We start from the raw sequence: 63,421 nt of genomic DNA, 5'->3' as shown, positions 1-63,421 counted from the left end.
TATGTTTATAACTGTTATATGTATCACTTGTCCAAATAAGGTGGATGTGTGTGTGCACACAAATACTGAAGCAAGCATTGTAATATCACACTTTGTATGAAATAGGAGGAGCACATAGCACAATGCTCATTTAGTCATTTTGACAAACACACTAGATCAGAGGTCCCCAACCATGGCAACTATAAGACTTTTGGACTTCAACTCCCAGAATTCTCCAGCCAGACTTCTGCACTAGATCTTGCAGATGCTGATCTGAACCCTGTCTTTTAATAGAGAATTTTCTATTGTGGTCTGCCTGGAGCATGTGTTTTACATCTTTTTATAAATTTTCTATTTAGTTGCTAAACCTGATCCAGGCAACTCTGAAAGTCCTTTCTACAGCACTGAATGTATTCACTTTTTAAAAGTTAATAGTGGGGTACATTTTAGCTTTTTGTTTTAAATAAAATTTGATTTTGGTTACCTCCTGAGGGCAGGAAGGAACAAACCTCTAATTACACAAAGATGTTTTTCCCCCAAAAGGCAACTGGACTTTCATGGGGTTTTTCCCTTTCAAAACGTTTTGCTTCTCATCCAAGAAGCTTCTTCAGCTCTAACTTAGGGGTGTGAAACTGGTGGCCTGCAGGCTAGATGCACCACGCTCAAATGGGAAAAACACAAAACATGTGATGGCAATGTGCTGTGGCAAGTTTGATACCTGTGAACTAACTGATGGGGAACAGAAGGATTTATATTTTTTGCAGTCATATGATTGGTAGACTCTAGCACCTCTACTGACACACTTATGTACTACATGGCACTAAGGCAGCATTACTGAAATCATTTCTATTTATTCTTTACTTTTTAATTACCAGAAAGGGCAATGTGTGGAGAATAAGGAAGAGGATCTTGATGGAGATATGCAAAAACTGTCACCTAAGCAGAGAAGCTGAAATGTTTTTTAAAGTCCCAAACAGGACCACATTCAGAAGTGGCTCAGGCAGACTTTTCCTAATTTATTAGAATATAAGGAGGAGAGGTGAGATAGGACAATCAAATTCTGTTATTATTGCCAATCTTTATAAATATAAGTTTAACTTCCATGCGGAGTTAATTTTTCTGGTCTGGTTTACCTAATGGGGCTAAGGGGAAGACATGAAACATTCCTTGGAAATTAGGTGGTACCAAAGGGAATTACCAACTTGGGGAATTGCCCCAAATCAGGAATTCAGACCAGGGTAGGAAGACCCAGAAGACTTTTGGGAGAGAAATTTTGAGATTCCCCAATCTTCTACTCTATGGGCATTGCCAAATGTTATCGGACTACTGAGACAGTCATCCCCCTTAGAGCTTGTGGAATTTCATTTTTCTTACCTCTCAGCATTGTATACTTGGGGTACCAAGCAAAGGTCTGCCATGGTCACCTAAAAAAACAAAGCACAGATAAATACCAATTCAAGATGCTTTCTCCTGGAGCTAAAGTCTTGTTACAATAAGCATCAGTCCAGGGAAAACAGTATAGCTTTTGTAATATAGAAGTTAAAATAATGGTGATTTTTGATAGTTTTGCCTTAGGATTCACCTGGCTTTGGACAAGTTTTTCTACATCTCTTTTTCCAATATCCTAATGTAAATAGTGATCCTAGTTCTCAGCTTACAACTGGTATCCTAGAGAGTCACAATGGGGGTATTCCCAGGGGGGCGTACTTGTGACCTGGTTCTGAAGGATGCCGCCCCTGCAGTCATGTGACCATATTTGGGTGCTTGGCAACCAGCCCGCATTTACAACTGATTACAGCATCCTGAAATCACATAATCTTATGACATTTTTGTTGAAAACCGGCATTTACTTTTGATTTTTGGTAAAAATGGCCCATTGATTGTTAAACAGCCATGGCATTTGCTTAGCAACCATCACAACTTAAATTGGTGACCTGTTTTATGGCTGTCACAACTTAAGGCATTATGGTCATACTACCTGTGTATGCCATTTGCTTGTGGATTTTTTGTTGGGCCATTTCATGCTGGAACTATTCATTGCTGCCAGGATACAGACAAATTATTTCTGCCTTTCTTAGACAAATGAATTCTGGAATGCTGCCCAACACACTGATGAATGAAACATTACTAATTGTAAGTTTCTGAGGCTCCTTTATGATCAGAAGCCTATGACCTCAGCTTGTGATACCTCATCCCCAACACAGTAGCAGCCAGCTGTTTCTTGCAGGATCTGTTCCAGAGCTGTAGGAAGGGAAAACAGAACCATTGTGGAAAACCAGGAATGATGTTGAGCTAAAACAGACTGCCATTTGCAATATTCTGAGTACAAGATAAACAGTATAAAAGAATGAAATCATTCTTACATATTTTGTTTAATTTGTGGTAACATGCAAAAGTAGGATTTGGGCTGAAACATTTACTTGAGTGGGAAAAACATACTGCCAACTTATTCAAGATAAAAATGTAACAATTATCTTTTTGATTAGAGTCACAACCACCAATGTCTATCTAATTCAGCATCCTACACTTTTCCACTTCTTTTCCCAGCCAGTGTTACTAAGCAGCTTCTAATGTCAACCCTGGAGCCATGTTTGAGGGCCTTCAGAGTTTCCACAGCAAGGCTGGATGAAGCTGTGGGGAAGGGAGAGTAGAACAGAGATAGCTGAGGAAATATGTAGCTAAAATAACATTCATTCTTCTGGGGACCAAGGACACTCTCACCAGCACCTGGAGGGGCTTGGATGGGAGGCATCTGGGATGGGGAGAGAGACCTGATTGGAGCATGTGATGGTTGTGTGTGATGGGGGAGGGGGGGGGGAGAGATCTTTGGATTTTGAACTGAGTGGGGAAAACCCAGGGAACTTCAGAGTCAGGTTTTCACCAGCTGTGCCAATATGACATGCCTAATAAATCTATACTTTGAGGAACCCAGCCTCAGAGTTTTGATTCATATGGGCTGTTACTTGGAACCCTGACATCTAATACTGGAGACAACCAATACACTATAAGTAAGAGCTACTGGTACCTTCCATGAATTTGTCCTGTGTTTCAAACCTACCCAGGTTAATGGTCATCAGTACATAATGTGGTAATAAGTTAAACATAATTTAATTATAGGCTTATAAAGAAGTATTTGCTTTTGTCAACCTTAATAATTCCACTTCATTAGAGGAATACTGATTTGAGCAGAGAGAAAAACTATTCTAGGGACCTAATAACTATTTTCCTCTCATATATAAAAAGGTTTGGTACTGAAAAAATATTTAAACTTTTTAACATTAAGGTTTTTTTCTCACTTGTTTTCATTCAACCAGCAATAAGACTTTTATAGTATTCTCCATGAGTTTTGCAAACCATCATTCATGCTTGGATTTGACAGTGCATTTTAATGGTTGACTATAAAGATAAACTATAAAACATTATATGAAAAATTTCCTGGAGATCTATTCCCACTAGATAGTTTCTCTAGGAAAGGGGAATATTCTATTTAAAGTTCCCAGAAACTCCCTGAAGCAGTGCATTAGGTTAATTGTTCTGCAGGGTTTCCCAGTACAAATCAGGCAAAAGGAAAGGCTTATTCGGAAAAAAGCCTTTGTCACATTTGGAAATGACTTAAATCGAGACGAACATCTGATACTGAAACTTGCCTTTGAAGCCTTGAGAAATGATGCGTTGTGCCCAATCTACTTTTTTCTCTCCAATCTGCTGCAGGACAGCTAGATTCTGAAAAACATGAGTGTCTGAAATATACTACCTATATATACATTTAGCATATAGTTTGTCACTGAACAATGGTCAGATCTTACTCTAAATAAATCTAACTTGCAGCATCAAAAGGACAGCAAATACTATTGTTAAGCAAGCAGTAATCTATATTTCAATCTATATTACAAATGGAGAACCTATGGCCTTCTAGATGTTGTTGAATTCCAATCCTAACTAGAACACCTAATCGCCAGGGACAATACATTAAAAAGTCCCTAGTTTCTGAACTCTGCTTTGTAACAGTGGAACAGATGAAACCGAGTGGAATAAACCTGTCCAACAATCAGTTTTCAGTGACATTTCCTATTGTTGTCCCATCCTTTTTGAAAAAGATATTTTTGACCTGAATGGTATTAAAACAAAACAAAAATAAAGATATCAATCGATGTTGAAGGTCAGAAAGGTAACTAACCCTGCAAAAATCAAGCTGTACATTATGTAATCATTTCCTTATCGCTCCATTCAGTATGAACATAAATGTGCCTTTATTTATTTATTTGTATCTCACCTGTTGTTATTTTTACAAGTAACTCAAGGCAGTGAATGTATACAACACACCTTTCTTCTCCTATTTTCCCCACAACAACAATCTTGTGAGGCAAGTTGTGCTAAGAGAGAATGACTGGCCCAAAGTCGCCCAGATGGCTTTCATAGGTATGGCAGGACTTGCACTCATGGCTTCCTGCTTTCTAGCTGGGTGCCTTAACCACTAGACAACTCTGGGGTAGCTAAGAGTTATTGGATACAAGATGGGCGGCAAATAAAATTTAAAAATAAATAAGTGCTTGTTGTACAAATGAGACCCCAGATTTGCTTCTGCAGCAATTACCACAGGGAAAGAAGGACTGTTTCCTTCACTTGAAAGAAAGTGGCTAATGCATACAGGAATAACACTCTCCCAATGCTCTTCCTCTGCATAATTTCTGGTTGAACACTATACATATTAAATATGAGAACTGGTACCAAAGGATTCTTGTTTACATCTTTTCCATTTCATACATAAAAAGCTGATTCCTTATGCTGGTTATAGCTATGGTCCTGCAGGAATAGATAAGACAACAGCCTGGCCATATTTTCTTTCAACAACAGAACCCACCTTCTGGGCAACAGGACTCATCTTGTGGCCACATGTTTAGTACAGTGCGTGCCAACTAGATTCTACTTACCAATCATGTCATAATTTAAATCAGAATGTCCTGTTTGTAAACTACTTGAAAACTCAAGTGTTTGGAGCAAGCAGGCATGCTTGCTTTGGAAATCAAACCCCAAGTGTCCTTTCTTGTGTACAAAATAGAGCACCTTAAAGAAATGTCCATGTCTTGTATGCTCAATTAGCAATCCACACCAGGCACAACAGAACCAGCATTTTCTGGGACAACATATTCTGTATCAATGTCAGAAGTGTAGTTGGATCCATAGTGTTAGAAAGAAAGGCAGCCAAGGCAAGAAAATGCTTACCTGCAGTGGTTGAATTCCAGAAGCAATATGGTTTGAGATCATCCGAACTGCAGCTCTCTTCTTTGGATCTTGCGGAAGGAGCCTCGGGAGTGGCCGGCTGTCCTCCAGATACTCTATGATGGCTAGCTGAAATAGACAGAGATTCATTCATTCATTCATTCATTCATTCATTCATTCATTCATTCATTCATTCATTCCCAAGGCTGCTCAACTGCCAACGGTACTGGGCAGTTTGCAAGAGAATTAAAATTGTTTGTTGATTTGCAGGGCCTATAGTCCACTCTAAGCTACCAACCCAGAGCAGCATAGCAACCATATCAATTCAATTCAACCACTGTCCCAGCTGTAGCCTGTGAGAAAAGCAGGATTTGTAAGGCTCTCTAAAGAAGCTTGGGAAATGCTTATTGCAAAGGGTAGATGTGGAAAAAAAAAATGTATAAGTCTGAAAAAGGTATAAAAATGTATAGGTCTGTGCCAACCTGGAGAATGGCAGTCCTACAAATATTTGGTCCCTGTGCCACGCAAGGCCTTGTACCCAGGTTCTGCATAAGTAGCGCTGCTCACATAATGAAGGAATAGCTTGGGTATACTGAAATGATCTATAACTGCTGCATTCTGGATCAGCTGTAATTTCTGAGTCTTCAAGGGCAGCCTCATGAAGAATATTCTTCATCATTAGGCAGCAGTGATCCTAGGGAGCTGATCAAAGAAAAAAGCCCAAAGAATTCCCATCCGGAATTGCAGTCCAAAATATCTGGTTAAGGCAAATGCTTTCAGCCTATCCTGGGCCAGTGTCTGTATATTAGGGATTCTCATAGTTAGTTATGTTGTGGCCTTCCTGCTAGACTAATACTTATTATGATACCAGATGCCACACTGGAAATACTCAGCCAACATAGCTCTAGGAAACTTTAAATGATCCTTCCCAAAAGAAGACTTCAAGTTAAGCAGAGTAGGAGAACCACAAGCAAAAATCTTGTGCAATGTCCATCATGTCTAGTTACAACCAGTTCCTTTCCTCTTTCCCAATAAATGTGTGCACATAACACACTAATGAAATCCCTGTTGCAAGAAACAGCAAGCCCAGGACTGCAAAGGGCAACCTGTCCCTCCCAGCCTTGTATCCCCCAATAATACCAGTGTGGAGTTACAGATGCATTGTTTTGCAACATCTCATAATTCACTGACCACAAGAAGCATTAGATATAAATCGTTAGGAATTCCCTCTGGTCCCCTCTTATCTTATCTTATATTCTGCCTTCTCTCTGTTTGCCAAATTGCTAATCTCAAGGTCTTTCTCTTTTTCTTTCACTTCTAGGCATGTGTCAAAGGGTAATTTCTCCTCTTCGATCTCCTTCTAAGAGGATGTAGCCTGTTGGATACCAGTTTTTTCTGGCCACCTCATTTCCTATATTTTCTGTAAATGAGGCTTTTTTGGTTGGAATTACAAAACCCGTTCCAGTAATATTTGCACAGGTTTGGTCTTGTATTCTAGGAATACAAAAAGCTTCCTCCAACATAAATGACTTAAATGCTTAGGGTTAAAGAAAAGGAAAACTCTTCAATATTGGGGTTGTCTTTCTTTCTAACTTGATTCTTTAGACTTTATTGTCTAATTATTCTAGCGTGCATCCTTATCCTTATGGTCCTTATCTTTACCCAAGCCTCCCTTCTGGAATTTTACGAGAATGAGTGCTAGGGCAATTATATTGCCTGTTTCAATTGGAGACCTTGGATGCAACCAAGAGCACCCATACAAGCCCTGTGAGGGGGTGTGAGAGGGCATGAGTATGGACTAGGGCAGGCTCATTTGCAGTCTCAGCTTGTGGATTCTGAGACCGTCACCACTCCTCCTTTATCATAGATTTCTATTGCTCTACTGGATAGTTTGTCAGCCAAGTAAAGCAATGGTGGCTTTACTGTTTACTAGGCACCGTGAGAGCCCCTGATCAGCATGTAGGGATAGTAGTAAGGCTTCTTTATCAGTATCATCAACTCCCTATAGATCAGCTGTCTCATGTTCAAAGCAAGCCTGCCAAACAGATCATCGGCAACAGATTGCCCACTAATAAAGCAATAAATTCTCTCCTGCTTTTCCAGATTGGCAGGTGGGACAGTATATTTTACGTTGGTTTGGGTTTTTGCTGGCTGAAGGGTGGGTAGAGAGCACTTTATCTGAGCCACGGGAATATTTGCTGGGCAGATTTCTACCAGTAGGGAATACATTCCTAAAAAGCTTGATTTTGGTGGCTTGGCTTCCAAGGGTTTAAGGACAGTAGCTCTAATGCAATGACAGCATCAGAATGAGTGATCAGAATGTTTGCCTTTTGTCTGGAGAGGGGGAGGCAGGTTAAATTAGGAAAATGCATTTTGCCCTTACGTTTGAGGGAAATAAGGCAAGATTGAGCTACTAAAATTAGTGCTTCACCCCCATCCCATTCCTACAATTGGGGAATACTCTCATTGCTACATACTTGTGGGAACCACATATTGTCATTCAATCATGATTTCCAAAATGGAGTTGCTAGATTTATAGTAAGTTACGAATTGCATCATTACTAATGGTGTCAGGTAAACTCATTCTAAAAATACAAGTTCCATTTCTGGAAACCATCCACATAGAATCTTTTGATTTGTCTCATGCTGGAAGCCATACTAAATGGGATAATATTTGCAAGTAGGATCAGCATGGGCTTTATTCACGTGGCTAAGATGACTTTCCTTTGTCAAAAAAAACAGCAGTGTTGCATGGTGTGCAAAGTCCTTAGTGTAGCCAACAGAAGCAAGTAAATAATTAACAGAATCGGGTTACTTACAGACTGGGAGAGAGTGATGCCATCGATTTTGATGGCAGGGACTTGCTGCATTGGATTCACTGCTTGAAAGTCTGAAGTCATCTGGAAAAACAAGATAATTCCTCAGGCCCTTGGATTCTTCAAATTAAGCTGAACATATTCAAGGAAGTTCTTGCAAAGATGAAAATTCAGGGGATTTTCATGGGGTTTAGGCTTGTCATTTCATTCACTAAACTAAATGTCTCTCCTTTCAAGATCACACTTGCACACAGTATCTTCCATACATTGATTTAAACTGATATGTATGTTCTACTGCATTCCACAGGGGAAGATAAAGACAAGCTCAATTCCTGGTGACTTTGTGAACCCTCCATATAATTTTCTTGCCAACAGCGTTGAAGTGGCTTGGGCTGCTTTCTCCTGAGATGTTTTACAACTTCTTTGTCCAGGCCACAGCTGCCATCAGCTTCAACTATAGTGCTGGACCCTCAAACATTCTTATTGTAATGCAACACTCACGTACTATATACAGATAAAAAGTCACATGCCAATTAATGGCTACACTTCTAATTTTGAGTGCTATGGATCTTGTTTTATTTCTTATAATGAAGCCTTTTACCTATTGGCCAATAGCAACTACATTGGGTATGATATGTAACAATAATTTTTATCTCAAAAAAATAAACTGAAGATTGAGGATTTGACTAGAAGACAAGAAATGCCAAATCAAGTTGCTTTTAAAGACAAATCACACGCTTGCCTTTGAAAACCAGAACAAAATACCCATTTCCCAGAAAGTAAGCTGTAACCCTCATGGAAATATATGTATACAATACAAACTGCAAATAAACTATCATTCCACATACAATGTGTGTACAATTTCCATTCCCACCAGTACTAAGTTTTGAACAGAATATCAGAAACCACATTCCGATAATCAAATAAGCAGATCCAGGAGGAGTCGATTTGGGGGAATAGTTTTAGGATGATAAGGAATAGGTGATTTAAGTACCCAAATAATTTTAGACTCCCATTTTATTTTTTAAGGTTTTCCCCCAAATGCTGGAAGGACTTAAATGTTGATCTACCTCCTGAGGAGGGACAAAACAAATGCAAGTGGGCCATCTTTTTTACACCTTTATCTTACGCATGCACATAGACATACAAACCCAGGCAATCCTCTTTTTACCTCCTGATCCCTTCGAAATAGTCTTCAGCATGAAAGAAAGGCAGAGAAGGCCCTGTGTCATCAGCAGTTAACCAAGAATGGAGTATCACTGATTTATATTCTTGGCGCTGTTAAAGAATTGAGTTATTGAAAAGCACCCCAGGGGAACATTTATCTTGCGTTATTAATTATAATGAGCAAAAATCTGGCTTCTGATTAAGATGAAAAGAAGAATGCTGCTGGATTAGACCAAACTCCATCTTGTATCTTTCTTCTCACAATGTCTGGTCAGATGGCTCAGAGAAGCCCATGAATAGGACACGAGAATAATTAAACAAACTGCTCCAAAGGACACGGGGAAGGATCATTTTAATCCTCTTTAAAGAACTTGAGATTTTACAGGAGACAGAAAGTTCTTAAACGACAAAACTGCCATGGATAAAATGAGTGCTGTTCTCAATGAACTGCCTGCAGAAAGAACTTGCCCATGTGAAACAGGATATTGAAAGCCAATCTCATTTTCTTTTGTTCTATAGAATGTGGAATGATATTTAAGAACCCTGGAACTCTCTTTTATAGTCAATGTCCCAGGACATTCAAATCTATTTTATCTTCAATTGACTAAAGAAAATCAAGAGGACTTTTTTTTTCAGCTAATGCATTTAATTAAATTAATGTTTTATTAAAAATTGTAGTCTTAGTGTTACCGTGCTTCTGATTTTTTTGTTATAACAGACCAACATGGTTCTCCTGCTACAATGGCTGCAATTACCTGTTGTTAGCTCGAAGTGCCTTGGTTTTAAATGTCTCTAAATTCTGTTAGAATATTTATACAACTTATACAGAGCAAACTAGTAATAGATTTATCTGCTAATTGATGTTATTTTCTTTCTTTTGCTTTACAGTAATTTTATAACTTTATAATGCACTGTTACAGGTGTTTTTTTAATATTCCATATTTTTAAATTACTCTAATTACTATAGTTTTAACTTCACTTTTATATTATTACATTTGCATAGTTTTCATGTTAATTATATCTTGTTTTTATAATATTTTGTCTAATCATGTTTAGACAACACTAAAGCTAAGGCTGTCCTTGTCGTATTGGTTCCAGATTTTGTTATATATTGTTTTTGCTTTGGTCAATGATCATAATAATAGGGATTTCCTTACCTGCTGCCCTCCATCCTTTATAAGATTTATGGATACTTGTTCATAGGCAATTCCCTTCAGAGCCAAAGCTACCAAGAGAAAAGTTAATACAATTACCTATTATAACACAGAATTGTTTAGATTTTTAAACTTTTGTGAAATGTTCTAAATTGTAACAAAATCAGTAAAATATTGCAATAATTATTAACAAATTTATTGCAATGAAGACCATTTGTTTCTGAGTAAAATGGATGATGCCATAATTAAAACAATAGTAGTTGCTTCTGATTCATTCTTACCAGCTTGCCAACCTGATGAGCTAATCTGTACCCTATGCTAAGCACAATTACAGGTATTCAATCACCCATATTTTACAAAACTGTAATAGCTGCATTTATATAACATAGTGCAGTGGTCTGTATGAAAGAATGGAAGGAATGTGGGCAAAGAGAAGCTGCCAAGGAAATTGTAAGGTAAGAGATAGCACAGTTCACAGCTGGATAGTGAGCGAAGCAAGAAACTCAGAAAAGACTCACCCTAGTTTCTTGGGCTGTAAAGAAAAAACGGGGGGAGGGTACAGACTTGCAAGTCTACACTTTCAGACTTGCAAAATTCTGTTAATGTAGCTTTACAATAAAGGAGAATTAGTTGATCTGATCATGTTTCCTTCCTGATCCACCTTGTAAGGCTGGCATATACTGAGAGAGAAATTGCTGGGAGATTCAGTAAGTGAGCAGAATGTTCCCCTTATTTACCCATTAAGTACAGCAGGGCATCTTATCTAGCTATTCCATCTTATTCTTATAGCAAAACATAGATGAGGTGACACTCTGCCCTGTTGGTCTCTTTCCCCCATTCACTCCAATGACTGAAATGAATGAAGCCTTGGAATTAAAATGGCTACACCATCAAAGGCTGAGTGGGTAGGGCTGGTTGATGACTAGGGAGAGTCCTGAAAAAAAATAAGCATCTAGTTCCATTTTTACCTCCCCCCACCCCACACTGGACTTCAGTGATTAACCATCAGAGAACCATCAGAAAAATAATGTGCAGTTTCCCACTCTCCCTTCCAGAGTTTATTTTTTGGAGTTACCAGCATCAACATTGATTCAACGGTACTAAATATATACCGGTTGAGTTTAAACTGGCTATACGGAGTAGCAATCCTACAATCGCTTATCTTGCTCAATACACTGACCAAGTATGTTATAAATCCTGTCTGCCAAGGTGCTACATTTGATAAGATCCCTAGGATGGGTCTTTTCTGCCATGGCACTTGCTTATGAAACATCATTTTAGGTGAGCGTGGCTCCCTCCTTGTTAATTTTCTGAAAGTCCCTCAGAACCAGGCCTGGGGGCCACAAGGGACTGGTGAGTTGCTGAGCCGGCTCCACTGCATTTAATATCTGCTGCCCGGACTTTTCCTTTTAATCATAATTTTTCATTCTCTGAATTTGGTAACTGTTTTATATTTCTGTTTTATTCTACAGTGTCCAGTGTCATTTTTTGCGAGACAGCCAGTTATATAAATATGATGAATGAATAAAGTAAAAGAATGCTCAGTGAATGGTTCAACATTAAACAGGAAGCAAACATTGGGACATTTATGTAATATATAGCATGCTATTGTTTTGCTGCAGAACATGCTAAATATTACATAAATGCCCCAATGTTTGCTTCCTGTTTAATGGTGAACCATTCACTAAGCATTCCATTTGTTTTTACACAATCTTTATTTCCATCATGTATCAGTCAACAGCCACTTGCACAGCTAGGAAATGGACCCTTCATACAGGACTCTATGCCTTGAGAAAAGCCAGCAGTGTCAGGGTTGTCCTAATCTCTGGGATAATGTTTCATAGGGCGGGTGCTATGAGAGAAAAGCCCCAGGTTAAGAAGACCTAGTGTCATCGATTCGCCCCTGGATCCTTCTCCAGATGTGAGATGGAGAAGGGCGAGTCTGCAGAGAAAGCCTGGAGCTGAGTGTTGGTCAGGATAATGGCTCAGAGACTGCTAGCCTGATGCAGCAGCTTCAGCTGGGTTAGATCAGACCAGCGACAGACTGAGGCTGAGGGAAATGAGCTGCAGCAATTTGGCCAGGAGGCTCCAGGCAAGGAGAAGAGAAGAGCTGCTGCCCATTTGCAATAAGGAGTGGAGTTCATGCCTTCTCCTAATCCAAGGACACATAGAGCAGACAGGCACTATGCCAATCAGCTAGGCTACTCATGAGGAGGCAACCTCGCCTCATGAAGGGCTGCACTAGCATTGCCCATTTATCCCTACCCTAAGGACTTGAGTATTGCTGGAGCAACATGCCCACTTCTGTGCTCATGCCATGTATCCTGGCCTGTTTGACTCTTGGACTGCTTTCTTGAACTTTATGTGTGTCCATTGGACTCAGTGACTCTTGCTGCACTTAGAAACTTAGAATCTGGACTGTGCAACGAAGGTGCTTTCCAAGTCCTGTTTGGGGGGTTTGAATAAACACTTTTAGAACTCTTGCCATGGGGCAGCACATCTGTCTATGCTTGCTTGGGCAATATTTTTTGCAGCTTTTTCTAAGTATACACACTTATTTGGCACCTTTTAATTTTTGCAGCAACTATTCTCTTATATTCTCTTAATTTTTATTAAATTTATGTGCTGCCCATCTCTTTCATTTCATCGAACATTTCCATTTGTGTATCTACATAAATCCATGTTGTGGTAAAACATTCCTTCCTTCCCCCACTGGGTTCCAAGCATCATCTACATTCTCTTTTCTTACATCTGCTTTCCATTTAGTCTGCAGGAAGAATAATAATCTGTTTTTCATACAAGACTATGTGATATATCTTCCTGAAGAATTCTTTTCATTAAAATCCACTCTTGTCAGTACTATGAAATGTTCTCATGTTTAGAAGCTGTTATCATTTTTGGATCCTTCACTAATTCTTTTATCATAAAGTAGCAAATCAACAAAACATTTAGGTTTGCTCCCTTGCCATGTAAACCCAAATTACTTATTCCAAAATAAATTAAATAAAAACATGTCATTTCTTTTTCCATATATCCTGTAATATTAACTAATCAATTTTTGAAACTTTGTTCATTTTGGTCATCTAAACCCTACTAGCTAGCTAAAACCATTCTTGTTTATTGTACTTCAGTTGTTACAACTTTTAAGCTTACTATTTACTAGTATGTCTTTAACATGAGGATGTAAGGAAGAAAATGTAGCATCTGCATTGTGTTATTTTTTTATGTTCAAACTGTAATTCTAATTAATGTCAGAATTTCCTTTTTTTTAAAAACAATCCGAAGATAGAAGGATCAATCACTCACAAACTCTTCTGAAAGATCCCACTTCAACATCATTAGATGCATGGAGATTGCATATATATTAAAACAAAGGAATAAATATCACAACACTTTTTTCTGCTTTATGAACCTATCACATAGTTAAACATATTTACATATTTATTTATTTATTTATTTATGTCAATTGTTTACAAGATAATAGGTATAAGTAAAAACATAGTTATGAATACATGGATACATATAAGAAAAATAAAAAAAGAAACAATAGGGCAGGGACGGTAGGCACGTTGGTTCGCTTATGCACACCCCCTACAGACCTCTTAGGAAAGGGATGAGGTCAATAGTAGACAGTCTAAGGTTAAAGTTTTTGTGGTTTGGGGAAGAAACCACAGAGTCACGTAGAGTATTCCAGACACTGACCACTCTGTTGCTGAAGTCGTATTTCCTGCAATCAAGTTTGGTGCGATTAACCTTGAGTTTGTATCTATTGTTTGCTCTTGTGTTGTTATGGTTGAAGCTGAAGTATTCATTGACAGGTAGGACACTGAAATGTATGATTTTATATACTATACTAAGATCAGACTGAAGATCGGACCGAAGGCGGTGTAGTTCTAGGTTTTTTAGGTCTAGAATTTCAAGTCTGGTGGCATAAAATATTCTGCAATGAGTAGAGGAGTGGAGAATTCTTCTTGCGAAATATTTCTGGACTTTCTCAACTGTGTTAATATCAGATACATAATGTGGGTTCCAGACTGATGAGCTATATTCGAGTATTGGTCTAGCAAATGTTTTGTATGCTCTAGTTATTAGTGTAATATTACCAGAGAAAAAGCTACATAAGATTAGGTTAATAACTCTTAACGCCTTTTTGGCTATGTTGTTGCAGTGGGCTCTAGCATTTTTAGATTATTAGAGATGAGTATTTCAAGGTCCTTTACAGAACTTGGAACATCAACAAGGTCTTGACTATTCCGCCTGTATTTTATTTTCTGATTATTATTTTTTTGCCAATATGTAGGACAGAGCATTTATTTGTTGAGATTTGAAGTTGCCATTTGTTTGACCATTCTGATATGTTGTGCATATGGGATACTGCATTTTCCATTGCTTTCACATGCTGAGAAAATGTGGAATATACAACCATTTGCATTTGGATAGCATGCCATTCCTAACTGTTAACAGTTTTCCAGTTGTTTTGGACAACAGCTTCCAAAGTCCTTTGCTATTAGTCATTCTGGTCAGAACTAAGGTTGAAAGTTGAAGAGCGAAACATCTAATAGATAATGAATTAGGTTCTTTATTTCTGTCCCAATGTAAAGAGACTTCTTCCAATCCACCTAAAACAGTAATTTGCTTGCTGCCAGTCTGTAATTTACTCAATCACTTGAGTAATTGTTAAATATAGTTAAGTTATAATTAACTGCATTTCAGCAACTAAATATCTGTACCAGATTTTAACAATATTAAAATATTAACAATAGTAATAAACAATAGTGCTATAAATAGAATCCAACAATTATTCTTACCGATTCGCACTCTCCAGGAGCAGGAGCTTCTGAAATAAGTGTAAAGAACTGGCTGGGGAAAAAAATGGTGAAAGCTACAATTGTAAGCTCATTCATTACAAGCTTCAAACTGCATATAATCTAAACTTCTGTTTGAAGGTTAAGCTGTAGAGACTAACAGTCCTAAGTAGCAAAAATCCAAAGAAGCACTGATTTTTAGCAAAGAGATTAGTAAACCAACAGCAAGTCCAGAACAGTAATACTATTAAGATGGAATTGGAACATTCATGCTGACTGTCTGAAGCTGAATTCACTCACAAAGGGCAGTTGAAATACTCCATTTTTGAAGAATCTTCCACCATTGTTATTTGTTTCATGAAATTTTGAAAGAAGATCATACACAGACAAGATTGTTCAGAAAGCTGCAGCTACTGATTTAACAAGGAGCAGGCTCTGAAGCCAAAGGACGATTAAAACAGAGAAGTATGAAAAAATGTGTAAAAAACCACCCCACAAATGCAATGGTATGACAGTCCCTAAACTGTATCAAAAAAATCCCACTTTATTCTCACCTTTTTGGAAGTCTCCATGCTAAGTACAGTGTGCATATAAGAGTATAGTATTCCTCAGAATGAAAGCTAACTCAGATAGTCTTGGCTGGGGCGGGGAACAGGAGCTTCACTTGCAGCCAATCACAACTGTCTAAATGCAGAGGAACAAAGAAATTACGACAGCTCATTCCTCCACAGATTTTAATCTAATATACTGAAGAAGAAAATACAAGCGACAATGCCATGTCTATTCTGCTCAATAGAAATTCATTTTATTTTACAGAATTGGCTAATAGTGCCTGCCTTTCTAAGTTATTTGCATTTCCTTCAATTACATAAGTCAATTCTTACAGGATTCAAAGCATTGTGAAAGGCCTAGAAAATGCAAAACAGAAGGCATAAGGAATGAATTGCTGAAGCAGAATAATATATATTTGCTCCATCATTTTCTTTCAGAAGAACTTGTGGGCTGTAGCTCCTTTACCTAGCCCTCAGTGGTGGGATTCAAAATGTTTTACTACCGATTCTGTGGGCGTGGCTTGGAGGACGTAGCAGGGAAGGTTACTGCAAAATCCCCATTCGCTCCCCACCCCACTAACCTGCTTCCCAGCTCTGTTCTTCTGTGCAGGGCAACAAAACAAGACCCAGCCAATCAGCTGGGACTCAGGAGGCAGAGAACAGATGGGGGCGGGGCCAGTCAGAGGTGGTATTTGCCAGTTCTCCAAACTACTCAAAATGTCCGCTACCGGTTCTCCTGAACTGGTGAGAACCTGCTGAATACCACCTCTGCCAGTACTTCTTACTGAGATGCATCAGGACCTGCACATGATATAGCATAAACACACTTCTTTAAATGGAAAATAGAAACTCAAATTAATACTGTGATTGAATTTCCATTACAAGTAGTCCTTGTTTTACAATCACAATTGACTAAAGTGAATTTTGCTCCATTTTATGATCTTTTGTGCTGCAATTAAGTGAATCACTGCAGTTGTTAAATTAATGACACCATTGTTAAGGGAATCTGGCTTCCCCATTGACTTTGCTTGTAAGGAGGTCACAAAAGGTGATCACATGATTATGGGACACTGCAACCGTCATAAACATGAGTCAGTTGCCAAGCATCTGAATGTTGATCACATGACCACAGGAATGCTGCAACGATTCTAAGTGTGAAAAACAGTCATAAGTTGCTTTTTTCACAGTGCTGTTGTAATTTTGAACGGTCACTAAATGAACTGTTGTAAGTCAAGGACTACCTGTATACTGTTGACTTTATGATATTCTTACTAGAAAACATAGCCCGTGGGTACGCGTGTTTAGAAATCAAAATGATTTTCGGAGTTCCGGTTTGAGCTTCTTCGGCGACAGACTGAAGCCTCGCCTCTGTGAGGCTTCGATCCGTGCTCGCCACTGGAGCGCCCCAAGCCAGCTGGTTTCGGGGCTAAGCCACCCCGTAGAGGTGGTGAAATTTGGGGAGACTGCCAGCAGGGTTGAGGAGAGCCGCATCTCTCCTCCCCAGCTGGCCATTACTCCCTTTCCCAAAGGTGGTTGTAGAAATGGCCACCACAAAGAAGAACTCGACCGGAAAAGAATGTGCAGAAGGAAGATAAGAAGAGAAAGTTTTGGTTGACCAGGTCAAACAGCAAAGGCAACCAATAAGGTACCCTGGAATTGAAACTATTAAAATAAAACAATAACATTGTTCCCTAAGAAGATTTTTAAGCTGCGAAGCAGAGAGAAAAGGGAAAATATTTGTTTTTTTCCCCTCCCTTTCCTATACTGACAGCTAAGAGACTTAAGCAAGAAATTGGAAAAAAAATCCACTTTGACATTAACAGGCATTTAATGCTGAAAATAAAAAGTCAAAGGGATAATAAAGATTTCTGGATAATCAAAAGCTTTTGAAAACAGGAAAGGAGAGAAAAAGAATAAAAGGGCAGGACCTGGAAGGGAGGAGACTGCCTGAAATTAAAAAGAACTTACAGCAAAATCTCAACACAACTTCCAAAAGATACATTTTAACTGAAATATCGCAACAAGAACTCCAGGAAGAAAAAGTGGAAAAAGAAATAAAGAAGAAATAACTTGGGACTATTTGGATTACTTGATTTCTGGATTTTGAATTATTATATTTGAATGACTAAAATCAATTGGGTGGTTGTTTAAAACTGTTTAAAATGGCTCCACTTTAAGAAGAACTGAAAATGGAACTTCAAAAGTACAAAGAAGATGCAAGAAGGGAGAGGTTCTTTTGGCTTCGTATTTCAGTTCTTAGAAATGGAGATTTGGAACTATAAGAAACAGCAAGAAATGCCTGCAGAACAAGAAGATTGCGACAAAGAAGAAGCTATTTTTAATGAACAAGTAATCTTAGGTGGGGGAAAAAATGAAAGTGGGGAAAGAGAATGGAAAGTTTAAGATTGGGAAAAACAACTCCAAAAAAAATAGAGTGAACAATAAGTATAAAATCAGAAAGCAACAGAAGAGGGAAATGCAGAAGAGAGAATTAGAAGTAGAGAGACAAGGGGGTAAAAAGGGGAGGGAGATGAGAGGGAAGAAAGAAAGGAAAAGAAGTTATAAAGGACAGAAATCAAATGTAGAGATAATGGGTGAAAATTTAATGGAAAAAGGGATTCTGCAAAGATCCATAAGATAGTATTGTTATATTAGAAATAGAAATAACTTTAGAAAATATGAAACAATGTATGATTAAAATGTTTGATAAAATAGCTATCGTAATTCAGTGGAATGCTTGTCAATAAATAATTGTAACAAAATGAATATTTAATGATTTACAAAACATATGTGAAGAGAAATAAGGGAAAAATTAATTATGGAGATATGTGTTTTTAAGGAAGTATGATATTTAATTGAAAAGAAGTGTTAAAGATGTTAAGATTTTAATGATTATTAATGATAGAACTGAATTGCAATGGAATGAGGGTTTATAATTACATGTATTTATAATCTTTTCTTTTTAAGAATATAGTGTATAGTTATAAGAATGTACCAAGCAGAATTCGATTGGAAGTTATGTATTATGTATTATATTGAAGGTCATGACCTTAAGGTATATATTGAAGTTTAAATAAGAGTTGAATGGATGTAATTAAAAGATATAAAGGTGTCATACTCCAATTAGTAACTAGAGGAAAAAATTGTTTAATGAGAAAAGATAATATGAAATTGAAACAGAACAGACAAAAGTATAAATATGATTTGAATTGAGATGAGATAATCAAAATAAAACTTGAGAAAATTAAAAGACAGGAAAATCTATACAGAAAATGTAGCATAGTATAAGACATGGAATAGAACACAAAAAGAAACATGAAATTGAGCTCTGTGTCCGTATAAAGAAGTTCAACCCGGGACCATGCTATTTTCAAAAAAGATGTTTTACTTGTATTTTGTATGTGTGAAAACCCAAATAAAACTTTATTTAAAAAAAAGAAATCAAAATGATTTGCTAGTCAATGTTGAAACATTTATATTGCTTGTTTATTAGACAAAAAAATCATTTGGCTTGAGAAAGGATCTCTTATCAGTGATCCTAACAGGAAACTGATAAAAAGGATAGTAGAAGCCCTAGTATGAATTATAGTTACCTTTTCTCAGCCAAAGAGAAACAAAAATAGTTCAAGATCTTTTCAAGGCAATTTTCAGTCACATCTACAGTCACTGTTTATCATTGTTAACAGAAATACAGCTACCCAATCAAGTAATTTATGAATTACTATATCTAAATCTTGTCTTAAAACTGTGGGACAGATGATGGCTCAAAATTGTGGGGAATCTTCATCATTTGGCTTCAAAGCCTGCTCCTTCAAATACACACTTCACTAAAAATCATGTTTCATATGACATGCTGGACACCGCTCCACCCAAATATTTTACATTAGTTGTTAGTCTACTGCAATCATCAAGGACTAGCAGTTAACATAAAAAAACTCAATTAAAAAACCCCAGAAACACAGAATATAACCAGCAAAGCCTTGGGCAAAGAGGAATCAAGAGTGATGCAAGCAACATTACAATACAAGTCCTACTCCTTTTCTACATGCATTGTGACACCGAGCTTCAAGGACTGTTTTTTACCATTTTAATGAAATCAGTGAGCCGACAGATTTCACTCAATGTAATAACCCTTTGATTCATTACGTGCCATCAACCCTAATCCATAAAGTACAATAATAATGTATTCATCAAGTATTTGTAGATTTAAACAGAGATATGTACCTTGATTTCTTTTTTAAATGGCTATACAATTAATTTTATAAATTTAGTTCTATGATGCATTGCTTCCATCAGCCATTTCTCTCAGGCCTTTGCCATTTCCATTAGCACTTTACTTTTGCTACAGGAGGGAAAGAGAATAGGTAGCATGATAGGCCTTATATATGCGCATATTTTAAGTCTGCTCACCTTCTACCCCACATGTTTCTGATACCATTATTTCTCCAAGATCTCTTAGTAGAGACAAAAAAAATAGAGCCCTCCTCTCCCATTTCACTTGAGAAAGTCAAGTGTTTTTCCCTGTTCTGATTTACCTGCACTTTAAAACAGGGGCTTCCAACCTTGGCAACTTTAAGTCTAGAGGACTTCCACTCGCAGAATTTCTCAGCCAGCTTTGTTGGCTGGGGAATTTTGGAAGTTGAAGTCTTTCAGGCTTAAAGTTGCCAAGGTTGGAGGCCCCTGCTTTAAAATGTACTGTTATTTTAGATGTAGCAGCCCTCTTTTTCCTCACTGCAAAATCTAGATAATAGTAAGTGGTATTATGCACTGGGCTTTGCTCTTATTTGCCAGTTTGGAGGCATTTGTCAGGTACACTGACTTTCTCCCTCTCCAAATCAGGTTAACCAGCAGCTGGTCAGTTCCAGTTCTCTGCTTCACAACAGAGAGAGCCAGTTTGGTGTTTTGATTAAGGTCCTAGTTGTTCCATAGACAGGAAACCTGCTGGGTCACCTTGACCCAACACCCCTCTCTCAGCTGTAGGAAGCAGGCAATGGAAAACAGTTTCAGAAATCTTGTAAGGGAAAACTGCAAGGACCTGTCCACCCAGTCACAACTGACTCAATAGCATACAACAGTTGCTACCGAATTACTGGTAGTCCTCAACTTACCGCCACAGTTGAGCCCAAAATTTATGTTGTTGAAGTGAGTTTTGCCCCATTTTACAATGTTTCTTGCCACTTCATTTGTTAAGTGAATCGCTGCAATTAAATTAGTAACACAGCTGTTAAGCAGATCTGGTTTCCCCATTGGCTTTGCTAGTTAGAAGGTCGCAAAAGGGAATCATGTGACTCTGGGATGCTGCAACCATCATGTAAATCACGTGACCACGAGGAGGCTACAACTGTCATAAGCATGAAAAATTGCCACTAGTCACTTTTTTCAGTGCCATTGTAACTTCAAATGGTGACTAACAGAACTGTTGTAAGTCAAGGACTACCTGTATGTAATTGCACAACAATAGCAGGTTCTGCTGTCCTCTTTTCTAGTTATATTGGCTCTAATAACTCCTTTTTCCAATTATTTTCTTTTTTCTTTTCTTTCCTTTTTTCTTTTTCTTCTGATGCCCAAATTGTCTTTAGGAGGAGAGGCAATCAAGAGTCCTGAAAAGGTCTGATATAATTTGTGTTTCATCGATCTACTGACAAGAGGTTTTCTCTGCTGCTGTAGATATAATAAAGGAGGAGGGCAGGGAAGCCAGAGGGGGAAAAAATTCATCTTTCTAGATAATAGCACACTCACAAACCAGGAATCTAGGACAGAGCAAAGGCAGTAAGGAAGGAATATCAATAGGTAAAATGGGTAATAAATGTTGTGCCAACTCAAGAGACTTGAGTGGAGAAGAACTGGATTCTAGAAATTCCAGGAACTGCATTTCCTAGAAGTTTATTTATGGCCCCAAATATGCTCCACCCTCTGGCTTCAGGTTTCAAACCCTTATTCAACGGCATGCAAAGATTGGTCACAGCCCTAAAAGACTTCAGAATCTGCATTAACCTCGTCTGGACGGTTTAACTATTACTTTAAATATTTAAGTTAACTATTAACCATTAAACTCTTTCAAGTTGGATAACCAAACTGGAGTCAGGTTGCTAAAAGATGTATTCACGATGACAAAACCCCAACTACATCGTGATCTTTTATCCGCGCAGCTGCCGGGAGAAGGAAGCAATAGTAACAAATACCTTTGCTAACGCAGCACACATCTCGCACTCTCCCCATTGACAAGTATTTCGTAGGGAGCCAGGCTCCTTTAAAAATGGGCGTGGCCTCGGCCGCCTCACGTTCCGCCCTGTACTATTAATATTAGCTAGCTAGGGATTCTATGAATTTTACGCCATTCCGGCGAATTGTTGGGATTGTGGGAGTTGTAGTTTCCTCTCTTCCCCAGCTTTTCTCTGTAATTCTGGAGAGCAACATGAATACCGTAGTATGCCAGGACCTTTTTAATAGCTTTATTTATTTGTTCAATTTCTAAGGCCACCCATCTTAGTCAATAACTCACATGCTTTGGACAGAAGCATTAGGTGTTTTAGTATAATATAGCTTAAATTGGTTAATATGTTATTTAGAAAGTGAATGTGTTTCCCATTGGGAGTGAATGCAGTCTTGTTCATTAGGTTCACTGTAATTTGACTGCTTTTATTTTTTTTTAATTCTCTCCAGTGTTATCACTGTCCTTTTTCACTATAAAGAAATGCACTTGGTTTCATTACACAGAATAAAGCTTGAGTGTGTTATAGAAGAAACTGGCTGATTGCATTGGCTCTTGGGATTGAGATGGGCAAAGGCTCCTAATCAGAAGATACAAACAATAGCTATATCCTTGTGAAATTGTAATTATCTTGTAGGAAGTTAGCACCCACTCCTCTCTAGAAAAATGAAATATCCTAGGAAATATTAAAAAGGAAGAATATTTCTCCTAAAAAGAGAAGTAGAAACTCAGAAGCAGAAACTCACCCCCACCTTTGTTAATGGGTGGGCCATTAAGGCCTGGACCAGAGTATTCTACATAACAAAGGCCTCTGCCCATCTCGCCACCTGGCCTGGGAAAATTGCATCAGCCAGCACTTAGGTGAAGCCATGTGGTGCAGGCAAAATCTACAAAGTTAGCTAAGACCCCTACCCCTGGGAGTCTGACAGCTAATGGGATACATTTCTTACACAGGAACAGGAAACACTCAGGTGGAACTTGGCCAACAGAGGGTATATAACTAAGAGTCTCTCAGCATCTTGGCCCTTCGTTTCCTTCACCCAACATCTTGAAGCATGCAGTCGTCCTTTTCATTTTAGAGCTCCAAGCCATGTGATCCTGTCCACCATTAAACCATCTTTCCAAACAGCCTCCATGTTTCCAGTGTCTTTTTCCCCACTTGGAACTGAACCCAGAAGGATATTTCTTCCAACAATGTTGTTATATTTCTTTCATATGAGGACACAAAAGGACACAACAAATTTGATGGTCAAATACAAACATAAAAGTTGCTTCTATCAAATTGAAATCTTCCCTTCACTTTGCATACACACACACTTTATTATATTGTAACCACTTGGTAGCAGGCAATATCATAAGTAGGCAAGGGACAAAGAACAGGCAGGAGACTCAAAAAAAAGTTAAAGGATTTGAAGGAGTTTGCAAGCACTTTTTCAGGCTGACAAATTTGATTAATTCAGATTGTCAGCATATCTGAAAAGATGCTTTCAGAATCCTAATTTTGGGCTACATTTGGGTTAACTATATAGAGACTGATATGGCTGTCCTACAATGATTTAAAGGACAACAGTAAAAAAAGAATTGACTAAGCATACAGGAATATTCAAGTTAAGTGGGCTGAAAAGAATTCTAACTAAATTAGATTGACAGAAATGTTTGTGTGTGTGTTGAAACCAGTGGTGGGGTTCAAATTTTTTTTACTACTGGTTCTGTGGGTGTGGCTTGGTAGGCATGGCAGGTGAAATCTCCAGTCAGAGGTGGTATTTGCTGGTTCTCTGAAGTACTCAAAATTTCCGCTGCCGGTTCTCCAGAACTGGTGAGAACCTGCTGAATACCACCTCTGGTTAAAACTATGAAGACACTATAATACTGAGAAACATTGTGCCTTGTGTATTTTCGATATTGACTCTAGGTTTCAAGTTACATTTAGATGACACTTAATCCAACGGAGCTCTTACCCAAATGAGAGCGCATAAAATCTTGGCATGGCCTTTCACATCTTTCCTGATTATATGCAGTGGGCACATTACTTTTTTGTAAGGTTTTTTTTTAAATGAAAGTACTTTGGACCAAATTGTGATTAAAAGCAAATTTAGGTTAAGCCATTTCAGTGAATACAAAGCGGCAAGCAAGATCTAAATTACAATTCCTCCTATAAGGGACATACAAAAAAGGTTAGTGCCCATTTTTTTTTGCACTTTGAGTGCTCAGAGATATAACAGCCAGGAAAGAGATGTCACCTGCCCACTTTGAGCACAGATGGATAAGCAAAAGGTCTTGAGGGTTTTGTTGAGTCTAATAAAATTAAATAAAATTAAAGTCCAATAAAGTTAAATAAAATTAAGGCACTAGGTTATAATCCCAATAGTTTAAAGGAGCAAGCTCATTGATGCGGATGGGAATGAGTTCTGAGGCTTAACTTCATACGAATAAAAAAAAAAGACATATTTCAAGAACTACATTTCCCACAATGCTGTAAAAAAAAGTAAGTTTTTCTGTTTCCCTCACGTGGGTGCAAATACCCGACCCTTTTGCCCAACATGCCTCTCGAAGTGGACTCTACTTCCCGTGATGCGCTGCGCCCGGTTACGGGAGCCGACAGCAGGCGCCTCCCTTCAGGGCGCGAATGCCACTAGCCACGAACAAGAATTGCCCGGCCGTGCTGGGCCTTCGGCAGCGAAAAACACTCAGACTGGCGAGTGTTCCTGTCTTGGCTCCCTCCGCCCGCGCGACTCCAAGGCGGTTTTGGAGCCCCCTCGCCTTCGTCACTTTCTTAAGCTTTGCTACGCGTTTCTACCGGCTGCGGGAGCCGCCGCACATCTGGTATTGGGTTGCGGGATGCCATGGCGACGGGGGCGGGGCTTTGCTTTAGGGGCGGGATCTGTCGGTGGAGGAGACTTGCATTAGAACTCACTTCAGATAGGAAAGTGGTTGTTTCCAGGTGACTCGTGCAGTTACTTGTTGGTTAACCTGCCTTGGAGTCGTTTTCCCTGAAAGGCAGAATATAAGCAAAAGTAGCCTTTCTGGTCCCTTCTTTCCTCATGTGCATACATCATTCTCTTGCATTTCTGTCCTAACAATCTTAAACAAGTCAGACTCGACTGGGGTAATTAGTTCAAAGGTATTCAGTCCCTGTAGCTGTATTTGAGTCAAGATGCAATTTTGGCTTTTGGTTTAATCCGGCTGTAAACCTGAATACGTGGCGTAATGTAGAAGACAGAACAGCCAACACAGAACCATGAAATACAAGAATCTCAGATTACAGATAATCAGAGTTGGAACGGACTTTATAGGTCATCTAGTCCAACCCCCCACCCAAGCGGAAGACCCTACACCATTTCTGACAAATGGCAGTCCAATCTCTTCTTGAAAGTCTTAACTGATGGCGCTCCCACAACCCCGAGGGCAAGCTGTTTCATTGGTTGATTGTTCTCCCTGTCAGAAAGTTTCTCCTTGTTTCCAGGTTAAATCTCTCCTTGTTCAGTTTCCATCCATTATTCCTTATTTGGCTACAGGCGCTTTAGAAAAAATCTGACCTGGTTAAGCAAAATTCAAATATATCAGGGTTCAGAACAGCGTTTTTGACACACAGAAATGACCAAGCTCCTTGCACTTCTGTTTTATCTTTCAATATTGTACATTTTAAGGCACATTGTTGCACTCTTAGAAACATCACAAAAGAAAATAGGAAAGTACAGAGACATTGTTTGTTGCTGTGGTCAAGCTTTGGCTTTGTAGTAAAAGAAGTGATAATATGTTAAATATCTGTGCAAGTCCTTTCTAGGACATTTTTTACTGAGGGTAGTTTGTTTAGAGAATTTTGTGGTATGGCATTTAAAATGGCCCTGTATCTTGCTGTCATTAAATGGCATGCTGATTATTATAAGTAGTCCTGCAGTCTCCGATTGTTAGTCTATGCAAGTGGCATAGGGCCTGCTTCTATATGGTATTGTTTCTTGCCGCGTAGTATCTGCTTGGTTAATGCAATCCTGCAAAGTTTTTCCACAAAAGTTCCTTTAATTACCCAGTATCATTTCAGGACTTCAAAAGCATGCCTTCTCTGTAGCAGCACCTGTCCCCTGGAATGAGGTTCTCCCTTATATCTGGATAGCCCTTGCCCTGTGGGTGTTTTGAAGGGCTTTTTAAAGGCGTTTGCAAGGGAGAAAAATGCCTTTGCTTGGTTCCTGTCCACATTGTCATTCTTGCCATACAAAAATGATGCTTGGAACTTTGTAACATTTACAGACTCCCTGTAAGCATTATAAAAATAAGTAAACAAGTAAACAAATAAGTAAACAAATAAGTAAACAAAAGTAAAATAAGAGTGATCTAATCATGCAGTTATTCATAACAAAGCCTATAAACTTAGGTTTGTCTAATTATAAATAAGATCAAGTGGCTGGGACACAATTTCTTGATTTATTTCTAGCAGGATGAATTGGAGAGTGAACTTTTCCAAAATAGACACTATACTTTTAAAGCAAACTGTGACTAGTTTTCAGTTTTCATGAATATCCCGGTTATAAGATTTGCTTTTTAATTTTTGTGGGCTTGTCAGCTTCCTAAAAGGAAGTTTGTATATTGTAGAAATGCTTAAGTATGTACCTTATTTTGAAGGAAATGAAGATATGGGGTGAAAGTCAATGTAATGGAGTTGCATATTTGTAGAATTAAAGAACCATATAAATTAATATAATCAAAGATAATTATTTACCTAGCCTTAGTAGAAACTAATTTGGAAAGATCAGCTGCTTTTTCTTCATAAGCTACATGCAGAACTATTAAGAATTCATTATTCTAATAAACTAGAAGTAAACAAGACTAAAAATGTGAGTAAGTATGAAGTTAAAACCCTGATAATGAACTGACCTTACTTTTGTCTTTTTATAGCTGGGATGAAACACATTTTGGAAAGATGGGGAGTTATTATATTAACCGGACATTTTTCTTTGATGTCCATCCACCTTTGGGGAAGGTAAAAAGCTACCATAATATTTTACTTTTTTCAGATTTAGTTAATACTTTGGTGGAACATAGTTACTTCCTGTAAGCATTATAAACATTTCAGTGGATATTCTTTAAAATTACAGTAATCGTTTTGATTTTAGAACTTGGATCTTGCTGTCTGATTGCTCATTCATCCTTAACTTGCACATGAAAAACAATCTTTTTCAAAATTGATAAATCAGTTTAAATCTTATTGATTTTAGTGTTACATGGTAAACTATTACTTCAAAAATGCTTAACTCTAAAAACTTTAGTGCAGTTCCATTCTAATGGAAGCTTGCTTTTAAATTGCAATTTATAATCTGATAAAAGGAGGAAAGTATTCAGTAACTGACTAGAAAGAATCATACAAATTTTTGAATTTTAAAAGTAAATATGAATCTAAATTAAAATTTTTGACCTGCCTTCACCCATTATTTTTTGGAGTTCAACTTTCTGATCTGAAAATATATACTATTTTTTAATTTTTTTTTATACTAAAGAAAGTTTGGGTTGCCAATATTCCTAAAATAAACTATTTTCCTAGGGCCAGTATTTATAGTGTATTTTTCATGCCTACTATATACTTTCATATATACATTTTGGAATGACAACCATTTGGAATAGATTGACTTTGTTCATTGTTTTCTATCCATGCTGTTACTTTTTATATCATTGTAATCTATAGTTAACCTTCATCTTACTTAATTTAACTGCTTCTGGTCTAGACTTCTGTTAATGTTTTTGATCTGATGCTTGCCTATACATTGATAAGGAGATCATGATAGTGATAGCTTTCTTCCATTCTCATTACTCTTGCTTACCGTATTTAAGCACCCGGTTCATTTTTGAAAGCCATGGGCTGTAGGCAATACTTTTTATTTACTCATCAGCTGATATTTGATTTGATCTGATAAACTTTTGAATTGTCTTCTGCTTTAGTAATATCGTTCCTCTTCATCCTTAGATGTTAATAGGACTTGCTGGCTATCTGAGTGGCTACGATGGGACTTTTCCCTTCCAGAAGCCTGGGGACAAATATGAACAACATAACTATATAGGAATGAGAGCGGTAAGATTATAAATATTATCAAATGTAAAGATTATATTTGGAGAATAGTAGCAGGTTTCTCTTTCTAATTCTAATACATGTTAGAGCCAGAATTTATTCTGTCTGAGACTCCTGTCTGTGGAAAACATCTTAATTCAGGGATGAAACAGCTTTTTTCTATCAGTTTGTTCTTCTTGAAAACCTGTTCTAAAAGACTGGTATGATGGTAACCATCCATGATGGGGAGCTTCCTGAATTACTGATGATGAAAGGAAATGTTAGATCCACTTTAGATTTTAAGAGGACATTTTGAAATAGCCTGTAACATAAGCATCATTTTTAAAAGAAATATTTCTTAAATTGTCGTATGTTAAAATGAAATATGGTTTTATAGCTTTTAAAATGTATAGGAATAAATAAGGGAGATGAAATATTTATTTTATTTATGTACTGCTGTTTCTGCTGAGTGAATTCCAAAAAGTTACTTTAAATCTTTTTTGCAAATTTTTAATTTGTGATGCCCATATTCTGTTAATAAATCTACCGGTGATGGAACTTTCTTTATCTCAAGCATGCTGTTCTTTACTTGTCACTTTTTCTGTGCAAGTAGTAACAATATAGCTGATATAGCTACATATTATTGATCTTAGAGTGGAGTGAATAGAATTAAGGAATGTGCATCAAAATCTGGAGCTCTTAAATCATCTACAGAGGCCTTTCTTGAAGGCCTCTGATGGTGAAGCGAGGCCAGGGGTGGGGGCCATTCCATGTACTTACAACCATCACAGCATCTTCATGGTCACATGATCAAAATTTGGGTGTTTGGCAACCAGCATGTATTTACCATAGTTGCTGTATCCTGAGGTCATATGATTGCCATTTGGGACCTTCCCAACCAAGTTCCCACAAGTCAGTGAGGGAAGCTGAATAATCTTAATGACCTTGTGAAGAATGCTTCTCTTCTCTTTTATTCAGTTCTGTGCCTTCCTTGGTTCATGTCTGATCCCCTTCTGCTACCTCACAGTTCTGGAGCTATCGAGATCATTGCCTGCAGCAGTAATCACTGCTACCCTCCTGATTTTTGGTAAGCAACTGCTTTGGTCTGTGTTTGGTCTTCTCTATTATGAAAGATACAGTAAGATAATTGGCCAAGTCTGCATGCATCTTGTTCATACTTTATCTTATGCCAAACTTTTGTAACCTGTTTGCTGATAACCAGGGGTGGGCGTGGCCTACAGGAACTTCCAAGAGAAGCCTCCGGACTCTGGGGAAGGTGAAAAACAGCCTCCCCTGGCCTCCGGAGGGCCTCCAGAAGCCGGAAACAGGCCCGTTTCCGGACTCCCGGAACTTCCAGTTTGTTCCATTTTTCACCCTCCCAGAGCATCTGTGTGGACCCTATACTTACCTGCATCTAAAACGGGCCTCATGGAGACTTCTGGGAGTGGTAGGTGGGGTGGGAGGGGCCAGCTGGTTGGTTCAGCTACCGGTTTGGCGAACCAGACGTAAATTTAACATCTGGTTCGCTCGAACCAGGCCAAACCGGCGGAATCAGACCATTGTTATGAGGGATTCTTAATAGTGGCAATTCAGTTATAGAAAATTTTGTGCAGAGAGGTTTTGCCTCCCAACTGTATTATGGATTTTGTAGAAAATCTGATTGATATTTATCCATGTGATCAGGCTTTAATTTGTTGTTTAAGAAATCAGTGTTGTGTTTTATATCTACTCTCACATGCATGTTCCTATGCAGGCCTGGGAACTACAAAGACAGAATCAATCAAGTGGCTGATTTGTTAGTGTTGTCGTGGGGATGTGTGTGGGATTTCTTTTTATATGGATGTTTATTATATGGTGGATTTTTAAAATGTTGTAAGCCCCTCAGAATCAACTATGTGTGAATTGGTCAGCTTTATAAATTATTATACATTTTAATAAATAATAAATATTTTCCCTCAAATACAGCCAGGTTTGTCACAAAATAATTTACCTTTGAAATAACATGTTTATTTTAGATTCACTGAGATTCAGCCATCTTTTTCTGTCTTGTCTTTGTGTATGCAAGCATATGTGAGAGAGTAAGTTGGTGATCATCTCAGGCTCAGAATCATCTTTCTAAGTACAGTAATGTCTCTGAAAATGAAAATGTTGGGATGACAACAGTGGTGGTATTCTACTGGTTCGGCCCGATTCGGCCAAGTTGGTAGAGGTGTTGAGCAGCGGAGACCGAACCAGCTATCTCCGCTGCTCTGCTGTTGGGCCCTCCCATCCGTCTGGGCTCTCATATTCACCTTTATCCTCTGAATTTGAAGCGCAGCTGCCTTGCACAGCACAGCAGCGTGCTGCACACAGCAGAGTGTTGCGCAGCAGCTGCTGAGGTGACCAGAAGTGTACAGGTTTGCAGGAGGTGAGTTGGAATGCCTCTTGTGCCTGTGCAAACACTTCTGCGCCTGCACAATGTGCATGGTTAGCACATGCATGCAAAATATGTGCAAGCACGCAAAGCGCTCCCACCAAGCCATGCCCACCGAACTGGTGGTAAAAATATTTGAATCCCACCACTGGATGACAATGTACTTTTAGAATTCAATATGGTTATGTTCGACTAAGCATTAATAAATAATTTGAATAACAAAGCTAGTATACGTTTCTCATTTTTTTCAGACACTGGCTTCATTACAATCTCACAGTACATTCTTCTTGACCCCATTTTGATGTTCTTCCTCATGGGAGCTGTACTCAGTATGGTTAAATATAATTCCTATTCAGATAGGTAAGATGGCAGCAGTTGATCATCTTTGGAATTAGACATGCACTCCTTATCTCTATTATAGAGCATTCATATTTATTTATGTTGTAACTTTTAAGTTGGCATCATGACCCCAAAGAGCTCTGGAATACTTACAGTATAAAATGTAAAGCAACTGTAATACCAAAATTTCATCAAGAAAAGTCAAGAGTTTGGAAACATTATATACAGTATTATATGGTTAAAATGTAACAAAGAAGGGAAACAAATGAGAAAGTAGAATATGCAGTAGACCACATTCAAATTGTAAGCATTTGGTGTCCCATAATACAATTGCTGAAACTAGCAGCTCATAGGACTGGTAAATAAATTGTTATTTCAAAAGGAAAGATTGCTTCAATGCAGTTATTAGTGTTGCTGTCTTACCATTTGCTGCTATGTTACTACTGTGTTATAACAGTGCTGGCTAACCTTTTCCATGTGCGTGCCAAAAGTGCTCGCATGTGTGCGCTCGCACACTTATGTGCCTGCACCCATGGTGTAATGTGTGCACGACTCCCCTCGCCCTCCTGTGCATGACCCCCCTGCACCGCATGCCTCTGCATGCACATGCAACCCGCCGCACACTGCATGCCTCTGTGCATGCACATGTGTCTCCCACGCGTGCGTCTACCCCCACGCATGCGCAGCAGATACCCGACAATCAGCTGGCTGGCAGGGGGCATGCGCGCATATGCAATGGGGCTCTTCCAGGCTCTTCCACTTCCAGCACGTGTGCCATAGGTTCGCCATCCCGGTGTTATAAAAACACCTCATAAAAGTAGTCATGAGTTACTGATAAGGTTGTGAAAGTTGAGGATAGTCTCTACTACCTGTTGTGATAGACTCCATGGGTTCTAATCAAATTGTAGAAGCATTTAATAGGACCCTGTCTTACTTTCCCCTGCCAAATAAAGTGAAAAGGATAGCTAGTAGGAACAGGATATTTGTGGTGATACAGAGTGATCTGTTAAGTTTATTGGATCCCTGGTTTGTCTGTTTATTGAATATTAGATCACAGCTTTTTAGCAGTTTAAAACCATTATGTTTTATGATTTGAACTACTGTACATTTCTCTTCTACTTTCATTCTCTCTGAAAAATTTTATTACCAAAGTACATCATTGTACTGTCTTTTATTATTTGCATTTATCACCCAATGCTTTCAATAATGTAACAACACTGAGAATGCTGATGTATTTTATAGTATATAGGTAATAAATAAACCATGAAAGTTGTTATGATAGTTTATCTGACAATTTTACCTACTTTGGCAGCCTCAAGTTGTGGGGGTGTGTGATTTCCCCCCTCCTGCTGTTGCAGATGAATAAATTAATCTTAAATCTTAAGCATGCTTGTTTGGAAAAAAGACTGTGACAAAAATACAAAGAGATTTAGAAAATATATGGAATAAAATTTCCTGAATAAGAAGTATAACTAAATCGTGAAATGATTTTCAAGAGCATCTCAGAAAAAATTAAAACATTTTGTTTTAATAAGTTCTTTGTAGATGAGATTTTCTACATTAATTAGGTTTGTGTTCGCCCTTTCCTTCAGGAATTGAATATGGCAACCAGTAGTTCCTCCTTGTTTGTTTTTTCACAACAGCCCTGTGTGAGTATGAGTGGCTCACCGATACCATAAGCTTATGTGGTTAAGTGGGTACTTGAATCTGAGCCTTCTTCTTCCTGCATACTGAGATATTATTTTCAGTTGTAGCTGTGCTTGATTTGTATATGTAGAAAAGACTGTGATCCTTAAACAAGCATGTTCCTGGTTACTTTCTTTAGCAACTTGAAACCACCATAGTAAGATGTTGCTTGATAATCTCTCTAGATCAGGTTTTGAATGGATATTTTTATTATGGTTACTTTATTATGGTCATGGACAGAATTACAAACAAAAATACATTAAATATAAAACAAAAACAAAACAAAATATTACAAATTGGTGATGGATTTGTCAGTGGATAATCAGTCTGCCTAATTTTACAGATAGTACAAAAATGTAGCCATGTTGAACAAGACTTAATCATACTGATCTATAACAGTATTCGATCAGATTGCTTTATATATAATTATGGAGAAATTTTAATTTCCCCCTAGAAAAGACCACTGTTTTACCCCAAAATGGTGTCCTGTGTAGGAACTGCAATTCCTACATTTTCCAGAGAAAATTTGGAAAATACCAGGTTGGTGAAGGCTGTTATAGAACAAGCTTCTTGATATATGTACTTCTATAGTACTGTAATTTTGGTCCAAGACCTAAGATGCATGGCCTTATTTTTGCTGTACTGACAAGGTTGTTGAGAACTGTAGTCCAAAATACCTGGGTGGATCAGGATTAGGAAGGAGCAATTTTGGAACCAGGTTCTATCTTTATGAGTTATTGATACCACCCTCCTTTTCTCTAGATTAAATATAAATCTTACTATATGTCAGTGTGTCACAACCAGTCTGTTTTCAGCATTATTTTCTTCCATTTATAAATAGAATATATTTTGATATAGATTGTTAAACAAAACTCCCCCCCCCAAAAAAAAAACATGAATTTTGAACAGAAAACTTTAAACTATATATTTTACAGGTCCTTTACTGTCCCCTGGTGGTTCTGGCTGTGTTTGACTGGGGTGAACCTCGCTGGTGCAATGGGGGTGAAATTTGTTGGCCTTTTTGTTGTCCTTCTGGTTGGCCTGAATACTATCTGTGAACTTTGGGAGTTATTGGGAGACCTTAGTCTGTCACTGGTGAGCATGTAAAACTCATTACTTTTTAAACATTTGTATGAAAAAGATAGTATTCTTAAGAACAGACCACAAAATTGTAAGGTATCAATTAGGTTACTCAATTCAGGTTAAAACATCCTCAAACCCATATCTATATCAGTGGAACACTTGTATCCAGAAGTTGTTGGTGCTCCAACACTGGATATTTTAAAGAAGATTGGACAACCATTTGTCTGAAATGATATGGGGTTTCCTTCTTAAGCAGTGGGTTGGACTAGAAGACCTCCAAGGTTCCTTTCAACTCTGTTATTCTGTATACATACATATCTAGCATTGTTATTGAGTACCCCAATATATGGACATATGTAAAGTTCTACAAGTGATTTTATATGACATATTTTACTGCTGAAATGCCTTAAATTGGTTATCTTAATAAGCTATGATGTGTGTTGGGGAACTGGGGAGGAAGCCTGGAAATTGTTTGAACTTTAATGAAGCAATAAATGTAGCCTACAAATTGGATTTTTTATCCAATAAATTACTGGTTTATAGCTATGCCTGATGGATTTAATGGCCTTTACATGTTGAATTACTTTTTTAAAGAAGAAGAAAACTGCAAGTCATTCATCATTAAGAGTTTATTTTCTGGACATAAATAGCTTGCCATGGTAGAAATTAAATTATTTCTGGACAGTAAATTATTTCTATGCAATGCTTAGGAGAAATTAAATATGAAGTATTGACAATAGACATTATTAAATTGGCACCTCATTAACAGCAAGAAAAGTGGCTTTCTGACACATATAATTTAGTTCAATTGTTTCTATTTCTTTTATATATGAAAATGTGATCTTTTTTATTTCTGCTAGTGATTTATTTTTTTGATTAAAATACATGTAGTGCAAGGATGTGAGTTTCAGCTTTTGAAAAGAACTACTTCAGAAAGTATTAGTCAATTGAAAATGAAATAAAGCAAATCCATGTTGCTTATACCTCCTTTTGCAGATGGCTGCTCAGAAACTTAAGTTGTACCATTGCCAGCACAGTTCTTTGAATCTTAAACTAAGCAAAGCAGAGTATAATTCTAGATCAGGATTGACAGAATAACTCTCTTTTAGCACTTTTCACCACTTAAAACTGAAAAAGCATTACATCAAGATTATTAATTATCTCCCTCCCATAGGATATTCAATTTACTCAGTAATCTTTTTCTACCATTTGCATTCTTCTTAGATAACCCAAGAAGAAACTTTTGCAATAACAATATAAGTTAACAGAGTTGAAGGATGAGCGGGAAATAGTGGATTCGGACAGCATTCCATGCATGGTTATTTGAAAATATGTACTACAGTATTGAATAATTGGATGAAGTTTTAGCCAGCATATGTAGTAGTTTACTCCAACTGTTTTTCCTGTATGGCATATAGATGAATGGCTAAACAGACGCAAATACTGTATGTCACAGCATTTGGAGTTTTGAAGAGGTTGAAAATAAGTAATTTCAGAAGCCTATCTTGAACTTGATTGGAATTATCTGTTTTGTTCAGAACTGTTTTCAGTTAGGTATGTAAGCAAACAATGCTAGAAATAATTTTGCCTGTGAGAGCTATTCTTCTACATGTACATAGGATAAAAGCCCCAAAGTACAATCTTTTAGAAAAAGATATATTGAATAAACATGGAAAATTGCAGTCCAATTAATTCTCCCATCAGAAAATCTTATTTTGGGAAAAAATGAAGTTTGAATGAGTAACAAATTTTGGATTAATTAATGTATTTATTTTTTAGATAGATGCCATGTGATTATTATTATTTTTTTGGTACACACAGTTCCAAAAGGTTTTTTTGTTTGTTTTCATTCAAATTGTTTTTGAACTGACGTATGACTTTTCTGTTGCCATATTGAGGTACTCATGGCATGATTTATTATGGGAAGATAATACATCAGATGAAGCTTTTTTAAAAAATTGAGTATGCTTTGTTCCAGTCTAATTTTAAGTGTGTAAGTGTACAAATTTGTAGCTTTGTTGCTTCAGCACTGGAAATATATAGAGAGACAATTTGTTTTGATAAAGAAAAATCTTGCCTAAAAGTTGATGCATTTGTCTTTTTTTTTTTTCCAGGCCACACTGGGAAAGCACTTCTTGGCTCGTGCACTTTGCCTCATTGTACTGCCTCTTGTCCTCTATATAACCCTTTTTGCAGTGCATTTTGCAGTATTAAACAGAAGGTATCTCATCTCGTTCTGTCAGAAAGGAAATACACAGTTGAGAAACTTTGCACTGTAATTGCTGCAGTGTTTATTTGGACCCTATACCAAGCCTTTCTTAAAGACATTTAACTGAGTTCAGGGTAGTGTTTACATTGATTAATTGCAGCAGCAGGCCAAAGCTAAGTAAGACTGAAAACCTCAAGGATGCAGAGTAGTCTGAAAAGTAAAAACAACAACAATACACACACACACACACACACATCCAGAAAAAAAGGAATGGTGAACTACTTATGTATTGCTGCCAAGAAAACCTCATGAACTGTTGAGGTTGATTTCAATGAGGCTTGATTTATCTTTAAACTGGCTAAACATGATTTTTAATAACCAGGCTTTGAGATTACTGCCAGTTATGGTTGGAGACAACAACTGATTGTGATAATTCACAATTCTGGCTGTTGCTCTCTTTGCCTCTGGACATGAGAGGCTGTAAAGAACCCTAAAGTCTAAACCAGGGGTATCAAACTGGCAGCCAGGTGCATAGGTGCAGGCCACACCCACCCTAGCTCTACAAAGGCAAAAAATGTTGCAATACGTCACATGACGTGATCGAGTTTGACACCCGTGGTCTAAACCATGGCTTGATCTGATAGTATGGCTCAGGATGTTCTAACGCTTCAGGAAATTAGATCTTTGTAGACATCTACAAGAAGTGGAAAGCATTTTTCTTTTCCTGTTACATTTTCTCCTTATTTAATCATACTGTCTACTGAAAACCCAAGTACTTTTTTTTCTCAGTGGACCTGGTGATGGTTTTTTCAGCTCCGGATTTCAATCCCGGCTCATTGGAAACAATCTTCATAATGTTTCTGTTCCAGAATGTGAGTATCTGGGTTATTGAAGGGACAAATGCTCTAGCAAACATTGTAACTCTACAGACTATAGGTAGTTCAAAGCAAAGCAAATTAATAATTTTTAAGAAAAGGGTTTTTAAAAAGCAACTTTTGCCTGGCATTGTTTGAAATATTTTGATGTTCTAAAAAATTAATTTTTGTTATGTTTGATTTGGGAACAGGGAATGTACAATGAAGCACAAGTGTGATAGAGGCATATAGATGCTTTTGTTAATGTTTTATATAAAAGTATGTACTTCATAGTGAGGCTGGGAGGGCAATATATTGATAAGTTGAATTTTACACATCTGTGTTAGATTAAATATATTGAGGACCCATATTGTTGGAGGCAATATACTGACTCTGTAAACCGCTTAGAGAAGGCAGTGAAGCACTTTGAAGTGGTATATAAGTCTAAGTGCTATTGCTATTTGTGAGCATCATCCTGACAAAAGCCATATGTTATTATACAACAGATTAAGCCCAAAACCATCTGCGCACAAATATCTATGACACGGAGTAAGTAGCAATAAACTACCGGTAGTAGTCTTCCAAGTTGTACAGTAGTGTGGTTGGTTGTGGTTCAGTGTACATATTGTACAACTGTTTGACTTAATTATGATTTGTTTAATAATTTATAATAGTCTAGGTTATGCATCAAATGCTAAATTTTAAACTGTATAAGCTTGAGCCAGATGAATTACATTATATAAATAGCATGATTGTGAGAAAGCAGCCAGTTGCTGCTTATTCAACAAGCCTTAGCTGTAGGTTAGTATGATACATGAATCAGGTAAAGAGTCTCATGAAATTGTTGTCAAACAGCATTAGGTTTACATGAAAGATGCTCAAATGGGGCTGAATTATCTGGACAGAGTGCTCTATTTCATATCTATTTGCCGGTAGAGTTTTTTGAACAAGGAACACTAGGAAAGAGGCAGTGGTAAACCATTTCTGAAAAACCTTGTGTTAGAGTTCCAAGTAACACCCCCAAAGGAATCAAAACTCAAAGGCAGGCATGTTCCTCAAAGTAAAGATATATTAGGCATGTCCTATTGGCACATCTGGGGAAACTTGACTCTAAACCCCTCTTGGGTTTTCCCCTAGTTAAAAGTAAAGTTTTCTTCCTGCCCACATAGTTCATCACATGGTCCAATCAGGTCACAGTCCAAGGGTCACTTGGTCTCAGATCCCACCTCCTTGCACCTTGTAGAAAAGTTCTTGGTTCTCAGAAGAAAGTATTTTATTTTGGCTACACTCCCCCAGCTATCTCTTCCTCCCCCTTCCCATTCCCACAGTTTGACCCATCTCCGCTGTGGCAGCCCTGAAGGTGCGGGTAGGGGGGTGGGGGATGGCTCCAGGGCTGACACCTTCCCAAGAAAACTGCAGGAACTTGTTCAGGCAGTCTCTGGAATTCAGGAACAATTGAATGGAAGGGGGGGAAAGGCAGTAATCTATGGTTACGAATGCAACCCTTGTTTCTTTTTAGATGTAGCATATGGGTCTGTGATAACACTGAAGAATCTTCGCATGGCGGGAGGATACCTTCACTCCCACTGGCACCTGTATCCTGAAGGAGTGGGAGCAAGGCAGCAGCAGGTCAGTCAAGTATGAAAATACCATTTTCAATCATTCTACTGATACTTCCGTAAGTCATTCAGCTGACTAAAACATATGGAAGTTAATTATTTTTTCACTATGTATGATGGCCTTCAAGATTTGTTTTTCGTGGGATGGAAAATGGCTACTAGTCATGCTGTCTAAATCAGGAATCTCAAACTTAGAGCTTGAAGAGTACACACAACCTTCCAAATCATTTTCTCCAATCTGTATTGGTACCCATATTGGTACCTTATTGGTACCTTATTACCAAACTAATATTTATTAATTTGTCAAGACCAGTTATTGACAAATTATTAAATACTAGTTTGCTAATAGAATAGAATACCTTTATTGTCATTTCATTCTACAAATAAAATGAAATTTGAAAGCTACTCAAGCACAGTGCCACAAACACCAAATCAGAATCAAACTACAGAGTATTTTAAAATTGAAATAATAATAATAATAATAATAATAATAATAATAATAATAATAATAATACCACCTAGTTGTCAGCTGGTGCTCCATTCAAAATCCAAGAAAGAAATACTTAGACTCCATTAATCAGAGAAAAGATACCTTTTACTGGAAATCAAGTGGTAGCAACAAAAGAATTCTGAATCTGAGAAAATGGGCGCGTAAATCACATATACAAAGTAATGGCAACGTTCCCACCCCCAATAGTTCAATTGGCTCATCCAATTAAAAGTTGTGTATATCATGTGGGCATCTCCAGGTGGTGATGAGGCCTCTGTCCATTGACCTTGACATATTTTGATAAAGAGTTGCAGCTGCGCATAGCATAGGATAGAAACCTAAGCAAGAATCTCCCCCCCCACCAGCTTATACAGTTCTGGTTTGTAACACCTCCAGCTCACTTCCCATAACCATTCCCCCCTCCTCCCCTCGTTACTTATGACAGCCGAAAGATGCAAAGCAAAGGGAGAAAATCTTAAAGGCTGACACTAGTCTAAAACCTATCTAAACATATAGTAAGTTAGATAGTTTAAAAATGCCACTATATACATAGGACTAAATCACAAATACACTGTTTGATTCAAGACAATTATTGCCTTGGAAAAGAAACTGTTTCTCAATCTATTAAATATTAATTTATTAAATAAAACATAATATCAAAGTTTTAGTCAACCAAAAAAGATACTGGCTAACCAGCCAGTGTGAAATGGCTTTGATTGCAGTTCTGTTTTACAGTAAAAAAAATTAATGGCATACTATAATATTATTCATGTTTCACTCTTTATATATGTATTTAGTCTATAAATATGTATATAAAGGCTTCGGTGTTGCGTCACTTAGGTCAGTGGTGGCTAAGCTTTTTTGGCTCCCATCCCGATTGCGTGCCAGCACCCAGAAGGCAATGTGTGCTGGTACCCCCCACGCCCACTCGCATGTGCGTGTGACTCCCCACATGCACCGTGCATCTCTGCACATGTGCATATGACCCCCATGCATTGCGCATCTCTGCACATGCATGTGTGTCTCCTGCGCACCCCCATACCTTGCGCATGTATACCTGACAATCACCTATTTGGCAGCGGCATGTGCATGCATGCACAGTGGGGCTCTTCTGGGTGACCTCTCACATGCTGGCAGAAGTGGCTCTGCGTGCCACTTCCAGTGTGCATGCCATAGGTTCGCCATCATGGGCTTAGGTTCATGAACTAATCTTCATGAGACTATTGTGATGATTTAAGTTTAAGATCCTTACTACCGTCAAAATCAACATGACTTTGAATGACAATTATTGTGGAAAAATAGTGGGATAAACCTCTTTTCTTCATTTTTGTATTTTGTAATCCTGTATGTAAGGTATTGTATTTGTTAGTAATTATAGAAGTGTAGCTTCATTAATATACTTAAGAAATTAAGTCTAATAACGTTTATGTATCCCTAGGTCACTGCATATTTACACAAAGACTTGAATAATTTATGGATTATAAGGAAACATAACTTGAATAGAGGTAAATTGAAAATCAACCAAATGGATTATATTATTCATTTTACTTTTCTTCAATGAAAATGTCCTTTCTCAGGATTATGTTCAGTCATATTTGTAACAATTGTGTTTCCCAGGATATATTAAATACTTGCTATATTGAAATCTTGACTTTCTTTCAAAGAAAATCATAGGTGTAAAATGGAATGTGCTTGTATCACTTGAGAGGGTATCTAGCTTTGGACAAGTTGTTTGGGGAACATTAATAAAAGGAAATGTAGCAGAACGACAGCTAGGACAGTAAAAAGGTCTTCTCATATAAGATCAATAAACATTTAATAAATACATTCATTTTTTACTTGGAAAAATAGATTTGAATTAAAATATGACAGTCTTTTAATTAATTTCAGATATACAAAAGTTGAAATGGAGTGTTTTTCCTATATTTCAGATAGTATGTCCAGAAAAAGTGATAGGACATTTCAGTGAAGTAGATCTTGATTAAATTTTTGGAGAAATGTTTTGTCTGAAAATCTGTCAGACGGTGGAGCACAACACTTTTGGAAGTATGATATAATGATCTTATATTAAGAAAGTTTTTTTTTAAAAAAACAAACAAACTCCAGACTGTGGGACAGCTAATCCAATTCTCTGTTTGAAGACTATTGTTCACTTTTTTATGAACTGGAAAATAAATATGTGGTAGTTTTGCTAGATTTTACTACAAGAGCTCACAGATTCCACCAATCTCTTTTTTAATTTTTCTTTGTTTTAAAAAATTCAATAATGACAAGAGGGGGGCATATAGAAGCACACACTTTACTCTTTTGGGCAAAGCATTTTGATGCAAAAACATGAATGAAATATTGGATTCAATAAAATCTTGCCAAAGAAAATTTATCATTCCATTTTGGTGATATGTGACAAACAGCTTACAATTTTGCATGTATTATATGTTATCTGCCTTAGTTTTAAGGCTGTTTATTTTACATTGCAATTTTACTGTTGCCCATAGTGCCTTACAGCATTAACTGCTGTTTTAACTGCTGTCTGTAGGTGTACTTCATTATAGGCCATAATGAACAAATGTATTAATCCAACTATTTTTATGGTTATCAGCTGTATTACCTTTTAAAACTAATGTTATCATTTCTAAATGTTTATGTTAATAATGTTTCTCTTAAACCATGGTATTTTATGTGTCCCAGTGCAAGTATACTTCATTCAGAATTACATTAAACTAGTTGCTTATTAAAATTATTCTATCACAGTGCATTCTGAAATTCTTGTGTTGCTGACAAACATAGAATTTGCAGGATGAATACCAAGAAGTGCCAGAATCAAAATAAAACAAACTGTTGTATGTGTACAAACTGAATATATGAAAGAAGGATGGAATAAAAATCTAAAGAAAAAAACAAATGTTTCTTTAAATTGTCCCATTAATTACTTAAAGCCCCAAGCGTTCTTTCCTAATTGCCACACATGCCACAGTGAGCCCAAGGGCAGATTCAGTTTCCAGAATTCGAAATGATGGCTTTCATTGGTCAATTTTTATAGCTTTGCAACCTCTCTTTTTCTCTCTCCCCCTCCTTCCACAGTTGCTTAATTTAGATATCAGCAAGGATTAAGTACTTATAAATGAGGATTAAATGTCTAGCAGATACTGGGTACCTGTTAAAAGAGAGAAATAATTTGGATGAGGCAAAAAAAATGTGGTTATTTCACAACTTGCAACTTAGCATGTCCAAGCAGCTTCTCTTCCAGCTATTGGTTGAAAAGTGCAGATTAGTCACAGGGTAATGAAATAAATATAGATTCAGTGTTCCTACAATTGAATTAAATCATAGAGTTTGGAAGTATGCTTCCCCTCTTTATAGTATTTTGATAATATATTTAGGTATCAGTGTTCTAATGTCTTTGTCCCTTCTCCACAAATTCATGTTGAGACCTCTTCTATTTATCAAATTATTCAGACCCTTCCTTCCCTGTGGAGTTTGTGAAACATGGAGATATTATCCATCTGGAACACAAAGAGTAAGTTGCACAGGAATTTGAAAAAAAAGTTGAGGATTTTCTAGATTTGTCTGAACTAACTATTCTAACTGAAGGTTAGAATAGAATAGTTTTGATCTGCCAGCCATGACTAAAATAAATTTTTGAAGTCGATGTTGGTTTGTTATTATTTTTTTCCTTTGTGCTTCATGTGTATATTGGGATGTTTCCTATTTGTAAAGTTATACACTTGAACTTTAAATGCTTAGGATCAGCTTCATTGAGGCAATAGAGGTTCTTTGATTGATTTTATATAGGAGCAATAACATCTAGCTAACATGGCTGCACATTTGGAAATGGTTGCCATGAGAATCAATGAGCACCCTATAGAAATTATGATGCTTGTATATTGATAGATAAATAGTTATTTAACAAAGTGTTATTATATTGCATATAATATTTTGAACAAAATATTATATGCAATTTTGTTTAATATTTGTTTAATATTTTCCATCCTTCAGATTGTCCTAAAATCGGATCAAAGAGTTTAACTTTATTTTAACTTTAGGACATCAAGAAATCTGCACAGTCATCAACATGAAGCCCCCTTGACAAGGAAACATTTTCAGGTCACTGGATATGGCATTGTAAGTGAATAAAGAGGATTCTGCTTTCCATTTGTAATAAACATGGCAAAGCAAAGGGTTGCATTTTTCTGTTGTGGCTTTCTTGCTTTTAAATTGTTCAAAAATCTGTGATATTTCATAGAAGGTCACAAGGGATTTTACAGTTAATAATATTAATATGTTGCTTTAAAAACTATATAGAACTCCTAAAAGAAAATATGGATGAAAGCAGATCTAATAAATTGAAGCACTGAAACACCACCATAGAATTTATGTGTGACCTTATATACTTATTTTCTTGGACCTCAAATCGTTTAGCTTTTCTAAAGAATTTCCTCCCCAATTTGCTATGTGATCATGTGACTCTACTGAGTGCCAGGAAATCCCAATTCAAGAGGTTCAGGCATTAAAAGGTAATTGGGGGATGCAATCAGAACCCCCAAAATACATAAGCTCAAAAGCCAACTTGGGATGCTGAGTTTCCCCTTTCTGTGGGGTTAAAAAAAATAGGGAAATGCTGAATAAGCCAGGTATTTCCCCCCCCCCAACCTATTGTAAAAGTTTTTGTAATGGGGATAAAAGGAACGGTCATCTATGTATGTCAATTTGAGCTATTTAGAGAAAAAGATTTTCTTAATGTCTCTTTCCTGCCCCCATCCTGTAATATATATGTTTCCTAGAATGGATCTGGAGACTCCAATGATTTCTGGCGAATTGAAGTTGTAGGAAGAAAGGATGGGAAACGCATCAAAGTCCTGCGAAGTCAAATAAGGTTAATTCATCTAGCAACAACATGTATCTTGGGTTCGACAGGAAAGACGCTACCCAAATGGTAACTGTTCAAATGTCTAAGCTAACTTTTTCTTAAAACATTGCTTTACAGTTATTTTAAGGGACCATTTTTCATTACTCTTCTAATTACATTTTCTGATTTCTAATTTAAATTAAACAACAGCAAATGTATAGCCATATAAATTTAGAGCCATATTCTTCCTTTAGCCAAAATAGCTAATTTAATTATTTGTTATCCCATATTAATATACTTATAATATGTTGTGGCTTTTTTTAAAAAAGAGCTCATATCTGTTATAATATAGGAAATCTCGATTTCTGAAACTTACCTAGAAATAAGCCCCACTGAACACAACTGACTTTTACCTAATACTTACATTGTGAATGACTTTTCTTTCCATTTGAATTTATTCTTTCTGATCATGAGCACCCAGAACTTATTCCCAATATTCCAGATGTAGCCTTTATAGTATCTTATACAAAAATAACATTTTGTGTGTCCTATTATACTATGTACGTGTTGGCTTGTTCAACAAATAAAATAAATAATTCCCTTAAATTATAATTTATCAATTTCCTAGCAAAAATAGATCTCTACAAAAAGATGTGTTGAAAAGAGTCAAGAAATATGACTGCAGATTGGGGTGAATTGATTAAAAATATTTGTCTTTCACAGGGGCTGGGAACAAGTGGAAGTCACTTGTACTCCATATCAGAAGGAGACTCCAAATACTCTTTGGAATATTGAAGATCACATTAATTCCAGATGTATGTGATTGTAACACGCTATTAAAATATTTATATCTATGTATGTATGTATATGTATATGTATAGTATGGTATTCAGCTCTCTCTCTCTATTTATATATATATATATATATATATGGATCTTTGGTTGTTCGGATTTTTCTCCCGCGTAAGATTCGAAGTATCTAGGCAACGTTTCGATGAAGTCTCATTCATCATCTTCAGGCTTCTGTCTCCGGCTCTGTGCTTCTCAGAGTAATGTGAGATTGCAGCTGCTTCCTCCTTTTAACTGCCAGTGGGGGTGGGACTTGATTCGGTGGGGGCTTGGCTGTGTTCTGATTGGGTGGGGGTGTGTTCTCATTGGTAGGGGTTTGGCTGTGTTCTGATTGGTTGGGGGGTTAGCCGTGTTCTGATTGGTTGGAGGCGTGTTCTGTTCAGGTGGGGGCTTGGTTGTGCTCAGGTTAGTCTTAGTTGCTGGGGGATTTGAGCTGGTGAGTTGTGATCTTGCTGTTTGGCTTCTAGTTTGTGGTCCTGCTGCATCTTCATAGTGGGTGTCGGTTTGCTTCATGTATGGCTCGGAGGGGTTTAAAGTGGGTAGTGATGCAGCTGCAGTGCAGCTTCTGGTCCATATATATTCTGGTAAGGTCTTATTTTTGGGAAAATACATTACTAAATGCATATGTCTGGTTGACGATCTTAACTGGGGCTTATTTTTGAGGTAGGGTTTATATCACGAGCATCCTAAAATTCATGCTAGGGCTTATTTTTCGGTTGGTTCTTATTTTTGGGAAACACAGTATATAGTCGTGATGGCAAACCTATGGCACGTGTTCCAGAAGTGGCATGCAAGAGGTTGCCTGGAAGAGCCCCACTATGCATGTGTGTGTGCCCCCCGCCAGCCGGCTGATTGTCGGGTAACTGCCACACATGTGCGGGGGGGGAGACGTGTGGGGGGGAGACACGCATGCATGTGCAGAGGCATGCAGCATGTGGTGGGTTGTGTGCATATGCGCAGAGGCATGCAATGCAGGGGAGCCATGTGCTCATGCGCAAAGGTGTGCAGTGCACACATGGGTTCATGCGCACAAGCAGGGGGCTGGAGAAATTGCATGTGCATTGCATCATGGGTCAGGCATGCACACGCACTTTTGGCATGCAACATGGAAAAGGTTAGCCATCATTGGTATATATCACTGGCATACCTATTCTACTGTACCCCTTGTTTCCTTCTTTCAGAGACTTAGAAAAATGAAAAGTGGAACATCCTATGATTCAGTTTTAATGTTCCAGGATGTAGAATGAGGACCTGAGGAAATTTGACCAGTCAAGATTTGGTTGCATATTTTGCTTTGCTTTGCTATTTCAATAATGCTGCCCCACTGAATTTAATTGAGTGTCGAGAGAAGGATTGTACAGATTTAATGTATAAGATTAATCTTAAACTGTCTTCTTTTCTGCAGTGCCCAATATCAGTTTGGATGTTTTGAAACCTTCCTTTCCAGAAATAATGCTGGAATCTCACATTGTTATGATCCGAGTAAGTAGATTGTTTAGGAGTTATTGTTTAACATTCTAATAAATTAAAAAAAAACACGGTTTGGGCCAAAATAGCAGAAGATGCAATCCAATAAATCTGTCTCTCTAATCAACAGTTTTCAAGGTACTTTCAGTGATCTGGGAAGGCTGAAGTATATCTTACATTGTATATATATCTTACACTGTATATATATCTTACATAGTATATCTTACATTGTAGGATATACCTGTAAAATATACAGTAGATATGTCCATGGAAATTCTCAGTCATCCAGGTCATGGTTGTCCCAAAGGTGCTTTTTCAAAAGGCAACTGGACTTTCTGGTTTTCTTTGAAGACTTCTCATCCAAGAAGCTTTTTCAGCTCTGAGCTTCTTCTTCCCATGGTCCAGTCAGAGCTAAAGAAGCTTCTTGAATGAGAAACAAAATGTATTCAAAGAAAAACCAGACAGTTCAGTTGCCTCTTGAAAAAGCACTTTGGGGTATACTATAGATATTTAAAGAAAGATAAATTACTTACACAGTTTATTAATAATATTTTAGCAAGTGGAATATTTTTAAAAAACTATAATCTGAGTTATTTGGCATGTGAGAGAATTGCTGATGAATGGAAGGAGTTGGAAACTTAGTATTTTTTATCTTCAGACTTTTATAGCTCCTTAGTTGGGGCCATAAAAGGCAAACCTATCCTTTTATCCACACTTCTGCCAGCCTGATATGGACTGGGAATCAAGTTGCTCTGAGTTGCTCATAAAATAGCATTTTCTAATTTCTAAATGTTAGTCAGAACTGTTACTAGTAACCAATTTGGCATTAATCCATTTTCATGGTAAACATTATTGGTGTGGTACTAGGCAAGTCAGTTACTTATATTCCAAAATCCATCCACATTAGTGGATTAGTATAGTTTTTGGATGATAGTTACATATCTCTGCACTTGAGCTTTTTGCTTTTCTTATATTTCTTACATTTCTGATTCATCAGTAAGGAGAAGACAGGGTATTATCTGCCTAAGTTAATTTTCTGTTTACTTTTCAATTCAGTTTGCATGAGCAACAGGGAGTGGGGAATGTATCAATCCAAGATTGCACTGGGCTCCTTACTACTTACATACCATGATATAATGGTTTAGTGTTATTCATGAACACTCTTAACTCATTTTAGGGGAAAAATTCTTTTTGTAAAAATAAAGATACTTTAGTGCTATGAAAGCAAAGTTAATGAATTTCTATTTTGGGGATAATTGTTGAGAATGAAGAACAATAACAAAAAAAAGTTCTCATAGTTTTCACTATGGAGCATTTTCTCAAGCATTCCTGGTTGAAATGTGATATCAGAGTTTCAAGGTGGGCTGGGTTACGCTTTCTCCAGCAGAAGGCAAAGTAGGATATTTAGTAAGAAAGAGCAGTAAAAGATTGAATATGTGTTGTGCATGGACGTATGTCCATATAAACTTTCCAGAGGTGGGTAATGCACTGTTATATGAAATGAATTAGATGGACAGTACATTATTAAATATGAGAGGTATAATGACAGAGAGAGAAAGAGACAGACAGATAGACAGAAGGTAAATGGGCACAATAAAAACTGATAACTGTGCCTTTCATTTCATTGGAAGGGAAACAGTGGCCTTAAACCAAAGGAAAATGAAGTAACATCAAAACCCTGGCATTGGCCAATCAATTATCAGGTATGTGATCAGCATAAATGGTGAAGAGCTCTGTCTTCATCTTGTTTTTAAAAGAATAGCATGGATAATTGCTGTTAGTTCGTTTTGCGTATTTCCAGGATGCATATTTAAATGACATCTGCACACCCAAATCTCATTTTTTTCCTGCCAGTATTTCTTTTTTTTTAAATAATGGAAGAGAATAAAGTTTATTTAAGACTCATACCCTTCAGTATTTCTAATTGCTTAATAGCCATTATTTAAACAGATGCTTGTTAGCAAAGACCTATGAAGGTCATGCAAAACTGTTCTTGGAAAATATTTAACTGCATTTAAACCCAAACTTGAATTGTTTTATAAATATGAAATACATGTAGCGCTTGGCTTACAACTGGTTATTTAATGACCATTTGAAGTTACAACAAATCTCTTCAGAGCTATTTACAACCTGTTTTGGGAGTTACAAACCCTCAGCTGAAGGTCATATGGTCTTACTTTGGGAACTTGGCAACTGGCTCACTTATATAGAAGTTTGCACCATCACACAATCATGTCACCACGATTTGTGACATTTTTTCCTGTTGCTAGCATTTATTTCTGGCAAATACCCATTAGGGAAAATGGATACTCTTAATGACCGCAGTGTTTGCTTAAAGACTGCAGCCTTCACTCAACCACCATTGCAAGAAAATGATCATAATTTCAAATTCATTCAGGTGATGCCTCAACTTACAATTGAAGTGATTTACGACCATAATTCCAGTCTCAATTATAGTTGTAAGTCAAGAACTGCCTCTATTTTTTTCTCCTATAATGAAAGGAAAAAATCAATTAATTAAAAGATAAGGATTAAAAGTGAAATACTTTGATCACTTCTGATTCAGACATCAATTTCTCCATAGGGTCTGCGTTTTTCTGGTGTCAATGAAACAGACTATAGGGTTTATTTGCTGGGAAACCCGGTAAGCAAAAATTTAGTTCTTTATCTTGAGATTAGATGAGTCATCATCACCTTGAGCTCCTTGGAATGTTTACTCCACTTAAGTAGTTTTCTTTATAATCTTTTCTTCATAATTGTAATCTTTATCTTTTGCTTCTTTATAATTTATGTGGCAAAAGCCAGTTTGGTGTAGTGGTTAAGGCTCTAGGAAGGAGGCAATGGCAAACCATTTCTGGAAAGTCTTGCCAAGAAAACTGGATGCCCTTGAACATGCAGTCCCCAAGAACAAGACACAATTAAACAGAAGAAAAAAATTGCACTGAATAGGCTTATTTACAATGTTTTTTTTTTTAAACAGGTGATTTGGTGGATGAGTCTCATAGCTATTGTGTTATATCTTACAATGATAATATTTATATCTGTGGCTATGAAGCGAGGAGTTCAGCTGACAGCTGAACAGAAAGGTAAGACCAATTTTCTTGTTTCTTTGAACTTTAAAACAACAAATGCCATGTAGCCAGTGCTATATTGCCTTTCCTTCAGAGAGAGATTATTGGAAAAGGGGGATTATTACTGATGTTGAGATCCAAAAACACATATATAAAAAACTAAAACTGGAAAGTCGGAAAGCTATTAAGAATTATTCACTGTTCCTTGTTCCATTAATGTTCCTTAACAGTTGGATACAGTGATATCACTAACATTGCACTATCCATAGAAATTCATAGTCAGATGGCTTTAACTAGAGTGTTCCAGCTTTTTAAATACTTAAAAATAGCCTTTACCTGTGTACTTCACCTTAATTGGATTGGGCTTCAACATATAAGATTCTATGATTTTTGGCCATATGAGTTTGGAATTATGGAATTATGTGGTACAAAACTGCAGACGACTTTTCCAGATGCAGGTAATCCTTGACTTATAACAGTAATGGAGTCTGCCTATTTTAATTTTATTATTTATTTTATTATATTTATTTTATGATTTTATTTATTTTATTTTATTATTTTATTTCATCCCCTCTTTATTATATCCCCTCTTTAATTTTACAAATAACTCAAGGCAGCAAACACATCCAACAAACCTTCCTCCTCTTATTCCCCCCCTCTCCTCCACAACAGGCCTCTGTGGTGGGTTGGGCTGGTCTAAGGTGGGACTTGAGCACTTCTAGTCTGGTGCCTTAAGCACTAGAGCAAAATGGTTATACGTTGTGGTAGTTGTTGTGAAGTGGATTATCATATGACAGACCCAAATATATGACCTTTTTTTGTGATGATTCTTTAGTGAATTGCCATAGTCATCAAGTGAATATGTGGTCGTTAAACTAATGCCACAGTCATTAAGCAAATCATGGTCATGGGACTATGGGACAGTGCAAACAGCCGCAAACGAAGGCTGGTTGCCAAGTGTACAAAAATGCAATCGTGTGATTATTGGGTGGGGGCTGGCTGTTGGCTCTTTGGAACCTGGTTATAAGTACCTTTGGAAGGGTTCATTGTAACATTCCCTAGAATTCGATCTCTGTATAATGTTTCAAAGGATCCAATGCTTGTACTGTATACAATTTTGAGATTAAATAAACATCAGTGAAAACATATTTAGGTATATGCATATATTACAGAACTTGCTCGAGTTTTGCTGCACGGTGGGGGAAGGATTATCCTGGGATGGTTTCTCCATTATTTTCCTTTCTTCATGATGGGCAGAGTGCTCTATTTCCATCATTACTTCCCTGCCATGCTTTTCTCTATCATGTTGACAGGTAAGATTTATATATCTTCATATATCAGGAATTAAATATGGTAATCAGATTACAGAGAGTCTTGAAAAGCATGAGTGTAAATGATTACGTGGTTTACCTTAACACGTTGCATGTTTTCAAAAGGTTCTCAGGAAACAATATTTTTTATCAGTATTGAGACCATTATAATCTAAAATTGAATTTAGCAGATTGGGATACAAAATACCAGCTGTTATTCAATAGCCGTGTGAATCTGTTGTCCTATTCTCATCATTTCTGTATTGATAATGTGGGTGTTAGAATGATTATTATTAGAATGATCAGGAACTCTTTCAAATAGGAGTTTGATAAAGAGTCTAAAACAATTTTCCCTCAAATGCATTGCAGAAATACTTTATTTTTACAATGCTTTCTAGGTGTATTGGTTAAGAATATTGTTAAAAACTCAGCTTTAAATATTCTAATTTTTGGCCTCAGGATATAAAACACTACAGATACTTCTTTTAAAAGTCTTTTTACATCCTGCCCATCACTTGTCCATCACTTGCCCCGAAATGCCCTTCCTGGGGCCTGCATGTTCTTTTCCCCAGATTTTTCTTTCCCCATATAAATCTTTCAGAAGTTGCTATCAAAATTGTGATTTCTAATGAGATGGGAAAATCTGATTAAATGCATGAATGGTTGTCACATAAACTGTATTAATTTAATTGCAAATCAGATTTAATTTGTTGTTTTTCCCTCAGGGATTACGTGGGATGTATTCCTGAAATTCTGCGTTTCCTTTTTTTCAACCAGCATTCAAGCTAGGAAGATTTATGACTATGGAATAGCAGTGTTGGTCGTGCTGAGTGTGTATAGGTGAGAATCAGTTCTTGAGCTGCTCAAAAACATAAATAATTGCCCAAATCTAATTACATGTCACCTCCCAGAAAACTTAATCAGCCAGGAAGGACATTTATTTTATTGATTTATAAAGTTTACTGGCTGCTCCAGGGTAACTCTGGACAGTTCACAATCATAAAAGATAAAATAGTATAAATTAAAAACATAAATAAATTAATACACAAGCAAACCCAATTAAAGATGGGGAGGAGGAAAGCAGGGGGAGTGGGGATTTGTTGTTAATTGATCAACCACCTCAACTGTGATGTTCCCCCATTGGTGCCCCAAGCTAACTGTCACAGCTAGATCCTTAGGCTCTTAATGGAAGGTCCAAAGTCTTGGAGGCAGTCTTACTCAGGTAGGGGGGAGGAAGAGATATTCCAGAGGACAGGTGCCATGGCAGAAGAGGCCCTTCTCCTGGACCCCACCAGACCAATGGGGGCTGCAAGCATGCCTCCTCTGCCAGCACAGGTGGGGCGGGGCCAATCCCAATGGCTCTAAAACCCAGATGGACTGAATTCACGGCTCAGGTCCTTATTCATTTCATTAGAGCAACAGATTCAAACTCTTTCCAGATAACTGGGCAAGACTATGCTGTTCAGAATATTCTCAAAGATCCATCTCACCCTGGGCACCTTTTGTTTGAACTATTACTATCTGGCAGATGGTACAGGATAATAAGAACAAGGACAAATAGGCTGAAAAACAGCTTCTATCCCAGGACAGTAGCTCTTCTGAATTCTACTGTATAGTGCAATATAATACAATTTCAATTCAATTGTATAGAAAGCAAAGGGTGTGTGTTTATTTTCATAGTCATAAAGATGGTATTTAATTTCATTGTACGAGGTAGAGTGACAATAAAGTAAAGTAAAATAAACTAAATTAAACAACCTCATGCAACTCATGGGATCTGTGCAATTAGATTCCAGCTCTGAGGGAATCAGAGTATCTTAATGAGACAGACACCTGCAACAGATCTTACAGCAGCCTGTAAACATTCCCCTGGTGGGAATGGGGGGGGCGGGGGCTGGGACTGGGTTATCGTAAAATAGCAACCAGCCAGCTCTCTGCAGTTATAAAAAGAGTGGAGAAAAGCTGTCCTTGCTGCCTTTAATGCCACAAGGTAATTCTCAAGGAAAGATGTTACTTTTGATTGGCTTCACTCTTTATTTTCTTTAAACAACACTATGCATCTCTTCTGCCAGTTCACCATCTGAGTTCCTTTGAAAACCAGGGGACCTTGCATGATCCATGTGCCTAGAGAGTCTGCACAATTAGATTTAAGGCCATTGCCAGTCTCTTGTTCCAAGTGGAGATTCCAGAGTTCCAGGAACAATTCCAAGCTCCCACTGAAACAGAATAGTGTCCATTAGACTGTTTAAATGGATCCCATCTTTCTGTAGAGGGTGCAACACCACAGACCTCAAACCAACAAGGAGTGATCAGTCTATGACAAGAGACTGATGGTAATATTCCTCAAATCCAGATCACATTGCCATTACTCTAGAGGTTCCCTAAGTTAATGTGAACAGCTTTTCTTTCACAATTGCCATTTTCTCTTTTAACTCAGAATTCAGTGAACAATACAACTGAATGTCATATGTTATAAATATTAGTTAGGCCAACCATTAGTTAGGCCAACCTAGTGGATGTTGAAATACTTTCTGCCTTTATGACCTTTATGTGCTTTTGGTAATTTAATTTATTATTTATATATGTGTTTGTATTTTCCACAGCTTTTACCTCTTCCATCCTCTATCCTATGGGATGACGGGACCGCTGGCTTCTGATCCCAGCAGCTCAATGGCAGGCCTTAAATGGCTGGAAACATGGGAGTTTTAGATCCAGCTCTTTATTTTTTAAAGAAAGGAATAAAATAGAAGAATAGATGTGGTCAAACATTTCTGTCCATTTGATGGTTACTACCATATGAAGAATCTTCTCTGAAACATTTCTGAGGGGAGACAGTAGGCTGTTGAAGGAAGAGGCAACAGTGTGGGAGAGTTTCTGACAGAAAGGTCCAGTCATTTGAGCCAGCTGCTATTTTAAAGTTTGAACCGTCCAAGCAATATTTAAACACTCATGCTGTCTTATCAAGACAATCTATAGCAATGTCATAATGTGTGATTTTGAGGATGCATGTGTTTCAAAAAGATGTAGATTATGCAATTATCTCTGATCAAGTGTGACATGACAAACGGAATATCAATTGATCTTTTTAAAAAATGGTCTTTTGCAAAGAGGATAGTTCAGAACCAATAATTTATTATGTTTTTAAAGGGAAGTTGTCTCTCTGCGTACACATACCTATACATCCTTCAAGAGTTACCCCTTTCTTGCTTTAGTTGTAAATGATTGGACTTAAATGTTTCAGTTGGTTGAAGCATTACAGATTTCTGTGCATTCCTTTCTTCTAAGACAAAAGGCAATAAGTTATTCCTACTTTTGCGTAATATTTCTGTCTCTGAGCACTAGCTACTTGTTGCAGTTAAGAAAATCTTAGACGATGTAGCAGGCTCATAGAGTTACTAAATTATAAAATTCCAGTCATCACACCATTATTCTGAGGATGTTTTTAGAGGAGTGATGTTAAGTTTTTAGTCTCTAGATCTAAATTCCTCTGATATGCCTTTTGAGCAAGGCTGCAAAGCTGCAGAGATTACATAATAGCTTAGAGCATTTGCTAGTGCTGGCATTGATCCGATTTATCCCATCACCTGAGGGAAAGCTGATGTGAATGAATGTAGGTTTTGCAAAATAAGTGCTAATACTGGGTTATTTTTTGTTAAAGGCATAATTATTTTGAGAAGTCTTTTCTACTTGCTATACTAAACTATCTGGAGAAAGGTTTTGTAGTTTCAGGGCAGCTGAAGTACAAAACTCTTCAGCTGCAGAGGAAGAATTTTTGTGATTGCATTGCATGTGAAAGAAACTCTGAAAAACAATCTGAAAAACATTTCACTTTCAATTATTGTGCAATGCACCATAATTTTTTAGAACAAATTCTAAAAAAATGTTGTTTCAGCGCTAGTTACATTGATCACCTATGTCCAGATTACTGCAATATTCCAGTAATTCATTTTGGCATGTGTATGAAAGTTTGAAGCCTCCCCAATTCTATGCTTCATGCCATCCTTCGTTTATTGGCTACCCTTGAATTTTACACCCCTGATATATAGGAACGAAACAGAAAAATAGAAATAGCAGGTAGAGATGATTGCTTAGAATCTGCTGTTTCTTCTATCAGCAGATTCAGGGAAACAGGAAGACTTCATGATATCAGTAGCAATTCAGTGGGTTATTGGTAGATAATTTGATAGCAACAGTTGTTATAAATTCTTGACCATTTTTTATTATGTGTTCAAATGTTACTCTTGCTTACATTTCTAAATCAGGTCCCCATAAAATGGTTCTGAACTATTCATGTTATATCGTATGTGTGCTATATACTGTAACATGAATAGAATGATTAGAATGTACTTGGCTTTTTAAAGGAGGGCAGCCTTCTTTTTATCAATTAAAGCTATATTGTGCAAAATAGTGTTATAACAATTTAATGTAGAATTTCCACAAGGCTGCTGAACCCTTTTCTTCTGGATTCTGCAGTACTCCAGTGGACAATTGTTCAGTGTAGCCTTGCCTGATGTTCTGATCATTCAGCACATACGTGCTGGGGCTAAAAGTCAGTATTGCATAGAGCATTTTTTGGAACATGTATAAAGTAGTTCCTATTGAATTTGATGCAATAAGACTAGTTTACCACTGTACAAAGAGAGATATCCGATCTGGCATTAACGGCTGTCCTTCACAGCATAATGTCAATAACTCCAATATTGCAGGCTAGCACTGGGTGGCCTCTTTCCTGTATGAAGGTACTCCCCCTTATCTCTTCTACCATCACACTGCAAATACTGGTTTCTGTGGGAAAGACTAATTCTAAGTGGATGTGCCTTAGCTCAGTATTTTGTACTTGTGATGCATTAATACATGCTTATGTCTCAACTTGCCTTTCCACACATCTGCTATTGGCTTTCTTGTACTTTGAAATCCTACCTTATCGATTTTTTTTCTTTTACCGCATATAACTAATTAGCTTCATTCATTTGTTGTTTTCAAGCCTCTTTCTTTTTAGAACTCTTGAAATATTGTACTAAAAGAAGTATGCAAATTAAAAAATGACTTGGCTGCAAAATCTCCTTTGAAGTAGGCCATTGTGATTTTGCAAAATATTTCTATTGTTTTATAGTATTCAGTTTCACTGCTCTTCCAATGTTTGGATCATTCACTTTCCTATCAGTTACTACAACCATATGACTCCTACAGTTGTCTCTCTTGTTCCCCTTTGTGGTCTTGATGGGACACAAGCCACTTTACCATGATTGAAGGCATAACTAAATAAAACTTTTTGCTTTGAGTCCTTGAATTGCATAATCTTTGTTTTTCCATACTAGGATGGGACTGCAATGATGACACCACAAATAGATAATGAAGAAGAAGTCAGCAATGCTGTACATTCTCATTGGGGGGTCACTATGGCAGGGCAGTTGCCTCTCTTGATAGCAAATCTTTAGAAAGCTTTTCATTCCTTGGGTTATTATTGAAGAAATTCATGTTTGAAAAAAGTCACATGATTTGTAGGAATTTTAAGCCTTTTTAAATACAATCTGTATTAAAGTATTGTCAACTCTGAGGTTACAAAACTGAATAAGCTTTAGATTTCTCTAGAATTTTTCATATTTAAAAGGTACACAGGAAGGAAAGAAGGAAGAAATAGATGCCACTGAAAGCATAGTCTTAACATGGAGTGTGGGAGGAGGTTGTGCCCATTCAAAGGAAGCTCTTCCACCTACTAAATAGTTTTAAGATTTGCAGTCTCTGGTTTCTATAAGAAATAAACAATTTAAGGAAAAAAATTATAGCTGTTGTTTCACACACCTTAGGTAAAACTCAGTCTCCTACATTATGATTTTCCTTACTGATGCTGCTAATACTGAAGTTGTTAGTGTGCTTGGTTGTAATTTGCATATGATTACTGCCTGTATGTTTAAGTTAATACATGTCGTTGCTCTTAATGTACATAACACTAATATAAGAAAACTGAACTGGCACTGTTTTTTAAAGAGGGTTAATTGATAAAAAGATTATCTTTTAATTTTATTAATAAATAAGATTTTTTTGTCTCAAACAGCTTGTTGATTTCTGTTTTTTTTTTCAGTTGAATGAAAATGAAGTCTTAGTTAATACTGATGAATATTAACATTGTACATGGAATCACTTTTTTCTGGGCCATTCTCTGTTTTTTGTCTTTTGTTGTTTGTGAATATACCTTACCACCAATTTATTATGATTCAGGAGAAAATATGCATATATTTGTGATATCAGTTTGGATCACTACTAGATTTATTTCTTGTTTTCACTGTTTGAAGTTTAACACTGAAGGAACAGCACTTATATTTGGGGACTCCACATGGCCCCCATTTCAGTATTAAGCTTTCAAGTTGCCATTGAGATGCATATCTTAAAACCAATCAGTTTTATGTTGCTTATATTACAGAAAGCAGTAGGAGTAGGAGCCTTTTCATGGAACAAGAAGTTCAACACAAGAATAACTGATGTAATTAAGTAATGTGTGCTCATTATTTATCTAATATCCAGCTGAGGGACTCGGCTGGAAACAGTGGGTGAATGTTCTATAAAGGTGAGTGATAAAAAGGTTTAATGCAATGCAGAATCATGTTGAGAACTTCTTTGTAAATTCAGAAGTCACTGATGTGATTAATTTTTTATTACATTGTATGTTATCTAGTTTTATTCACCAACACCTGATTATCCGTTTAGTCAGTGGTAGTACCATAATTCAGCAAAGTTTTTGCTTTTTCTTCTATATCCTGTTGATTCAGTGAAGTTAGAAGAAGAGGAAATATATTTAAATGATCAATAGAAAAAAGCTGATGGAATTTAAGAATTAGTGATAAGTTAGAACATAGAATAACAGGGTTGGAAGGGACAGTCTAGTCCTGTGATGGCAAACCTATGGCATGCAAAGCCATCTCCGGGCACACCAGCCGTCACATGTTGCTCTTCCGGGTTCCGGCCAGCTGGTCTTCATATGCATGGGAGCACCAGAAACTGGAAGAGCAGCTCCCCGGGGTGCATGCGAGAACCAGGAAGCTGAGCTTCTGGTTTCTGGCGCACACATGCATGCCAGCCAGCTAGTCTTCACATGCACATGTGCACCAGAAACCGGAAGACCATGTGGCCAGCATGCATGTGTGTGCCAGAAACCAGAAGCTCAGCTTCCTGACGTGTGCCTGCGCACCTGGGAGCTGCTCTTCCAGTTTCCAGAGCCCCCCCGCATGTCCGCACACACTCCCATTTTGGCACTCGGTGCCGAAAAGGTTCATCAACACTCTAGTCTTCTAGTCAACCTCCCTGCTCAAACAGGAAACCTTATACCAGTGTTGGTAAACCTTTTCAGCACAGAGTGCCAAAACGGGAGCATGCACGCACCTGGGAATGCCGGAAACTAGCAGCTTCTGGTGCACATGTGTGCATGAAGATGCACCCTGGAAATCAGCTTCCCAGTGCACACATGCGCGCTGGGGAGCTGTTCTTCTGGTTTTTGGCATTTCCATGCACGTGAAGACCAGCTGGCTGGAACTGGGAAGAGTAACGGGCGACGGCTAGCGTGCCCAGAGAGATGACTTTGCGTGCCACTTCCAGCATGCATGCCATAGGTTCATCATCACGGCCTTATACCGTTCCAGACAAATGGTTTATCTTCTTGAAAAGCTCTAGTGATGGAGCACCCACAATTTCTGGACTCAAACTGTTCCACTGATTAATTGTTCTTGTCAGGAAATTTCTCCCCAGTTCCAGATTGGATCTGTAATGGCCTTCTACCCATTATTTTTCATAGGATGTTGTTACATTTTGCTTTACTTGTGGAAAGAGATAATGGACAACTGGCATAATGAAAGATCAGTATCTTTAGTAGTATACTTTTTACATGCAGTAGAATAGATTGTTTATTCTCTTGCCATAGTAAAAAACATCCCCCTTCCTGCCCTGTGTATATAATACCTGACATGAGGGCCCATCCAACGCATTTATACATTTAAATAATTTCTGTTTTTCATGGTGACGATTTTTCAAAATGTATGTAACAGAAACAGTAACACAAATATTGTTGCTGCATCTTCAGAATTACATGACTGCCATTTTTGTGATCTTCTCAGGGGTCTTCCAACAATCAAAATCAATGGGGGAAGCCAGAGTCACTTAACAGCCAGAACAAACAGGTGATAAAAAGTATGACTCACTAAATGATCACACCGTTTATCAATGGAAGTTCTGGTCCCAACTGTGGTCATGTTGAGGACTACCTGTATTGCTATTTTACCCATATATATTTCAAAACCAAAGTGAAACATGCAGAACAAACAAACATTGTTCTTGGAGTCTCTTGCAGCTCCCACTAGCATCTGCTTAACAACTTGCAGGTTGAAGGAAGTTTACTGGTTCATTGATTCTGTATAGAGTCAGTTGCCATGGTTGCTGTTGTCTAAGATTCTGGCACTGAAGAAACTGAACAACTTTTTGACATGCTTACTTGAATGCGTTGACTTTAATTCCACTACAGTTAGTAATGCTTGTATTCCATTTCATCAACTGGACAAGCAGGAAATATAAACATAAATTAAGAAGAGGCAACATAAAAAGTAAGATTTTAAGAGGATACCCAGAACACGTTAACATTGAGCCTTCATGTATTTTAAATGGGAAGTGATTCCATAGTAGCACCATGAAAAAGACCTGCCTCTATGTTGACCCAAAGAGATGATCCATGAACTCTGGTATTCTCTTCAAGATTACTAAGGCCTGGGAGGTTATTGTAATGAAACCCTCTCCTTTTTCAAGCAATGTCTTGTTTTTTGTAATAAATAAAAAATCAAGATGAGTGAATAAAGAGATCTGAACAAAGAGCCTCCAGCGAAATGAATGGAATGAGAAAAACAAAACGATTAAATTATTTAGAATGAAATGACAACTGAAGGGATATTGGAAGGAGTATTTTAAGATGTGAATGATAGGGGTATGTCAAAGAGTGCAATTCAAACAAGTGTTATAAAATGCTGTGAGAATGTTGAAAAATGGTAAGACAGATAGTGTAACTGGAGAAGTGTTAAAATATTGATGTAGTTTCCTTATAGGGTGTATGAATTAATACATTTGTGAAGATTTCGTAATTGCTTGATGCTTGGAAGAATGCTTTTATTGCTGCCCCATGCAAAGGGAAAGGAGGGCAAGAGTTATCATTAATTTGGAAAGTGTTTCTGATAAGATATTTGGCAAATTCAGAATGCAAGATACAACAATGAAAAGAATTTACTGCATATTTACTGAGTTATAGAAAGAATATAACACAAATAGGCTTGAAAAGTGGAATATAGAATAAAGAAAATATGGCAATTTCACAACAAGAGTTGAAAGTTTTTTAATGTGATAAGAACAATATATGATGGAAGTAAAGCATTTTTACAATAAATTGAATGCTTAGTTCTTCAACACTGAGCAGCCAAGAAGTCATGAATGTTTGATGTCTCCCTTTGATTGTAAAATATATTTATGGATAAATTTATAAGGAATATTTGTGTTGGTTGGGGATTTGAACATACGTGTACTTTTCTTTGCAAACTGTTTGATGATGTTGACTGAGAAGTCAAAAGATTTGCAGCAAATAATGGATCTTATGATGGAATGAGGAATATGAATCTAAAACTAATACAATATATAAAAAAATAAAATGGTGTTCCTAAGTCTTCTTCCTATCTCCCTGCTTGGGGAAATCATTTGGTTTATACCCTGTAGAAATACAGAAAAATTCTTTGGTATTTTTGTGTGGAAACTATTTCAAAAATACTTCTGTCAGTGGAAGTAAGCTCAAGTCTATGTTAGTTTTTCAGGAAAAAAAACATGTACACACAAACTTTCTCTTCATGTGTTTGTATATATTATTTATTAATTCATGAATCAGATTTATTACCTAATCAATTTAGAAAGATTCTAATGTTAAAAACAACATTCAACATAGTATAAGCCAAAACAAAGTGAAAACATGGCAGATAAAACATTGTCACATTGATAAGATCTCTTCCCCCTCCCCCCATTCCTGGATGAACCCAGGGACCCAGAGCCATTCCAGTTTCAGCATAAATATTTCTCTTCCAATCCAGATTCTGACAGCTGTCAGTTATTGAGACATGGCTTTAACAGCATTACTTGGTCAATTCAGGATTGAAATAAATAATTGAATATCATCAGCTAAAAATAGATAATCTTAAGGCTGCTGCTTGGCTATCTGCAGATACAATAAAAATGGAAAATAGCCACATTTTTCCCCTTTTATCATCATCATGTAATAATGTATGCTCTTAGAAGTGTGGTGTTCAGTTGGAGTCATCATTTCTTAATATCCAGTGGCACTAACATATTTCTTCTGTCATTTCATCCCTGAAAGCTCTTCAGAAAACCACGGAGCCTCCCATGATTGATGAATTGCCACAGAAGGGCAGATTAGAGTCCCCCAAAATAAATGTCTCAGAGGCTCCACCCCCAACCAGCAGCAGAATCAAGAAAGTTGGGTAGGGATGTCACTGAGCATCAAGGAAACTATTATACCAACAAGAAACTCAGCTGATCACTAGAGCCCAATTTCAGCCAGTTTTACATTTGATTCTTTGGTGCAATGCTTGTAAAAGTTACAAGGACTTTCCTGATGACCACAGCTACTCCACCCCACTTCCCTGGCTGCTCAAATGTAACCATTTAAAACTTATGTGAGTAGATTTCTGTAAGGAAACACCATCTCTGGTCCCACCCAGGTCTCAGTCATACATAGCAGGGTGACCTTTTGCAGAATAAGATCGTAGATGAGGGCAGCGTTATTATTATACAAACTGATTTGGCAGTTAATAGTAGTTTCCAGAGGTCAGAGCCATGGAAGATCTAGGGTTCTGGTCTCGGGGCTGAACATTGGGGGTGAAAGATAGATTGCATTTTCATCTCTGCTTTTTCTGAGAGCAGATTGCCTCCAGATTCCCACTATATCTATCTCACCCTACTTGTTATAAGCAAGATCTTACTGCTGCCATCTCATCCCCAGCCCTCCCTTTTCTAGGAAATAGGAACCATCAAATAACTAACTAGAGCAATCTCCCAACAATATTAGGATATGATGGGATACAATATGATACGATATGATACCATGATACGACAAATGATCTTTAGCTTCTACTGCACGTTTGAAAAAGCTGGTCCATTGTCGGGTCATTATCACTGGGTGCTTTATCTGAGCTGCAAAAATTCAGATGTCCAGTAGGAGACAACAAAAACCTGCATAACCTTTTGCTTCCATTTTTGTGACCATCCAGAAATTTGCAGCCCAGATTCTGTAGTCCTATTGTTGCTATTGAGATCAGTCTGTTCATTTAAGCTAGAGTCATTTTTAGTTGGTAAATCATTTACCAAACGAATGATTAATTGCTCCAATTCAGAACGGGGGCAAATTGAAAGAGTCCAATGTTGTCTGTGGCTGAAGTTCCTGAAATGAAAACTCTTTTAAAGCTAACAACGGTTATATAATAATAATAAGCTTTTTATCATTCCTCTTTAGACCGAAATTATGAAGTTTCAACAAATGCCAACATCATTTATGGCTATTTTCTGAGACTGGGATAATATTAGTGACTCATGATATCTCTGGACAACAAATGTACTTTTAATTCTTAAATAATCTCTAAGCACAAGCGACATGCTTCTTCCAAAGATTTAATTTTTGTAATAGCTTACATGCAAAAATAAAAAGAGAAAAGCAATAGGAAAATAATTCTGAACTTTTCTTGCTCATTGGAGGGTCGATTCAAATTGCAGGGGTTGATAATTGATTGATAATCTTGAATAAAAACAGCCTCATTAATATGGTAGTGTTCATTCTTGACCTCATCATTTGCAAGCAGACATGATAATTACAAGGATTTAATTTCCAACAGTGAATAGGATTCTGATTTTGACCCAGATCACAAAGTAAATTGCATAGATATTGAACTCCACTAGAAAGAGACTTTATTTTATCTTCCCTGATTAATTGTTCCAGTGTTGCACTGAAACAGAGACCACTTCAACATATGAATTCCTCATAATTGCATTTAATACTTAAAACATTAATACAGTCTCTGAGATAATTCCTGAAACTCTGAATCTGTTAAAATATGTACGCTAAAGCTTAATTTGAACATGAACATTAATATGTTTTCATTTAGATCACCTTTCATCCTGATTAGACCAATGAATGCTTTTAAAAAAATTGATTCTCTTTTACTCTTGTCATTATTGTAGCCTCTTTCATCATTACAAAATTTGCTGTAGAAATTATCTAAGTAAACAGGTAAACAATAGCATGTTTCGAAGTCTTATTCTGGATCTGTTGACTTTGTTGGTTCTCAGGACTGAGAAGATTCTTAGAAGTTGTCAAACTCTATTGGTTAATTGGTCCCTCAGGCACATTAGTCTGATTTCTTATGGAATCTCTAAATGTATCTTGGTATTTTCCATATGGGTAAAGCTTAAGGACACAAGAATTTTCTGATTTTTGTCCACTGAGAAGCAAACATTTTAAAATAAAAGATTAATACCAATTCTTACCTGAAGTTATAACAGATATTATGGAAAAGTAAACCATTTGCTGCGCAAACACACAAAACTTTTTAATAATATTTATAATTATATTTATTTCAAATTTTCCAGCCTGATTTTTGTCTGTTAGTTTCCTTTTGTTAAAGCTGCACCACTAGTGCCTGAAGGTATTTTAAAATATCAGCTTTCACTTTATGATAGAAACTGAGGGCTCCGAATAGATGTGATACAGTTTAAAAGCCATTATTAAATACTTGCTTTGCCCTGTTCAGTGCTTTAAATTAAACAAGTGGCATTGTTCCCATTTATATTTCCGGGAAGTTGCAATCTGCACAACGATTGCACTAACATTTTTATTTAATTACAATTATTAATTTTTTTTATAATTTGCCAAGTTTTTAGAGCTCTGAAATAAAAGAATGCAAAACAAAAACACCAAAGCACTATGTGACAGTATATCTATACTCAGACCTCTAATTAAAAGTCTTAATTCAAAGAGAAATGAGAATGAAGTATTTTTTTTTTCAATGAATTATTTATAGGAAGTTTCTCCACAACTGGGATTGTGAACTCTCCTTTCCATTTCCCTGTTTCTACGCCTGCCAAACTCTCTGAGATAGATCTCTGAATCTGTGATTCTGTGATTTCACTGTTCTATCTTGAAGGACGAAGAACGGTCTGTTCTCTA

General features: G+C 37.1%; 2 protein-coding genes across 12 annotated transcripts in view; one reads left to right on the top strand and one right to left on the bottom strand.

The window, feature by feature from the left end:
- Nucleotides 1-21,930, bottom strand: part of GSTZ1 (glutathione S-transferase zeta 1) — a 23,070-nt gene extending 1,140 nt beyond the window's left edge. For 2 of the 11 annotated variants that reach the window (XM_087922014.1, XM_087922017.1), the window contains exons 1-10: nt 21,875-21,930; nt 20,801-20,890; nt 15,696-15,825; nt 15,145-15,196; nt 10,340-10,407; nt 8,019-8,099; nt 5,203-5,328; nt 3,627-3,702; nt 2,168-2,220; nt 1,354-1,403 (exon numbers count right to left, since the gene is read on the bottom strand). In XM_087922014.1, coding sequence (XP_087778140.1) covers nt 1,354-1,403; nt 2,168-2,220; nt 3,627-3,702; nt 5,203-5,328; nt 8,019-8,099; nt 10,340-10,407; nt 15,145-15,196; nt 15,696-15,731 — 542 coding nt within the window. In that variant the 5' untranslated portion in view covers nt 15,732-15,825; nt 20,801-20,890; nt 21,875-21,930. Of the gene's footprint in view, nt 1-1,353; nt 1,404-2,167; nt 2,221-3,626; nt 3,703-5,202; nt 5,329-8,018; nt 8,100-10,339; nt 10,408-15,144; nt 15,197-15,695; nt 15,826-16,273; nt 16,291-19,916; nt 20,035-20,800; nt 20,891-21,129; nt 21,468-21,874 lie in introns of those variants that run through there. The other 9 variants (XM_087922016.1, XM_087922018.1, XM_026712350.2 and 6 more) reach the window with 6 other exon arrangements.
- A 2,564-nt stretch (nt 21,931-24,494) lies between these two features.
- Nucleotides 24,495-56,221, top strand: POMT2 (protein O-mannosyltransferase 2). The gene is made up of 21 exons (XM_087922045.1): nt 24,495-24,726; nt 26,794-26,878; nt 27,857-27,961; nt 28,916-29,024; nt 30,602-30,710; nt 33,311-33,470; nt 35,573-35,679; nt 36,457-36,539; nt 38,041-38,150; nt 40,069-40,135; nt 42,087-42,147; nt 42,674-42,752; nt 43,412-43,563; nt 44,200-44,291; nt 45,730-45,806; nt 47,423-47,494; nt 48,376-48,435; nt 48,772-48,877; nt 50,035-50,175; nt 50,898-51,012; nt 52,776-56,221. Exons 1-21 carry the CDS (start codon nt 24,530-24,532, stop codon nt 52,879-52,881), a joined length of 2,193 nt encoding a protein of 730 aa, XP_087778171.1. The 5' UTR covers nt 24,495-24,529; the 3' UTR covers nt 52,882-56,221.
- Nucleotides 56,222-63,421: the final 7,200 nt, after the last annotated feature.

This window comes from Pseudonaja textilis, chromosome 1, assembly GCF_049901715.1.
Source record: "Pseudonaja textilis isolate UNSWEBS1 chromosome 1, rPseTex1.2, whole genome shotgun sequence".
NCBI lineage: Eukaryota > Metazoa > Chordata > Lepidosauria > Squamata > Elapidae > Pseudonaja > Pseudonaja textilis.
This window is presented reverse-complemented; position numbering and strand designations above follow the sequence as displayed.

Coding starts and splice junctions, on each gene's coding strand:
- POMT2 (XM_087922045.1), top strand. CDS start 24,530: ATGCCACTAGCCACGAACAAGAATTGCCCGGCCGTGCTGGGCCTTCGG. Junction 24,727..26,793: donor CGGGAGCCGCCGCACATCTG/GTATTGGGTTGC, acceptor GTCTTTTTATAG/CTGGGATGAAACACATTTTG. Junction 42,753..43,411: donor AGGTCACTGGATATGGCATT/GTAAGTGAATAA, acceptor TATGTTTCCTAG/AATGGATCTGGAGACTCCAA.